General features: G+C 39.0%; 1 protein-coding gene, 2 long non-coding RNA genes and 1 other non-coding gene across 4 annotated transcripts; all 4 read left to right on the plus strand.

Moving 5' to 3' along the window:
- The first annotated feature begins 28,549 nt into the window (after positions 1-28,549).
- LOC145824484 (uncharacterized) lies at positions 28,550-31,153 on the plus strand. Its single transcript, XR_014366013.1, has 3 exons — positions 28,550-28,747; positions 30,361-30,429; positions 30,946-31,153. It is a non-coding gene; the product is annotated as an uncharacterized LOC145824484 (long non-coding RNA).
- A 3,993-nt stretch (positions 31,154-35,146) lies between these two features.
- Positions 35,147-37,883, plus strand: LOC145824485 (uncharacterized). The gene is made up of 2 exons (XR_014366014.1): positions 35,147-35,420; positions 37,618-37,883. It is a non-coding gene; the product is annotated as an uncharacterized LOC145824485 (long non-coding RNA).
- Positions 37,884-49,184: 11,301 nt separating this feature from the next.
- LOC114269435 (small nucleolar RNA snoR109) lies at positions 49,185-49,273 on the plus strand. The gene has a single exon (XR_003631601.2). It is a non-coding gene; the product is annotated as a small nucleolar RNA snoR109 (small nucleolar RNA).
- Positions 49,274-54,430: 5,157 nt separating this feature from the next.
- On the plus strand, positions 54,431-59,212 carry LOC114310924 (pro-cathepsin H). The gene is made up of 8 exons (XM_028257021.2): positions 54,431-54,797; positions 54,903-55,024; positions 55,988-56,103; positions 56,581-56,654; positions 56,756-57,020; positions 58,000-58,131; positions 58,573-58,708; positions 58,922-59,212. Exons 1-8 carry the CDS (start codon positions 54,469-54,471, stop codon positions 58,957-58,959), a joined length of 1,212 nt encoding a protein of 403 aa, XP_028112822.2. The 5' UTR covers positions 54,431-54,468; the 3' UTR covers positions 58,960-59,212.
- Positions 59,213-72,089: the final 12,877 nt, after the last annotated feature.

Raw genomic sequence — 72,089 nt, forward strand, 5'->3', positions numbered from 1 at the left:
TACTCAGTGAATGGTACAAGTAATAAAGGGATTGAATGAATGATTCCCGAGGTCTTTTCAAAACAATACATAGTATATCTTGTCAAAACCATACATAACATAGCTTAGCTTGGCTTAAAACAAAACATCATTCGAACTTGGTCTTTCAAAACTTACTTACTTAACATACGTCAAATCTTAAAACATAACCTCGGTATCGAGCACACCCGTTCATAGTCCGTCGGTGGCCGGTATCTTAATAAGGGTGCTACTTAGGCTTAACGTCCCCTAGCACGAAAGGACGGTGCTACTTAGGCTTAAAGTCCCCTAGCACGAAAGGGACTTCCAAAATGAGATGTGCTGCGAAAGTTTAGAGTCCTCCAGCACAAGGGACTTCCAAAACGAGATGTGCTGCGAAAGTTTAGAGTCCTCCAGCACAAAGGACTTCCAAAACAAGGGAATAATCGACCAGGAATCGATTAGACAAACCCACCCGCACAAGGCAGTCGGTGGCAAGGGAGATATCTCAAACAAGGGTGCTACAAAAGTTTAGAATCCTCTAGCACAAGGGACCTATGTTACAAAGGCCCATAGCCTTTTAACACGAGAGTGCTGCGAAAGTTTAGAGTCCTCCAACACAAGGGATTTTCCGAAATGTCGTCAAAACAAAGCTTACTTGGTACATTGCCATTCAAAACAAAGCTTATACTTGATACATAAAAATAGGGGTAATCATTCATACTTGATCAAATACTTTTATCAAAACGGAATAAAGCTTTAGAAGATAAGGGTTGTCCGCACTGATAGCAAGATAAGGGCTGCCCTCTGCCCAAACCCTAACTCTGCGGTCTAGCTGAAGAAGAAGCAGCTCTCTGACCTCCGCCCTTCTGTGGGCAAACCGAAGACTTGTGACCCAGCTGGCCACAGGTGAAGCAAGTCAAACCTCCCTGATTACCTCTCCCCGAGGCTGCACTCGGCACCGGAAAGGTCGATCTAGTAACTCCACCCTGAGACTGCTGAGGGTTATAACCTCTCTGTCTCCTGCCATCACCCTGACCCTCCTGGCCCCTCTTGGAGCCTCTATGTTTCTCCTCGTCCTCCTCCTGCATCATAAGCTCCATATGAGCTACAGCATCCACTAAATGTCTATACTCTCGGATGTAAGACCCACCAACCCTCAACTTGAGGCCCCGCCTCAACTTCCGCTCAAACTCATAGCAACGACGTTCTTCGGACGCCACCAACTCAGGTGCAAACTTGGACAAACTAGTAAAAGTGGCCTCAAACTCTGCCACAGACATACCCTGCTGATTAAGCCGGCTAAACTGATCCCTCAGCTTCTCCCTAGCCACTGCAGATAAGAACCTCTCCTGGAAAGCATTTACAAACGCCTCTTATGTACCACCAACACGAGCCTTCTCGTACTTCCACCATTGACCTGCATCTCCCTTCAGCTGGAAGGATGCCAAGGTCACTTTCAGTGCCCCGTCCTCGATGCCAAGCATCTCGAACGTCTTACTCATTTGTTCTAACCACTCGTCAGCCATCAGTGGCTCCTTTGGATCCCCAATAAACTCATCCGGGTTAGACCGGAAGAACTCCCTCTTCAAGAAAGAAGGCCCTACCTCAGCTGCCTGATTCCCAGCTCTGAGAATACCCAAAGCTCCTGCTATCTCTCGTACCAAGGCACTCATAGCCTGCTGACCCGTTGGCTCGGCCACATTGGCCTGACCAACTCCCTCCTGCACTGCCGGAATCTCCTCCGGTAACGGCATCTCCTGCCCACCACGCCTGCCACGCCTACCGCGTCCTCGTCCTGACATCCTAATAAAGGTAACTCAGAACATTAGCACATTCATAAATGTGCTGAAACTAAACACTCACGTCCTAATGCATGGATAACTATAATTCATTCCACGTAAGCACATAAACACATAAGCACTTACGAATTTCATTTCCGGATAATGATAGTCCCGAGGCGTTACTAGAGTTCCGGTTAGAAACAGCATTGATTAAGTGCCTTTCCAACAAGACTCCCAGAAACCCAAGGATCCAATCAACATCCTAGAAACTAAATTATATACCCACATAGTCACATAAGCATGTTATCAATCAAGCACATAACATATGACACTACATCTAGGTCTCTATCAAGCAAGACAAACCCATTGTGATCTTAATCACTTCCCACGTACCCAAAGTATTCGAACTCGGTACGCTCTGATACCAAGTTGTAACGCCCTCAAAAAAATAAATAGAACCCATCTCATTAGACAAGCATTTATATATATAAGATCCACATTCTTCAATTCATCAGAGTATTTCTTTACAAAAGTATTACATGTTAACAACAAAAGCAAATGCCCTACGGGCTTACAGCTTTCCAAGTTAACACTTGGTTACAAAAAAAAGAGAGTACTAACTTAATTACACATTAAGCCCTTGGCTTGGATTTACATGTAATACATCAAAAAGAAATAAGACAACAAAAGTCTGTCCGTCTCTAGCCTCCCAAGCTATGTCCTTGGAGGTGGCATGCTACCTGTACCTGAAAATGATGTTCCCATATAGGGTGAGCCACAGCCCAGTAGAAATACACTAAACCAAAAATGAACAGTGACTAAAAGATTAGCAGTTGATAGATGGCCGACACTGATACTTTCACTTATAACACTCTATAGTTTCATGACATACAAGTCCATGTTACAGTCCATTTTCTAATTCTTTTCAATTCTCAATTTATAACCATGGCTCAGAACCTGGCCAAACAACTTATATGAGACAGTAACTCATATTAAACACTTTCCCATTTCATAATAGATAAGCATACTAGCTATATCACACACCAACAGATAAGCATACAAGCTATATCATCACTTCCATAGATATGCATAAGAGCACTATCACACTTCCAAGGACAAGCATATGAGCTGTGTCAACACATTACTAGATAAGCATATGACCTCTATCTATGGATTCCATCCCCTATCTTCTCCCAACAACATCCGGTTTAGAGGTCCATCCCCTATCTTCTCCTAAACCGTGGAGTACATCCCTTATCTCCTCCAACGCGACACAATGCATATAAACAATAATTACACGCATCATCACACAGTACATAAATTTAATGTATTCTTTCAACCGTCATACTCAATGACACATTCCAGTGATTAGTTTCAGTTTGCCTAATCATCATGCATTGTCTACAACAATCAAGACTATCCTCCACCGATAGCCCAAAGCAGTTATTTCTATACAGAAAATAAATGCAATAATGGATATATAATCAACATTTCAACTAGGTGAGTGATAAATAATCCAACCACACCCTTTAATCCCATACATTTCCAAATCAATTCCTCATTTCTCATAATTAATTATACGAATTAATTAACCAATGTAATTAGGGCATTTTCCATAATTAACATTACAACCCTTAGGTTCCATTTTCATCAATGTTTCAACATTAATTTCACTTTTCTATGCCAAACATGCATCTAGGTTTTAGATAGTTAAAACCCCAACTTTTGTAAATTTATACAAATGCCCCAAACTTTCACAAAATTACCAAACCAACCCTAACATCTCAAAATACTAAAATTTAAAGACAAAGCCCATAGTGAAGAGTAGGTTATCCCTACCTCAAAAGATGACTCCCAACCAAGAAGGTGAAGAAAACGAAAATGCTCCAAACCACGGATTTCTCGGATCAAAAGATAGCCCTCGACGATCAACAACCTTTTTGTAAAGGCCAAAGGTGAGGAAATCACTCCTACTAGATCAATACTTAGAGAGAATGTAGAGTTCTAGAGTGAGAAGCTCAAGAATGGGGTTTTTGGGAAAGTAAAAGAGAGAAGAAAAGTGAAAAAGTGATTTAAAATGACCCAGCGGATAACTCATATACGCATGACCCGCTCGAGCGTAGAATAGAGCGCTCGAGCGTAAAGCGCAAACATCTGGTCCCTCTCGAGCGCATAGACAACCGCTCGAGCGCCAAGAAACAAAAGCAAAACACATCCGCTCGAGCGTGAAAACCAATCCGATCGAACGCAGATTTTCATCTCCCAGAACTTTACAGGAAAAGGACTACCCGCTCGAGCGCGACCCGCTCGAGGGTAGAAAACACACCTACAGAAGTTTTGCAAGACCACGAAATACTGGAAGTGTGTAAACCCCGCTCGAGCGCAATAAGACCCGCTCGAGCGGACAGCCCAAAAACTGGGCAACAAGGAATTGAAACCAAGGCCTAACCAACCTGTAACAACCCTGCCCAAAACATCCTAAAACTCAATCAAGCGGAATTAAAGGACGACAACAAGATAGATACAACTACCAACTTCACTGAACCGAGTCCGGAATACAACAGAACAGTAAAGGGACAACCGGGATCGCTATATTGGTTCTCCTAAAAAAGGTGATAGATTGACAAGATAAGACTATGACAAAGCGTCTCTAACAAGCTACCCGGTAAGGCACTCCGGCGAGTGTTGACATCGGCTAAGGACAAAGCTTCGGCAACTAAGGTGACAATGATCTCGGGTAGGAAGGACAACACTTGACTAAGCTGTGCCACACCTTGGCCTAGATGTGCCACACCTCGGCCTAGATGTGCCACACCTCGGTCTAGGTCATACCACTCCAGGGAAAGATCACTTGCATATCGGCCAAGATAACACACATCTCGGCCTTGGTGATAAACACCTCGGCCTAGGTAATGACATCTCAGCCAATATGTCAAGGCGAAGGTGGAGGTCAAACAAAGGGGTTCCAAGATAATCCTAGACTGAAGATGACCTCGGCTTGGAATGATCTAGGCTTAACGTAACTTAGGCTTGGCACGACCCAGGCTTGAGGCACCAAGGGAGGAACAAAGCATGCACACAATACTTAGACATAACACATAAACACAAAGCAAGACAGGGTTCATGAATGCAAACTTAACAAGACAAAGTCATGTAAATGAACATGAATATGACTATGACATGGATATGGGTTGTTACAACTACGCCCGAGCTGAATCTAGGGGCTAAACCAGCCTTCCAAGTTCAGACCGAACTAAGAAAGCTGCCCCTTGAGGCTCAACCGGGCTATCAAATGCCTTGCTCAAACCGAGCTAACAGACCCCTTGCTGAAACCGAACTAACATCCGTAGTTCACATAACCGAGATAGGACTTCATTTATTTTACCTTGATTTCTTTTTAGCATGGTCCATCAATCTGTGCATAACCCCTTTCTTTTTTCACTTTGCAGACATAGGTTGCCAGGCACTCCTTCGTACGCTCAACCGAGCTACTCAGCGTCATTTTTTAACCGATCTAACACTCGGCTTTAACTTATTTATAACTTAAGACATAAATGGGGAAGTATAGGTTTTTAATAGAAACACCTGGTGGCCTGGCCGAATTTCGAAGGAAATATAACATTCCTGACGACGTCCACCTCACCTTAGCCGAACAAGACATCATACCTTGGGGAAACCCTGGTTTTGTTCCCTTCACCCTCCTTTCCGTTGTAGAAACCGGGCTAAGATTCCCTGTACATCCCTTACTTTGTGAATTCCTTAGGCAAACTAGGATATGCCCAACTCAGCTTTCCACAAATTCATACCGTATAATAAATGGTATAGCCGAGCTAAACCGTCGAGCTGGCATTAACCTCGGCATAGCCGAACTGTTCCATCAATATTCAATAGGATCCAAAGAAGATGGCTGGGTCTATTATCTAAGGATACGCCGTCGTCGAGAGAAAATAATACAGGATACACCAGACAAAGACTTGAATGATGATGATTTTTCCTGGGTATCTGGGAATTTCGAAGACCAAGAAGCCCAGATTCCTGGTGACCGAATAAACTGGAATAAAGGGACCCCCGGTATAATTACCTCGGTTTCTGTGCATGCTTCTGTTTTGTTTTGGTATTCTATTCCTTAACCGAACTGACAGTTGTCTTCTTTATGCAGATTCAGCCCACCTCAAGTCACTGTACAGTTACCCCAACCTACACACACTTTGCGCCGCACTTCGGTATTCCGAAAGAAATTGGGCCAAGCTACTGAATTTTGAGCCGACGTACAGATACAGCGGCCGACGTAAAGCCAGAGTAACAGACTTCTTACTGGAAGCCTCTCCCAAACCGGACCCCAACTTGCCACAAATTAACCTGGTTCGCACTACCAAAGAAGAAGAAATGGCGAAGCGGAATAGAGTGAAGGCCCTTTTAACCGAGACCAACCGAGCCGAAATACCACCATCTAACTAGACTCAGGAAACAGTGGTGGCCCTTCCATCTCAACAACCTTCTTTATCACGCTGAAGTAAGCGCGCCCGTACTACCCAGACCGAACAACGCTTAGTTGATGAAGACGAAACCACTCTGCCGCCAAGCCCTCCACCGAGCTCGTAACCGGAGCACGCCGACCGAGCCAGCTCTTCCAAATGGGCACCCAAACTGACTTTCCAGAATCATGATATTCAGGACACTGATTCAGTTGTCGCTGAAAAAGACCATCTAATGGCTTTCAACCTTGCCAAGAGTGTGTGCCTCCCAGCCGACATGGAGCACCACAAGAACTTGACCGAGCTAAGGGCCATCCGCTCGGCCACGAAATCAATGATCCTGGTAAGTTGTTCTTCTTGTCTCTCTAAATATTACCAACTGTCTGTTCGGTTTTGTCATTAGTTTCTTTTTCAGGCTGTGCAAAAGAGCCAAATTGCACATAAAAAGGTGTTGGAGCTCAGAAACACAGCAAGGCAAGCCATGGCAGAGGTTGAAGCAAAAACAACCGAATTGAAGGAGTCCTACCAGAAAACAGCCGAGCTAGAGGCCGAGATAGCTCGTCTGACTGGACAAGTTACCTCGGCCAATGCAGACAAACAGAAGGCCCTTACTGTGATGAAGGATAAGTACCTTCGTGAGCTAGTCAAGCTCGAAGGTAAGAAGGACACCGAGATAGCGGAGCTGAAGAAGAAGGCAGAAGACGCCGAGCTCCAGGGTTTCAAGGAGGGCGAAGCCCTTTATATCAAACAATGTGAAGCAGCAAAGGATTTATTCTTCAAGTGCGGCTGGAGAGGTGCTGTGGAGTAGCTCGGTCGTGGGCCTAAAACCGAGGTCTACAATGCTCCTCAGTATTTCATTCCGGCCTCATTGGCGGAGTATGCTGCCGACCTTCAGAAGCAATTTCTTGAAGAAGGTGGAGATGAAGGCTCTTCTTCTGAAGATGACTCCCAGCCCGGTCGCCAGCCTACTCCTCCAATTCCAGTGATCTCCAATCCCCCAGCACCTGATGCTATAGTCGTGTCTCCAGCTGAGCCAAACCCAGAGGAGCTTGTTTCAACCGAGCCCAACCGAGTTCTGGCTATGACCGAACTTCCTGCTGAGACCAGACTCAGAGTTGAGCTGGATGCTGATCTGGACGATCTCTTTAACTGATTTTGTATCTTCTTTTTTCTTTTTGCTCTTGTAACCGGGCTGTGGCCCCTCATTTGTACTTGTTTTGAATTTGATCAATGAAAATCATCTTTTCTGCTCAACACTTATTCCGGTTTGATCTGTATGCTTGTACTTGTAATGACTTTTCAATGACTTCTATTGCTCCAACTGTTATCTTGGTTTACTTTCTTGTTTGAGCATGCTTTCTAACTGCAACTTGAAACATACTATTTTTCGGCCGAGATACTTTATTGCGGTCTTAGCTGTGCCAACTGACTGCTTACCAGCCAACCACTCTTTAGCCGATATACTTACCTCGGCTGAAGAGTACCAAGAGTTGGTTTAATCCCGCCAACCACTCTTTAGCCCATACCCTTACTTTGGCTGAGAAGTACTAAGAGTTGGTTTAATCCAGCCAACCTCTAAGTTGGTTTTTTCAGCCAACCACTCTTTAGTCGATGTCCTTACTTCGGCTAAAGAGTACTAAAAGTTGGTTTAATCCAGTCAACCACTCTTTAGCTGATATCCTTACTTCGGCTAAAGAGTACTAAGAGTTGGTTTAATCTAGCCAACCACTCTTTAGCCGATGTCCTTACTTCGGCTAAAGAGTACTGAGAGTTGGTTTAATCCAGCCAACCTCTAAGTTGGTTATTCCTGCCAAGTTAGAATAAAATGTTTGGTTATTCCGACCAAACGTCCTGCAGCCTGGATCCTTATCCTGGGCTTAGGAGGGGTGTTGGTTTTTCCAGCCAACCTATAGATTGGTTTTTTCAGCCAACCTAGAGTAAAATGTTTGGTTATTCCGACCAAAAATCCTGCAGCCTGAATCCTTATCCTAGGCTTAGGAGGGGTGTTGGTTTTTCCAGCCAACCTATAGATTGGTTTTTCCAGCCAACCTAGAGTAAAATGTTTGGTTATTCCGACCAAACGTCCTGCAGCCTGGATCCTTATCCTAGGCTTAGGAGGGGTGTTGGTTTTTTCAGCCAACCTTGCTTTTGATGTCCCTAACTTAGTAATATAATCTCTTACAAAAAATAACTATGTTGAAAAGAATTGACTTTGTTTTATTGAGAGAAAGAAAAATTACACATACTCGTAAAAAAAGCTAAAAATAAAATAGTTTGAGGTTTGCAGTGTTCCATGGCCTTGGAATGGCTTTGCCGTCCTCATCTTCCAAGTGGTATGCCCCTTTGCCTGCTAACCCAACCACTTTGTAAGGACCTTCCCAATTAGGCCCTAGCTTACCATCTCCCGGCACCAGGGTGTTTCCCATCACTTTGCACAGCACCCAATTTCCGATCTTGAATTGCCTTGGATGCGCTGTTTTGTTGTATTTCCTGGATAACTCTTGTTGGTATGAGGTAATGTGAACTAGTGCTCTTTCTCTTCTTTCTTCGGCGAGGTCGAGTTCCAATGCTATGGCTTCTCCATTCAAGTCAGGATCAAAATTTTCGCTTCTAATTGTGGGAAGGCCAACTTCTAGTGGGATTACTGCTTCCATGCCGTAGGCTAAGGAGAATGGTATTTTTTATGTTGATCGTCGAGGTATGGTGCGGTAAGCCCATAAAACATGAGAAAGTTCCTCAGCCCATTTGCCTTTCGCCTTTTCTAACCTCTTCTTCAATCTATCCAAGATGACCTTATTTGATGCTTCTGCCAGACCATTGGCTTGTGGATATACCGGTGTAGAATTGTAGAACTCTATCTTGTATTCTTTACAAAAGCCTCTAAAAAGTCTGCCGTCAAACTGGGTGCCGTTGTCTGACATTAGGGCTTTAGGTATGCCGAATCGAGTTATGATATTCTGCCAGACGAACTTCTTCACATCTTTTTCCTTGATTGATGCCAATGCTTCTGCTTCCACCCACTTTGTGAAGTAGTCTGTTGCTGCGAGAAAGAACTTCCTATTTCCGAGCGCTGTTGGAAGTGGTCCTACTATATCCAAGCCCCACATTGCAAAGGGCCATGGGCTGGTTAATGGTAGGAGTTCTCTGGCCGGCTGATGTATTTGATGTGCGAACTTCTGACATTTCTCGCATTTCTTCACATACTTCTCTGAGTCTGCTTGCATGTATGGCCACCAGTATCCTTGCGAAATGGCTCTGTAAGCTAACGATCTTCCTCCTTGGTGGCTTCCGCACACCCCTTCATGTATTTCGAACAAGAATGCTTCGACTTTACTGGGGTGGACACACTTTAGATAAGGTCCTGAGAATGACTTTTTGTACAATGCCATAGATAGGGAGAGCCAAAATCGCTGTGACTTTGCTCTAATCTTGTTGACTTCTTTCTTGTCTTCCGGTACGATGCCGTCTTTTAAGAACAATATGATGGGATCCATCCATGAGGGGCCTAATTCGGCGCAACATACCTCTTCTACTTCGGGGTCCTCAATACTTGGTCTTGGTAGGTAGTCAATTAGTAGTGGGTGAGGGATGGATGTATCTGCCATTGACGCAAAACCTGCTAGTTCGTCTGCTCTGCTGTTTTCCTCCCTGCTAATCTGTTCTATCCTTACCACTTCAAATTTCTTGATCTCTGTTTTGACCAATTCTTGGTACTTGGCCATCCTGTCATCCTTTGCTTCATATTCGCCAGAAATTTGGTTTACCACCAGTTGTGAGTCTCTATAGACCATTAATTCGGTGGCCTTCATGTAAAATGCTGATTTGAGTCCTGCAAGAAGTGCTTCATACTCCGCATCGTTGTTTGATGCTGGGAAGCCAAGGTTGATTGCTTGCTCCACAACCAGGCCGTCTGGTGAGATGAGGACTATGCCAAGTCCTGCACCATGTCGGTTAGATGCTCCGTCCACGAAGAGCTTCCACATCTCTCCAACGAACAACTTCCAGCAAGTTGAGAGGTCATATGATGTCGTGGGGTCAAGCTTGTTGTTGGTGTTTTCTTCAAGGTCCATGCTTACTGTCTGCCCCTCGCTACCTGCCTGTACCAAATCTTTATTTGTTGGTAAGTTTTGGCTGGGTGTAGCATGGTTCACTTTTTCCTTGCTTTCATTGTTCTGGTCTGCCTTGGGGTCCAACTGAGCATCCTGCACCAGGGGTTGCGCTATTTTGGCGTCAACTTCCACCCCAAGTTTGGTTGTGTTAGTCAGGTCGATTGGGCAGATATGATGACTTCCCGGGATAAATTCTGCGACAAAGTCTGCCAAAGCCTGGGCCTTTATCGCGGTTCTGGGTTGGAATTTGATGTCGAATTGTCCCAACTCTACTGCCCACTTCAAGATTCGTCCAGAAAAGTTCACCCTTTTGAACAGAGCTTTTAATGGGAAAGCTGTGAGGACAACTATGGTGTAGGCGTGAAAGTAGTGCGACAACTTCCTTGAGGCCATCATCAAGGCCAAGGCCAATTTTTCCAGTGGCAAGTACCTTGTTTCTGTACCCAGCAATGTCTTGCTGACATAATAGATGGGCAGATGTTGGATTCCTTCCGCACGAACCAACACTGCGCTAATTGCATGCTGAGAAACTACCAGGTACAGGAAGAGTTCTTCTCTAGGTATTGGGGTTACCAGTAGTGGTGGAGAAGATATGTATTCTTTCAAGCTTTCCAGAGCGCGGTCCCATTCTTCGTCCCACTCGAACTTGGCTTTCAATGCTTGAAAAAATGGTTGTAGTCTGTCTAACGACCGACTAATGAATCGGTTGAGTGCAGCAGCCATGCCGGTGAGATGCTGTACTTCTTTTACTGAGTTAGGCCTCTTCAGATCCTGAATAGCTTTGATCTAGGAGGGGTCTGCCTCTATTCCTCGGTTGGTCACCAAGAAGCCCAGGAATTTGCCAGATCCTACACCGAATGCGCACTTAGATGCATTAAGGCACAACTTGTGTTTCTTCAGAATCTGGAACATCTTACCTAGGTCCCTTAGATGGTCATTTTTATAGTTGCTCTTGACCACCATGTCGTCGATGTAAGCTTCCATTGTTTTGCCCAACAATGGTTCAAGCATCTTGGTGACCATCCGCTGGAATGTTGCCCCTGCATTCTTTAGGCCAAAGGGCATGACCTTGTAGCAATACAGTCCTCTTGGAGTTGTAAAGGACGTGACCTCCTGGTCTGGTTCATACATGGCGATCTGGTGGTAGCCTCTGTACGCATCCAGAAAGTTAAGCCGGTTGTGCCCCGCCGTCGGGTCTACTAATTGATCTATCCGTGGTAGGGGGAAGCTGTCTTTTGGGCATGCTCTGTTAACTGTCTTATAGTCGACGCAGACACGCCATTTGCCATTCTTCTTTGGTACCACGACTATGTTGGAAATCCATCTGGGGTAGTGCACTTCCCTGATAGCTCCTGCCTCCAGCAGATTTTCCACTTCTTCTGCCACTATCTCAGCGTGGTAGAGTGCCGATCTGCGAGTGCGCTGAATGACTGGTCTGGCGGATGGGTGGACATTGAGTTGGTGACAGATGAAGTTTGGATCAATGCCTGGCATGTCGTAGGGTGTCCAGGCGAACACCTCGATGTTAGAGGTCAAGAATTCCAAGACCTCTAATCTCTCAGTGCTACACAACGACAAACCAAGCAAAAAGAACTTATCTGGGTTCTTATCATCTATTCCTACCTTTACCAAGTCTTTCACCACTTTTTGATCAGCTGTTTTGCCGACATCTGCGAACAATTCATTGCTCTCTGGTTCTTCCACCGAATGAACATATCCCTTGGCAACGCGGCTGTCATTAACCGTGACGAAGCATTGCTTAGACATAATTTGGTCTCCAAAGACCTCTTCAATTACACCAACTTCGTTGGGAAACCGCATTACTTGATGGTAGGATGACACCACAGATCGCATGGCATGCAACCATGTTCTTCCCAAGATTATGTTGTAAGTGGAAGGGACCTGTAACACCCAAAACTCCACTTGTTTTGTTACACTTCCTGCCTTGACTGGAAGAATGATTTTGCCGACTGGCCATTCTGGCATTGAGTTGAATCCAATCAGGGGGGATACAACCGGTGCCAGGTCTTTGTCCTTCAATTGCAGTTGTTTGAAGGTGTCGTAGTACATTATCTCACATGAGCTACCTTGGTCTATCAGAATTCGTTTGACGTCATAATCCTTGACGCGGAGGGTGACAACCAGTGCATTCTTGTGAGGGCAATATATTCTTTCCAAGTCTTTGTCTGAAAAAAGACATGACGTTCTTGGCCTCTGTTCTCCTCTTTTTGATGGTAGGTTGGGCACTTAGTATGTCCCTTAAGTGCTCAGCCTTCTTGATCGACCCCCTGAGCTCGCATACACGCTCAAGTTCGAATACTCCATGTATCACATTGATCACTCCTTGAGATGGGGCGTCAATTGGCATTCCATTGGGTTTATCATGGCCCTGGGGGGCTGGTTGCGTCCCTCCTTCAATGTATTTATCCAGGTGACCGGCTGCCACCAGCTCCTCGAGATGCTGTCTTAATGGCATGCAAATTTCAGTGCGGTGCCCCTTTTCTTTGTGAAAGGTGCATCGCGATCTTTCGTCATAGTCTTTCTGTACTTCTTCTAGCTTAGCTGGCCATCTGATGAAAGGCTCATCGCGTATTTCACTCAGAATTTGATAGATCAGTTTCTTAAATACCGTGGTTATGGTAGTACGGATTCTTAACCATCTTTTATCCTGGTCTTCTCTGTTGTCCCGCCTGCCTCGTCCATTTTTGTTTGGACGTTCTACCGCGTTGACCTTTGCTGTGGTCTTTTTATCTGGTACTGCGGTCGTGCCAGATTTTGTTTTGGCACGGGCGCCATCCTCTTCCATCCTGATGTGCTGATGCACTCTTTCCATCAAGGCCTCTATGGTGAGGGGCGGTGTCATGGTGATTGAGTCCCTCAGTCTGTTTCCGACTGGAAGGCCTCTTTTGTATTGTGCAATGGCAAGATTGGTGGGGCAGTCCCCAATCTGGTTGAATGTCTCCCAGTAGCGACTATTGTAGGATCTTAGTGTCTCCTTTTCGCCCATGTCGATGGAGAGTAACTGGTCTATTTCCACCGGGGTTTTGGTGTTCGTTCTGAACCTGGTGACGAACGCCTCCGCCAATTGTGCCCAGGAGGCTATGGTGCCTTCTGGAAGTTTTTCGAACCAAGTCAAGCCTAGGTCACCAAGGCTTGATGGGAAGAGGATGCACATCAAAGCCTCGTTTCGCCGATATACTGCCATAACCTGGCGGAAGTGGCTTAGGTATATGTAAGGGTCTGTCTTCCCCTCGTACGTGGTGAATTTTGGCTGAAGGAAGCCTGAAGGTAGGGGTGCGTTTTCAATTGCCGGGACGAACGGCGAGGTCTGCAGCCTTGCTAATGCTTTGTCTGCTGGTTCGTAGGCAGGGTGTGGCAACGACATTCCGACCTCGACGCTTCCATGCGTCCGAGGAGCTAACCGTTGAAGGGCAGACACCCTGTGAGGGTTGCGTGCCTTAATATCCTCCTTTCATCGTGCCTTTTCTTCCAACATGTTTCGTAAATTGGACGATCTTGACAACTCCATCTGTCTGGATGATGTCTGGTACGAGCGCGAGGGTCAATAGGTACTTCCCTCCGTATAAGACCTCAATGATCTCATTCTCTCATACCTGGAGAAACGAGTTCTGGAGGTTCTAGATTGAGTATCGCCTGTCCTGAGGCTTCTACTCTCTGCTTGTGATGGTGTGGATTGCCTTCCACAGTCTTTTGAGCGGCGAGGGGGCGTCTTGCTTTTGCACCCCTCTCCTGTCACCATTCCTCTTCCTTTCATTTGGCGCTTCATGGCCTCCATGTCCGTCGCCATCTTCCTTATTAATTCATCTTGCTTCTTTACGTGGTCCTCCAGAACTTGAGGATCAATCCTCCTCCTTTGTCTGTCAGGACTTCGTGAACGAGAGTGACGGGGCTGTTAGTCCACCATGTGAGGGATAGAAGGTAGGCCTTCGCGTCTTGCACCTTCCTCCGGTGTTTGTCCGTCGATGGCGGATTGGGGCAAATCTTTGTTGTGCGCCATTGCTTCTAAAGAGGAGAAGCTTGATCAAGAGGTTTTGTTCTTGTCTGAATTCCCACAGACGGCGCCAATTGTACAGGAAAGAAATAAATCTTTTTGTATAATCCTGTTGATCAAGTCTGCGCTCCTCCAAACTTCGTCGCTTTTCTCTCTGAAAACACAAACATGAGCTAGCCGGCGGGTGTGTGCCGGAAACCCCTCCGATGCTTAAGTCAGAAAAATAGACAAGTAGACAAAAGCTCTGTGTATTCAGAAATCGAAATTGTGTTACCTCTCCATAGGTGATGTTATAAGCTTTTATAGGTTCCGTGTGGCACAATCCAAGTAGGACTCTTACTCTTCCATGTAGAGTCCTCTTAGGATTCATACTCCTGAAAGATAATGCTTATTCTTCAACTCCCCCCTCACTACATAAACCAAGTGAGATGGTTCCACCATGGTCAGACTTCAATATGACCGAGGTAAGCACGGCTATGCTAAGCCGTAGACTAGACCGAGATAAATTAGCTCGGCTCTTCCATTCACTGCTCTTACCTCGGCTCTTCTTAATGCTAACCACGGTATGCCTAAAACCGGGATAACCAATACTCCGGTCCAAACCGGGATAACTTTGTGAGTGACGACCAAACTTACCGTAAGCTCTTTGAGACCGGAGTAACTTCAGGTCTCTCGCGGACCGGAATAACTTTACACCTCTCTTGAGTCGGAGTAACTTCATGGCCTTTTTACTCAGTCCTTCGCACTGTGGCCCATAACGGCCCATTACCCAGCTCGGCCCAATTTTCATATAAATTACCCTCTCAAAAGTAATTTCTAATAAGATGAAGAAAAAAAATTTGGTATAAAACAAAAAGAGAACATAAGATGAGAGAATAATGAAATATATATTTTTTTATACTGAGGGTCATTTTATATATAAAATGATATATATATTTTTAAAGTACTAGTCAGTATGTTTAGTTTCAATTTTTTGGAAATTGAGGTTTTTGTTTTCAAGTTTTTTTATTTTTATTTTTAGTGAATATTTTTAAAATATTAAGCAATTTTTTTTTTTATTTTTTTAAATGCACCTTACTTAGATGTATCTAAAAAGTAAAATATTTATGAAAAAATATTTTAAAAAATTAATAAATACATTAAAATACGAAAAATATACAAAAATTTTATATTTTTTGTATTTTGTGAATTTTTTGAAAAAAAATTCACAAATATTATATTTTTTAAGTGAATTTATGTCAAGTGTGTCTAAAAATTAAAAAAATTGCTTAAAATATTAAAAAAATTTAGTGAAAACAAAAAAATACGACAAACAAAAAGTAAATTTTCTAAAAAGTGAATTCTGAAAAGTAAAACCAAACAGAGTGAGTATTTTTCATTGAAAAAAATAAGGCATGACCCTTATAATCTTCTCGTAGTTCTGCCGTTGGTGATGGTTTTGAGTTAATGTCTCTAATCATGGTTTTGAAAACAAACTGGACCGGCCGATTCAACAAGTTAAACCGTTGGCTGGTTGGGGTTTTAGTCTGGATACACCCCCTAAACCATTCCAACCTAAAACCAGGTGACCTAGGGACGGGTCAAGCGAATCAGCAGGGTTGAAGAAATTAAAATTTTTAATTTTTTATTCTTTTTTTCTTTCTTTCTTAATATATATATATATATATATATATATAAATTTTAATTATAAACTCTCTTTTAAGGGTTTCCTCTTGTGAGGATTACCATTGAAAGATTGAAATTATTGTGAAAATTTCTACATATTTATAAGAAAAAAAAATCAAAAAATCTATGTGGGATTTAATTAAATTTATTGGAGGAAGATTTGAAATTTTGATATCGCTTCAAAATTTTTGCTCTTCTTTTAATCAAATTATTTGAATTAAAATCATATGGAGGGAACATTTAAATATTTGGTTTTCTCTTCCAAAATTAAAATTAAAAATATTTTAAAATATATTATTATATTTTTTAGTAAAAAAATATTAATATTTAAGATAATTTAATATTTTCAATTTTTTAATTTATAATTTTATTACTTATATTTTTATTTAAATATAATTTTAATATATTTATAACGTCACGGTTTGATTCCAGTTCAACCTGATGGTTGAATCAGTGACTCGTCCATCTAATCACTTTTTCGGTTCGCTCACCGGTCCGATTTTTAAAACATTGCTCCTAACTTCATATTATTATTTCCTTATCTTAAAATATTAGTCTTTTATTTTATTATTCTAAAATATTATTTATTTTTTAAAAAAATTTAAGCATTAAAATAATGTGAATTTTTTATTTTGTTATTTTTTAAAATTTATCAACGTTAATATATATAAAAATTACAATTATGACAATTGATATTCTTAAAAAAAATTTTGCACTATTTTAATTTTAAGTTAAAAGGTCGTTTTGAAAAGATAACATTTTTGAAGTATAATAATTGTATTATCAAAAAAATTAAATTCCTTAAAAATGGCTAATATTTTGGGATGAAATGAATAATTAAAATAGAATTTAGTAGGAGTGGGTGCATGTCGGTTGCGGCCACGGAATTTTCAATCCGCCATCCGTCCGCCAGATTGGCGGATTGGAGAAAATTAATTTGCATCCGTCCGCCAATCTGTTGGATATGGATTGAGCAGATTGGCGGATAGATGCGAATCGGTTTGGCAGTTTAAAATTTTATAAATTTTCAAAATAATTCTACTTGTGCACTTTCTTAAAAAAAAAATATTATAGTCAATAACTTAAAAAGTATTATAATCACTACATGCCTCATCCAGAGAAAGAAAGTTTGAAACTTTAGAATATTACAATCAGTACATCCCTCATCCACATAGAGTATTACAATATGTAGTTATTAAAATATAAAAATAATTTAAACCACCAAAACCATGAATAGAACAGTAGTAGAGATTGTACACCTCTATATTGTTACATCTATATCTATTTTTGAAAATAAAAACTAACCAACATGTATCATCTTTTTATTTATTACTTTTAGAATTAGATTTAAAAATAAAAAAATATAGATAAATAATACATTTAGTTTTTTCAATTCAAAATATATATTCAAGTTAAAAACTCTTTTCAACAGAATATATTCAATAGAATATTTAAACTCTTTTTTAATTGAAAACACAAATAGAATATCTAAACAAATTGAAAACACAAAGTTTTATAAATTACTATGGGTGCTCGCGGTTTGGCGATTCGATTGCGGCCAAATGAATTTCAAATCTACCATCCATCCAAAACTAGGCGGATTGGAAAAAATCAATCCGCAACCGTCCGTTCGTCATTACGCATCCGTCTAAAATGCAACGGATCGGTTCGGTTCGGTTGGTTTGGGTGGATCGGTATATCTGCTGCTCACCCTTAGAACATAATATTTTTTGTTAAGTTATTGGGAGACAACTTAACAAGTGTCAAATGTCTAGAGAATTGGTGTCACTCATGTTGAGAGGTTCCGTAAAGATGTGTCGAGCGTCTATATTAATAATTTGAATTGTTCATATTACAAGATTTGTAAAATATATTATTCATTAAAAAAAATCAAATTAATATAACATATATAACCTCATGGCCAGTCATAATTATTTTTTATAAAAATTATTAAAATTATACCAATCACTTGTTTATTTTTAAAACAAATATAATCTTATTATATAATTACAAATATTCAATTGATCTAATTTTTTATATATATAATTTACTCAATTAATCATATAATATAAAGAATTTAAATTATAAAAATAAACTCAAGACACATCCGCACGAGTCTCGCAACACACGGCACAACAACTCCTCAAAGTCCTTCAGTGGACCGCCAAATAATCTCTCCAAAAATATTCTCCACAATTCCATTAGAGAGTAATGATACATTTTTTAAATTTTGAAGTAAATTTTAAAGATATAACAGAGAATAAAAAAAATTAAATTAAAGTCAAAACATTCCATCATAATGGAATTCACTGCCATTATAATTCATTAGAATTTCTTCAGTAAAACTCCCAATCATTTTTTTTTCCCAATCGATCACTCACGCCCCTAAACAATCAGCAAAATCACAGCCGTCGAATGTTGGAAGTTGGACCCGCATGGTGAATCTTGATCGTGACATCCACTGACTAGATCAATCTGTGAGAAATGAGATTTGGCGTGACTGCCGGCCAATGCACTTAGGCCATGTTTGTTTGGGTGGACTAGATTAGCATTCACATGACTAACAATTCTGGGATTACGAATCTATTGGATTATGTATCCTATCTTTACTATAAGTCAAGTTTAAAATAAATTAGTCCGTACTTCAATTGTTTAACCAAATATCGAATTAATAATTTTATTGGACTATTAGTCCAATCCCCAGCTCATGTCCACCCAAACAAACATGACCTTAGTGACATCCACTGACTAGATCAATCTGTGAGAAATGAGATTTGGCGTGACTGCCGGCCAATGCACTTATTTCAGGGTTTATTTTTATGATTCAAATCATATTTTAAAATATATTAAGTAGAATATATATTTATAAAAAAATTAAATTAATCAAATATTATTTATTCATTTATTCACTCATATTTATCGTACGGGAAATAAATATTTTACGGAGCCCGTTCTCCTTTCGTCCAAGCTCCTTATCTATCCAATCGACTTGCAAACACAACGGCGGTGAGCTACCCGGCAGTGTGTGGCCGGAAAACCCCTCCGACGGTCAAGTTAGCACACCCTCAGGTATCTAGAGAGAAAGGAGAGAGTTTTGTGTTTAGGTTATTCTCACCAGAAGATGTTCCATCCCCAGCATGGGGAGGGCAGTCATGCTTATATACTTTCTGTGCTCAAATCTGCTCCCATTAGCCTCTTGACACGTAGAGCTGCTCTTTCATCTATCAGTGCAAATCCAGCGATCACCACCTAACCAAATCGGCAGACTACATTAGTGGGAGCTCGGCAGCCCGGCGGCATCACCTCGGCCTCACACAACCGTGTTGCATAACGTGTCCGAGTGCTCCACTCGCCGAGCGCTATAACGACCGTGCTCGGTTGCATTTCGGCATAACCGAGCTCAAGACAGGTCGAGTTGGTAAACCGAAGCCCTTCCTACCGAGCTAAATGCGCAAACTGTGGAATCCCGAATGGCAGGGATCATCCCAGCCGAGTAGCTCAAGTAGCTAGCTCTCCACATGGACAAGCCCAAGTAGCTCGGTCCCAACATGGCCCTGGGCCTCAACCGAGCAGAACCATCTCCGGACAGGCCCAAGCTATCACGGCCCAAGCACGCTTGGCCCCCAATTTGCCCGATCTTTACCATGGCCCATTCTAGCTCATTAATCTCCCTCTCAATTGCCCCTTAATTCCATCTACATAAAAGCGTGACTGGGATTACGTGACCTAACCGGGGTACATTTCCCGGCGGTCTTTCCTCCACAAGTTGTATACTGCGCTAGTCGACATGCTCGGTTTCTAGACTTGCCCAGTTGACACCTCAACTCGCCTGCTTGTCTCTTCAATACTGACGCTGCCGTTAATAAGGACACGCGTTGATCATTTATTGGCCTCGAGCAGCCAACCCCGACGTCCTTTCATATTTGAATTTTGGCGGTTATTTTCCCTACAAACACGCCAACTCCCCCTTCATTTTCTTCCTACTGACTCACTTCCATTCCAGACGACCTAATGTCGCAGTGCCCTCATCAAGCTCCATTGTTGCCCTCTTCTGCATTCGTGCTCGAAGATTCGACTTCTGCCCCATTCTGGTAAGTTCTTCGAACCCCTTTATTGTTTTTTCCTTCGGTATTTCACATCTTAAGGCACAAAAGTAATAGGTTTTAGGATATAGCTCCCAAAAACCTCCCATGCCCCCTGTTCTCCTTACTGTTCTTCAGCTCTAGTGATGAACACGTGATGAACACATCTAAATCGAGCAAATTGTGAGTTTCTAAAAACTTCTGTAGGAACCGAGGTAGGTAGAGGGTTTGACCGCTTAACCGGGCTAACATCTGGTCCGCTTGAGCGGCCGAGCTTCTAGATTTACCTTCATAACCGGGATGGTCTGGCACTCCACCTGACCGAGCTAAAGTCAAGCTCGTTTTGTGCGACCGCGCTCCCACTTACACTCACCCTCCTTTTCTTGCAGAGTCCAAGGGGACCACGCACCAACACTGAGGCTCTCAAAGACCGAGCAGCCACCAAACAAGAGTTTGTGCCAAACCAACACAGCCGTGCTAAAACCAGTCGGCTACACATGGGGCGCTATCGCTTCCTGGTTGACATGCCGGTCGCTCTAGCCGCGTTCCGAAAAGAATATGGTATCCCGGCAGACGAACATCTCGAGCTCGGTGCCGAGGAAACAACCCCCTGGGACAGACTAGACCAGTGCCCTTTCACAGTACTCTCCATAATAGAAGGTGGCCTCCGCTTCCCGGTTAACCCCCTTTGGTGCGAGTTCTTGCGGTGCACCGGCCTAGCACCAACCTAAGTCTCAACCAATACTTACAGGATAATTAACGGGATCTACAAACTGAACAATCGGCTAAGAACCAACCTAGGATTAGCCGAAATACTTCGCCAGTATACCCTCGGGCATACAGGCAACGGCCTTGCCTATTACTTAAAGATCAGACCGGGCAAGAAGAAGATAGTGACCGGCATCCCAGACAAAGACATGCACGACGACGACTATTTCTGGGTGTCCGGTAATTATGAAACGGCCGACGTGCCGGGCTGGTATATAAGCAAAAACTTTGGTGAAACATGTAAGCCCTACTAACTGCTCGGTCAAATTTCTTCCTTTCTAAATTTCGTACTTATTATTTTTTCTTCTTTTGCAGCAATTGAGGCTTTGCAAACTAACTACCATTATCCCAACAAAGCAGCCATTAGAACCGTGCTGCGATACCGAAACCGAGATTGTCACGAACTTCTCGGCTACGTACCGACCTACCGATACTCCGCTCCACGCCGAAATAGAGTGACAGACTTCCTTCGAGCACCATCGCCACCTCCTAACCCCACATTACCCGACGTGTCCCTCATCTGGCTGACCGAGGCAGAGGAGATGGCCAAACGAAGCCGCATCAAAAATCTCATCACCGCCACATCCACCGAGATACCGAGCATCCCCTCCCGCACAACCGCTGCCGGTCAATCGAGCGGAACCGTGGTTGCACTAGCGTCACCAGCCGCCGTGCAGACAAGCAAAGATTACAGCCGGGCTGGAAAAAGGCCTCGCACTGCCAATCCCTCTGCCGAGCTAGTTGCGGAGTTGAACACCGAGCAACCGACGATCACAACTGACTGAACACCACCATGGAAGCCTCAACTAAAGCACCAGGGAAAAGAGATCCCGGCCAATGCATCGGTTACAGGGGACAAAGATCATCTACTCGCCTTTGACCTAACCAAAGCCTTGCTTCTACCGAGCGATGTGGTCGGTAGCGACCACGTGCCTGACACCCGGCTGGTGAAGTCCTTGGTCAAGTCTGTGACCTGGGTAAGAATCTCAAACTTTTTATTCAAATTTTTCCAAGTGTTTGCTCGGTTTCCTTTCTTTAATCAAAACTCTTCTTTTAAGGCCATCTAGAAACAACATCTGGTCATGAAGCGGATTCATAGACTTCGGCAGAAGGCAACTGATGCTGCCAGCCAGGTTGAGCACCTTCAAACCGAGCTGGGGCGATTAAAAGCTTCTTTGGAGATCGCAAACTCTGACAACTCCAGATTGCTCAGCCAGCTTGAAGCCGCCGAGCAAGAGAGGGACGCTTTCCGGGCCGAGCTGGAGGCGTTGAAACAAACAAGGAAGGATGAGCTAGATGAAGCGAACAACGAAGGTTTCAAGGAGGCCGAGGAAAACTATACAAAGCAAGTCCATGCCACCCAAGACATTTTCTTCAAGGCCGGCTAGAAGGCTGCTTGCGAACAACTCGGCCAAGGATCTGGAACTGACGTATTCGCCTCTCCTCTAGTTGTCTTTCTGCCGGCGTACATGGTGCCTTATGCCAATGATGTCTTCAGCGTGTTGTAGGCTGAGGCTGAGGCTGAGGCTGAGGAAGAAGCAGTGGACAATACCGAGGAAAATGCTGAGGGAGAAAACCACCTGAAGTAGCCCAGCCAGGTGGAGACCGGCGTCAAAGACAAAACAACCACGGTCGATCTGGAGGCAACCACAACCGGGGATGACTTCGCCAACCTGTTCCCCTTAGTGTAGTTTTCTATCTTTTCTTTTTTGTTTTTAAGAATGTAACCAGGTTGTCGGCCCCTTCATATGTAATTATGTTTTACATCAATGAAATGTTTTGATTTCGCTAAGTGTTGCACTGTTTAAACTAAACAACTTCAGCTGGGGTAAAGCACCTTGGCTCGAGCAAATTATCTCGGCTGAAACCACTCATCTTTGAGCAAATTATCAACTCATTGAACCGGAGTAAAACATCTCGGTTGAGATCACAGAGTTGAGCAAACCATCAACTCGTTCAACCGGAATAAAATATCTCAGTTGAAATCACAGAGTTGAGCAAATCGTCAACTTATTGAACCGGAATAAAACATCTCGGTTGAGATCACAGAGTTGAGCAAATCGTCAACTCGTTCAACCGGAATAAAACATCTCGATTAAAATCACAGAGTAAATCATCAACTCGTTCAACCGGAGTAAAGCATCTTGGTTGAAATCACAGAATCGAGTATAATCATTAACTTGTTCAACCGGAGTAAAACATCTTGGTTAAAATCACAGAATCGAGTAAAATTATCAACTCATTCAACCGGAGTAAAACATCTCGGTTGAAATCATAGAATCGAGTAAAATCATCAACTTGTTCAACCAGAGTAAAACATCTCGGTTGAAATCACAAAGTTGAGTAAAATCATCAACTCGTTCAACCGGAGTAAAACATCTCGGTTGAAATCACAAAGTCAAGTAAAATCATCAACTCGTTCAACCGGAGTAAAACATCTCGGTTGAAATCACAAAGTTGAGTAAAATCATCAACTCGTTCAACCGGAGTAAAACATCTCGGTTGAAATCACAAAGTCAAGTAAAATCATCAACTCGTTCAACCGGAGTAAAACATCTCGGTTGAAATCACAGAATCAAGTAAAATCATTAACTCGTTCGGCCGGAGTAAAACATCTCGGTTGAAATCACAGAATGCTTTAGCAAGAATAAGTCACTTCTATTATACTGACAAAAAGGGTATTACATACTGAAGTGTAAGGCAAACAAGTCCTTGCTCAAAAGAATAACATAAAAACTATGAAAAACTTAAAAATAGTATAGTTTGAGGTTGGCTGCATTCTATGGCCGGGGTATGCCTTTGTCATCCAAATCTTCCAAGTGGTATGCCCCCTTGCCCGCCAGACCGGTTATCCTGTAGGGTCCTTCTCAGTTTGCCCCTAGCTTGCCTTCTTTCGGCACCAGTGTGTTGTCCATCACCTTTCTTAAAACCCAATCCCCAACTTTGAACGGTCTGGGGTGAACCGTTTTGTTGTATTTTCTGGAAAGCTCTTATTGGTATGAGGTCACATGGATTAGAGCCTTTTCTCGGCGCTCTTCCACTAGGTCCAATTCCAGGGCGATGGTTTCAGAGTTCAGCTCGGGCTCAAAACTCTCATTGCGGAGGGTGGGCATGCCAACTTCCAATGGGATGACCGCCTCCACGCCATATGTTAAGGCAAAAGGAGTTTTACCGGTAGATCGCCTCGAGGTCGTCCGGTATGCCCAAAAGACACTTAGGAGTTCCTCAGCCTATTTTCCTTTAGCTTTCTCAAGTCTTTTCTTCAACCCATCAAGAATGGTCTTGTTTGATGCTTTGGCTTGGCCGTTGGACTGCGGGCAAGCCGAGGTGGAGTTGTAGAATTCGATCTTTAATTCTTCACAAAATCTTTTGAATAAGCGCCCGTCAAATTGGGTGCCGTTGTCAGAAATCAGAATCTTGGAGACGTCAAACCGCGTTACCACATTCTGCCAGACAAACCGTTTGACGTCTTTCTCCTTGATTGTTGCTAAGGGCTCAGCTTCAACCCATTTGGTGAAGTACTTTCGGTTGCATGGTGCCGTTGGGAGTGGTCCCACTATATCCAGCCCCCACATCGCAAAAGGCCAAGGGCTTGTGAGAGGAAGAAGTTCTCTGGCCGGCTGGTGAATTTGGTGGGCGAACTTTTGGCCCTTCTCACATTTGCGAACATATTTTTGAGCGTCTGCTTGCATGCACGGCCGCCAATACCCTTACGAGATAGCTCGGTAAGCCAAAGATTTGCCCCCGCTGTGACTGCCGCGATGAACTTCATGAATTTCGTACAGGAAAACTTCGACGCTGTTTGGGTGTACACACTTGAGATAAGGGCCGGTGAAAGACTTCTTGTATAAAGCGCCAAATGGAGAGAACCAAAACCGCTCTGACTTCACCTGAACTTTATGCGCTTCTTTTTTATCGGCCGGGAGGGTCCGCTCCTTGAGGAAGAGGATAATAGGGTCCATCCAAGAAGGACCTAGCTCGGTGCAAAGTACCTCTGTCTGCTTGGTTTCCTCGATGCTAGGCTGGGGAAGAAACTCAATCAATAGAGGGCTGGAAGATATTTTATCGACCATGGAAGCTAAACCGGCTAACTCATCCACACAGCCGTTGTCTTCCTGGCCAATTTGTTGGACCCTGACTGCTTAGAATCGCTTGATGTGTTCTCTCACTAGAGCTTGATACTTTGCCATTCTGTCATCTTTAGCTTCGTAAACCCCAGACACTTGGTTGACAACGAGTTGGGAATCGCTGTAAACCATTAGCTCGGATGCGTGCACCTAAAGGACGCTTTTGAGGTCGGCCAACAGCGCCTCGTACTCAGCCTCGTTGTTTGAGGCAGGGAACCCGAGGGTGATGGAGTGTTCGATGGTCAGACCATCTGGTGAAATCAAAACTATGCCCAGCCCGGCATCGTGACGGTTCAAGGCTCCATCTACAAAGAGTTTCCACATTTCGCCGACAAAGAGCTTCCAACACTCTGAGGGGTCCTGGGAGGCTTGAAGGTTGATGGGATCGCGATTGCTCGATTGTTCAGCTTCAGGTTCAATGCTAATCGGTTCCACTTCCTCCCCCCTCGGTGATGCGGCACCGGACCCAACAGATTGGTCTGTTATGCCCAAGTTCGTCGTCACATCGCCAGGCTGCAGTATCATGCTGGCTGGAGGTTCTACGGCGGGGCGCGCAAGTTCCGCGTCACCAACATTGCCCTGCTGTGTAATTTCGGTTGAGCCTGCATTCACCTCCTCAGTTGCCACGGCAAGATCCATCGGGCATACCGAATGAATGCCAAGTGAGAATTCAGTAACGAAATCGGCCAAGGTCTGTGCTTTTATGGCAGTTCGTGGCTGGAACTTGATATCAAATTGTCTCAATTCGACCGCCAACATAAGGATTCGATCGGAGAAATCCGTCCGCTCGAACAAGGCTTTGAGGGGGAACTCGGTCAAAATGATGTTTGTATAAGCATGAAAATAGTGCGCCAATTTTCTTGAGGCCATCATCAATGCCAAGGCAAGTTTTTCCAGCGGCAAGTATCTCGACTCTGCCGGTAGCAAGGTTTTGCTGACGTAAAAAATGGGGAAATGCTGGATGCCTTCTGACTGAACAAGCACCGCGCTAATTGCATGCTGCGAGACGGCCAAATAAAGGTAGAGTTCTTCGCCTGGCTTGGATGTCACCAATAATGGAGCAGAAGACAGATACACCTTTAGCTCAGCCAAAGCCTTGTCGTATTCCTCATCCCATGAAAACTTGGATTTTAAGGCTCGGAAGAAAGGACGGCAGCGATCTAATGACCGACTTATGAATCTGTTAAGCGCGGCTTCCATACCGGCAAGATGCTATACGTCCTTCGCCGAGTTTGGCTGTTTTAACTCTTGTACGGCTCTGATTTGTGTGGGGTCTGCCTCGATGCCTCGGTTTGTGACTAGGAAGCCCAAGAATTTTCTGGGTTCCACACCGAAGGCGCACTTGGACACATTCAGGCGTAGCTTGTGCTGTTTGAGAATGGCGAACATCTCGGCTAGGTCGGACAAGTTGTCTGTTTGATACCGGCTTTTGACCACCATGTCATCGATATAAGCCTCCATCGTCCGACCTATCAGAGGAGCAAACATTTTGGTCACCATCCTTTGGAAAGTTACCCCGACGTTCTTCAAACCAAAAGGCATGACTCGGTAGCAGAAGAGTCTCTTTGGAGTAGTGAAGGAGGTGATTTCACAGTTGGGGCCATGCATGGCAATCTGATGATAGTCGCGGTAGGCATTTAAGAAACTGAGCCTGTTATATCCGACCGTTAGATCCACCAACTGGTCTATTCGGGGCAGGGGAAAGCTGTTTTTTGGGCAAGCTCGGTTGACGGTCTTGTAGTCGACGCAAACTCGCCATTTTCCATTCTTCTTGGGCACTACAACCGTGTTTGAAATCCACCGAGGGTAGTGCACTTCCTGAATAGCCCGTGCCTCAAGCAAGTTCCTTACCTCCTCTATGACTACCTCGGTGTGGTGTAGCGCCGATCTTCTCATTCTCTGAATGACCGGCCGTGTATCAGGAAAAACATTTAGGTGATGACAAATAAAGCTGGGATTGATGCCGGTCATGTCGTAGGGCGACCATGCAAAGACTTCGATATTTGCCATCAAGAACTCTACCATCTCGGTTTTTTCATGGGCGGTAAGGCTTGATCCGAGCAAAAAGAACTTGTTCGGACTTTCCGTGTCAATCCGCACTTCTACCAACTCTTCAACAGCTTTGTTCTCAACTTTGGCGCCCACATCTTCAAGGACTCCCTGGTCCTCCGGTCCTTCGATCATTTGGACGAAGTCTTTGGCAGCCCGCCTCTCGTTCACTGCCACGAAGCATTGCATCGATATGACTTGATCGCCACAAATTTCTTAAATTTCCCCCATAGCCGAGGAGAATGACCTGGTGGTAGGTCGATGCTACAGCTTGCATAGCGTGAAGCCATCCCCTACTGAGGATCAGATTGTACGTAGACGGGACCTGCAGTACCCAGAACTCCACTTGCTTGACCACGGTTCCGGCTTTGACTAGTAAAATTATTTTTCCCAAAGGCCATTCTGGTTACGAGTTGAAACCTATCAGTGGCGGAGTCGCTGGAGCCAAGTCTGTATAACGGAGTTTGAGTTGCTTGAACGCATCGTAGTACATAATCTCAACCGAACTTCCCTAGTCAATTAAGATGCGCTTGACATCAAACTCTTTGACGCGAAGAGTAACTACTAGGGCGTCGTTGTGTGGCATTTGAATGCGCTCTAGGTCCCTGGTAGTGTAACGACCCCATCACGTATAATGATTAGTACTTGATTAATTACGAGGATTTGAAATTTTATTGTCGAGTATTATAATTTAATTTGGGATTTATGAGGATTGTGGGATCTGACTCGTATATGATTCTATTAAAGAGTTATTTTGGAATTAGAAATTAAAAGTCCAAATGGCTTAAGGAAGTAAAGTTAAGAAGTTGAATCAATCTAATTTTAATTATGGGCCCATTTGGGAGCTTAATTAGATATTCGATTTAGCTTAGTGAAATTGAAATTTCAATTAATTAGGTCCTAATTGGAGTTGATTAAGTCATGAGGATTGGGGATTGTGGTTATTATAAATTAAATTTAATTATGATGTGTCCAATTCGAATATGTAATTTATTGATGGAAATTTGAGTCTGATCAGAAATTGAAGGCCTAAATGATTTGGGAAATCAAAATTGATAATGATAATAAATTTAATTTAATATTTGGAGCCTTTTGGGAGTCTGATTAAAAATCTGATTCGCATTGATAAAATTAAATATATTTAATTGGGCTCTAATGGAAGTCAATTGGACTAATTAAAATTATGTGGGATTTGAGATTAGTTATAATTAACTAATTTTGTGTTAATTAAATTTATTAAGATTAAGTGATGCTTAATTAAATTATTCCTCGATACAAATTGAATTATGGACTAAATTAGTATTGGGGGTGTAATGGGTGTGGGTGTATTGAGAAATCTGTGTATGTGTGTGTATGTGATGTGTTGGAAATCAGGTGTGTGCGGGTGTGCACTTGTCATGTTTTTGGGCAAGAAGTGAGGTGTGTGTGTGAGTGTATAATCTGGTGGGTTCAAACTTGTACTCAACCATGAGTAGGAAACACAAAATAAGGGTGAAAGAAAAGGAAAATGAATGCATTCATGTGTTTGTGCTGGACAAAACCGAGAGGTAGAAAGAGAGGGGAGGAGACCAACTCTATGTGCTGAAAGGGTGAAGGAAAGCAAGGGAAAGCTTGGAAAAGTAGAGAGTTGAAGAGAGACTCAAGGGATTGTGAAGAAACTCATCAATTGAAGGTTTTGGGTAAGAAATTAAAGCTCAAATCTTGTAGATAATTTATCTAGAGGTTGAAATTAAGAGGTAATTAGATTCAATTTCATACAATGGAAAATAAATTAGCAAGAAGATGAAGAAAATTGGAATTATGTTTATAGATTATGGAGATAAATTGCAAATTAATTAGTTAGAGTTTGATTTCTATTATTCTTCACAAATTGAAACTCATCCTTGCATGTATGTTGGAATTTCAAGATTTTAGATTTAATTCATGTGTAAAAGATTGATAAGTTTAAATTTGGGTTAGATATGAAGGAAATTAATAAAAATCTAATTAGAGCAATTGAAGAATAAAATTGTGATTTGATTTTGAATATAGAAAATTAGTTAGTTTTAATCCTAATTTCATACCTACAAATACTTTTCTTAAGAGTCATATAACTTCAATTTCATGTAAATTAAAAGGAATTAGTAAAAGAGTGATGAAATTGAATTAGATTCAAAATTATAGAAGTTAATTTGAAATGGGTTACATGCATGTGGATTATTATGGAAAATAAACTAGAAATTAATTATTTTGAGTTAATTTTTGTAATCTTGCATGAGATTAAGTTCCATTGTTACATGCATGAGAGAATTCTATGAGTATTTGGATTTATATTTACATGCATCATTGATTTTGAAGAAATTGAGCCATTTAAGTTCATATTTTGAAGAGAAAAAGAAAATGTTTTATGAACATCAAGTTTATGGAAAATTTAGAATTAATCCTAATGTTAGATAAAGTTTTGATTTTATAATTAGATTTTTAATCCATGCATGTAATGTAATTTAAGATTTTATTTAAATCAAACATATTTTGGAATATCTATGGTTATGAATTAAGTTGAAGTTACAAATTAAGTTAAGTTTAAAATTATGGAGATTAATTTAGAAATTAATCACTTTGGGTTTGGAATTTGACTTAATGTGGAGGAAATGAGTTAAAACTAAAATTGGGCAATTTGAGTAGGATTTTGAATAAATAATTTCTAATTGAGAGTGTTTACTAAATTATACATTGGCCCTCCATATTTGTGTACCAAAAATACATGTTTTGAGACTTTGAATATCGAATCTGAACTTCAATTACAATTTTGAAAATTCCAAAATTTACACTGTCCGCTTGAGCAAGGAAAGTCTCGTTCGAGCGTGAAAATCGAGCTCCCAGCAGTTTTTCAAATTTTGCAGTCCGCTCGAGCGACCAAAGTGGCGCTCGAGCGGAGACCCATTTTCAGCATATTTTGGAAAATTGCATTTAGTTCACATTTTTATTCTCATCTCTTTCCAAGGCATCCTAGACATGATTTTTGACTCAATAAAGACTAGTAAGCTACCAATCAACATAGATTAGTTAGTTGAAGAATGAATCATTGATCTAGTGGTAATTGTTTAAGAAGCCAAGTAAAAGATCAATCTATTTAGAAAAGAAAGGCTTAGGAATTGAAGAATATGTGAAATAAGAACCCGGTTTATTTGAATGAGAAAGAATAAACATAGTAGAACTTTGGGCTGTTTAGACGGAAAAAGACTAGGAAAGTCAAGTTTGATCAAGAGAGTAATATTGTATTTCAATGTATATATGTTATGTGCTTGTGTAGGTCACGCGCCATTGTCTACCTGATTTATCTGATATGTCCAGTCCATCTGATTTGCTTCTGCGGCTATCTGTGAGTAATAACTTAGTAAAGTTATGTTCAACTGTATTTATTTTTTATGTGATGAAATGAGATATGTTTTCTGAAATGATATGTCTATTCCATGAATGATTGTCTAATTTCTGATATCTATTCATGACATCCTTAGCATCATGTGATATCTGTTAGCCGTTACCCGGTATCAGAGGTTCCTTTATGGAACTTAATCTGTCAGCACGCTGTTACCCGTACCGGAGGCCCCGTCAGGGGACTCAGTTTCTGTTATGTTACCCGGATCCGAAGGTTCCTTTATGGAACTGGTTATTCGTAACCTCATGTGTATACGTTATGTTATGTTCTGTTAATGCTAATGGATGTATCACGTATGCTTAAGCATGACTTATGATTTCTGTATATGATCTGGACAAATTATGAGTTTGATACGAAACTGAATTTTGAATTCTGAATCTGTGCGAACTCGTTCATTAAAACCCTTTAATCTGTTATTATTCACTGGGCTCTAGCTCACTGTATTATTTATGTATGTAGGTGATCAGGTGCGTGACCAGGCTCAGAGGTATCTGCCTAGAATCTATTTTTGTCAGCCAACCTATGTGCCTCCCGTGGAGGTTCCGGATATGTCAAGTGATTATTGCTATGCGATTTAAAGTTTAAGTTTTGTTTTCGTGTTTGGTTGAACAAGTCTTGTGCATTTTGTAAATAGGGCTAAACCCCTTTTTGTCTAAATCTGTATATGTTTGACAACTTAAAGATAATGTGTATATGTATTAAAATTTTTCTATCTCATATAAGTCTGCACAGCTCAATGGACGTTGTATATTGTTATTTGCTTCCACTAGCCCCTAATATTATGTTAATTTGTCTTAGAGGCCTTCGGTAATCCCAGGATTACTCGCCGGTTACGATGCTAAACCTATAGGGGCGGGTTTGGGTCATGACAGAGTGGTATCAGAGCACGAGTTAATATCTCACACACGTGTCCATTGAGCATTAGAATGTCTACAACGGATTTAAGTTTCATACATCTAGTAAGTAAGTAAGAAGTTGTGCATCAAGAATATGCATATATGTTTGTGTAATACGTTTAGGTATTGAAACTAAGAATTATGAGCTATTATGGAATTGTGATGATTATAAGGAAACTGGAATGTGTTGAATCAGTTTAGCAATGAGGCTGAAAGCTAAGGATTATGGTGATATCTTTGAAATTTTTACTATTATAAAGAAATCAGAATATTTGGCTAGTACATTGGTGAGAATAAGTATGTTGATTTGTGGAAATAGAGTATTATGCAGAGTTAGAATCTTTGATGAAATTCATGGAAACTATATGGGTTATATGTTAAATTGGACTATGAGAATATTTGGAAATTAGGGAATTTGATGATCAATGAAATATGTGGAACTATGGTAATTGAGGACGAGAAAAGTCATTTGATATGTAAGATAGTACATTTTGGTGGGAACCTATTATGTGAAATGTTAAACCATAGAGTCTCATGCCTTTGTAAAATGACCTTGAAGGTCTGATTGGAATCACGTTTGGCCAGCGTTGCTTCGAATAAGAAATTCTTGGTAAATTCCATGGGGATGAGCAGGTTATCCTACCAGTGTCCTTATATGCCTATATGTGTATGTTTACTTGTATATGATGTGTGCTTTGTGTTATAATTTAAGTCAATTAATTAACCCAAGTGTTATCAACCAACTTGTTGTGTTTAACCCTTCTCTTTCGTCACTAGGAGAAGATGGTGAAAAAATGTGAATGGAGTGGGAATTGAGTCTTTATCAGAGTGATTGGGTAAAGTAGAAGAAGTATTAGAGAACGTAGTGAAAGCTGTGAATCCTATCATACATGGCAAGATCGAAAGGAAAGGTTAAGTGTGGAGGTAAAAAGTAAATCAAAGAAGAAAACTAATAATTTTGTGGTAAGAAAGACGAGTAATTCTAGGCAAGGTTGTAAGAGAAGTAAGTTGTTCTAGTATGTCAATATGTCACAAGATTCATCGGGGACTGTGTCATCGAATTACTGGAATGTGAGAAGTTGGGGCATCAAATAAAAGACTATCCCAAACCTAAGAGAAAGTTCAAATAATTTAATTGGTTAAGGATAGTGCTTAAGTACAAGTAGGACTGCTTGAAATTAACAGTTTATGTGTGAGTGGTATTTTTTTTAATAAAGCTATGTTATAATGTTTTGATAAAGCTTTGCTTTGTTTTGGAAAAGTATTTGATCAAGCTTGAAGATTATCCATTAGTTCTGTATCAAGTATTAGCTTTTTTTTGATGACATTCTTGAAAGGTCCCTTCGTGCTAGGGGACGTTAAGCTTATGTAGCACTCTTGTTGAGATATCTCTCTACCATCGACGGTCATGTACGGATGGTACCACTGACGGTCTTGTACGGGTGGGTTACGATTTGCCACCAACGATTTTTCGAGTGAATTGTCTAACCGATTTCGAGTCGGCCACCGACAGTCATAAATGGGCGTACTTCGATTCCGGAGCGGTTATTCCTTTGTTTTGTCGAGAATGTCATCTTTGTATTAGGTTGATGTCAGTAAGCATCCATAGAAGTTTTGAAAGATCTCGATTGATGAACTCGATTCATCATATGCTTTGTTACAAACTATGTTATGTATTATTTGATAAAGATGGAACCCATTCATTGGACTATTTAGAACTCAACCTGAAATTGCATAGAAATGATTAAAACATCGCTAAGACTTGAGCTAAATAAAAGACTAAACGATTTAAGCCAATGAAAATTTTTCTACTTGATGACCGAATAAGTAACACTTAATTTATTGGAATCATATTGTTTGGAACCTTTAAAAACATTGAAAGTGACCGATTATGACATGTTGAATTACGAATCCGGAAAAATTATTCCCCCTCAAAAAAAAATAAAAAATGAGAGACGTAATGGGAAATAAAAGAATAAATTTTGTTAGAATGACAAACATATATTTCTTAAAGAACATTTGGGAACATAAGAATTTCGGTCTGCTAATTGTTATGGTTTGAGAAAGCTTAAAATTTAACCATAAGATACCATGTGTCAAGTTAACAAAATCAATACATATATATATATATATATATGTATGTATATACAGGTCTAATATTTAGAATAAGTATGAAGACAATGTAATTTGAATTACTTATGTAAATGTAACCTTAAGTAGATAAGAAAGCTAATAAGGAAGCTAATGAGACCTTGTAAAATGTAGACCTGTTGTGAATCGAATCACCACTTTGAAGTGATAGTGTGAGTTAGATTGTCAAAACAGTAATTTTTAATTTCACAGAAGTATGTAAAGTTCTGCTCTGATCTGTATGACTGTCTGCTACTATATGTGAGCGAGCCAACATCTGTTACTCAATAGGCTCAATGAATTTTTGTGGAATGTGCTTCTGTTATGACTCTGATATGTTTCTGTTCTGAGTCCGATGCGTCCCTCTATTTCGGAATTACCATCGTAATTAGTACCCAAGATGTTTGTGTGAAACTGAGACCATTAATATGTGATTACAATTCTATATAATTCAGAAATTTCTGTTATAGATTAGCAAGTGAAACCCTATTTGAAGGATTTAACATGTCAATAGCGAAATACTTCAATCCGTTTGAAAAATAAAGAGAATCATGAACATTCCTTAAAAGAAATCTCCTACTATTAGAAGTATATGAACTATAGATTGACGAGTTAAAGTATATAAGTTATGTGATTGAAATTAATAAAGACGATAATGAATCGCCAATTTGGGTAGTTAACCATTAAGTGATTGAGAATAAGTTCAACTTGTGTGGAGAAGGTTCAATGAAAAGAAGTTACCTAGGGGAGGAATGAAATGAGACTAATTATATATCTGATTTTCGGTACAAGTATCTTAAGTTTAAGTTTGAAGGACCAAGCTTCCTAAGGGGGGAAGGTTGTAACGACCCCATCACGTATAATGATTAGTACTTGATTAATTACGAGGATTTGAAATTTAATTGCCGAGTATTATAATTTAATTTGGGATTTATGGGGATTGTGGGATCTGACTCGTATATGATTCTATTAAAGAGTTATTTTGGAATTAGAAATTAAAGGTCCAAATGGCTTAAGGAAGTGAAGTTAAGAAGTTGAATCAATCTAATTTTAATTATGGCCCCATTCGGGAGCTTAATTAGATATTCGATTTAGCTTAGTGAAATTGAGATTCGATTAATTAGGTCCTAATTGGAGTTGATTAAGTCATGAGGATTGAAGATTGTGGTTATTATAAATTAAATTTAATTATGATGTGTCCAATTCGAATATGTAATTTATTGATGGAAATTTGAGTCTGATCAGAAATTGAAGGCCTAAATGATTTGGAAAATCAAAATTGATAATGATAATAAATTTAATTTAATATTTGGAGCCTTTTGGGAGTCTGACTAAAAATCTGATTCGGATTGATAAAATTAAATATATTTAATTGGGCTCTAATGGAAGTCAATTGGACTAATTAAAATTATGTGGGATTTGAGATTAGTTATAATTAACTAATTTTGTGTTAATTACATTTATTAAGATTAAGTGATGCTTAATTAAATTATTCCTCGACACAAATTGAATTATGGACTAAATTAGTATTGGGGGTGTAATGGGTGTGGGTGTATTGAGAAATCTGTGTATGTGTGTGTATGTGATGTGTTGGAAATCAGGTGTGTGCGGGTGTGCACGTGTCATGTTTTTGGGCAAGAAGTGAGGTGTGTGTGTGAGTGTATAATCTGGTGGGTTCAAACTTGTACTCAACCATGAGTAGGAAACACAAAATAAGGGTGAAAGAAAAGGAAAATGAATGCGTTCATGTGTTTGTGCTGGACAAAACCGAGAGGTGGAGAGAGAGAGGGGGGGAGACCAACTCTATGTGCTGAAAGGGTGAAGGAAAGCAAGGGAAAGCTTGGAAAAGTAGAGAGTTGAAGAGAGACTCAAGGGATTGTGAAGAAACTCATCAATTGAAGGTTTTGGGTAAGAAATTAAAGCTCAAATCTTGTAGATAATTTATCTAGAGGTTGAAATTTAGAGGTAATTAGATTCAATTTCATACAATGGAAAATAAATTAGCAAGAAGATGAAGAAAATTGGAATTATGTTTATAGATTATGGAGATAAATTGCAAATTAATTAGTTAGAGTTTGATTTCTATTATTCTTCACAAATTGAAACTCATCCTTGCATGCATGTTGGAATTTCAAGGTTTTAGATTTAATTCATGTGTAAAAGATTGATAAATTTAAATTTGGATTAGATATGAAGGAAATTAATAAAAATCTAATTAGTGCAATTGAAGAATGAAATTGTGATTTGATTTTGAATATAGAAAATTAGTTAGTTTTAATCCTAATTTCATACCTGCAAATACTTTTCTTAAGAGTCATATAACTTCAATTTCATGTAAATTAAAAGGAATTAGTAAAAGAGTGATGAAATTGAATTAGATTCAAAATTATAGAAGTTAATTTGAAATGGGTTACATGCATGTGAATTATTATGGAAAATAAACTAGAAATTAATTATTTTGAGTTAATTTTTGTAATCTTGCATGAGATTAAGTTCTATTGTTACATGCATGAGAGAATTCTATGAGTATTTGAATTTATATTTACATGCATCATTGATTTTGAAGAAATTGAGCCATTTAAGTTCATATTTTGAAGAGAAAAAGAAAATGTTTTATGAACATCAAGTTTATGGAAAATTTAGAATTAATCCTAATGTTAGATAAAGTTTTGATTTTATAATTAGATTTTTAATCCATGCATGTAATGTAATTTAAGATTTTATTTAAATCAAACATATTTTGGAATATCTATGGTTATGAATTAAGTTGAGGTTACAAATTAAGTTAAGTTTAAGATTATGGAGATTAATTTAGAAATTAATCACTTTGGGTTTGGAATTTGACTTGATGTAGAGGAAATGAGTTAAAACTAAAATTGGACAATTTGAGCAGGATTTTGAATAAATAATTTCTAATTGAGAGTGTTTACTAAATTATACATTGGCCCTCCATATCTGTGTACCAAAAATACATGTTTTGAGACTTTGAATATCGAATATGAACTTCAATTACAATTCTGAAAATTCCAAAATTTACACTGTCCGCTTGAGCGAAGAAAGTCTCGTTCGAGCGTGAAAATCGAGCTCCCAACAGTTTTTCAAATTCTGCAGTCCGCTCGAGCGACCAAAGTAGCGCTCGAGCGGAGACTCATTTTCAGCATATTTTGAAAAATTGCATTTAGTTCACATTTTTATTCTCATCTCTTTCCAAGGCATCCTAGACATGATTTTTGACTCAATAAAGACTAATAAGTTACCAATCAACATAGATTAGTTAGTTGAAGAATGAATCATTGATCTAGTGATAATTGTTTAAGAAGCCAAGTAAAAGATCAATCTATTTAGAAAAGAAAGGCTTAGTAATGGAAGAATATGTGAAATAAGAACTCGGTTTATTTGAATAAGAAAGAATAAGAATAGTAGAACTTCGGGCTGTTTAGACGGTAAAGACTAGGAAAGTCAAGTTTGATCAAGAGAATAATATTGTATTTCAATGTATATATGTTATGTGCTTGTGTAGGTCACATGCCATTGTCTGCTTGATTTATCTGATATGTCCAGTCCATCTGATTTGCTTCTGCGGCTATCTGTGAGTAATAATTTAGTAAAGTTATGTTCAACTGTATTTATTTTCTGTGTGATAAAATGAGATATGTTTTCTGAAATGATATGTCTGTTCCATGAATGATTGTCCAATTTCTGATATCTATTCGTGACATCCTTAGCATCATGTGATATCTGTTAGCTGTTACCCGGTATCGGAGGTTCCTTTATGGAACTTAATCTGTCAGCACTCTGTTACCCGTACCGGAGGCCCGTTATGGGGACTCAGCTTCTGTTCTGTTACCCGGATCCGAAGGTTCCTTTATGGAACTGGTTATTCGTAACCTCACGTATATACGTTCTGTTCTATTCTGTTAATGCTAATGGATGTATCACGTATGCTTAAGCATGACTTATGATTTCTGTATATGATCTGGACAAATTATGAGTTTGATACGAAACTGAATTTTGAATTCTGAATCTGTGCGAACTCATTCATTAAAACCCTTTAACTTGTTATTATTCACTGGGCTCTAGCTCACTGTATTATTTATGTATGTAGGTGATCAAGTGTGTGACCAGGCTTAGAGGTATCTGCCTAGAATCTATTTTTGTCAGCCAACCTATGTGCCTCCCGTGGAGGTTCCGGATATGTCAAGTGATTATGGCTATGCAATTTAAAGTTTAAGTTTTGTTTTCGTGTTTGGTTGAACAAGTCTTGTGTATTTTGTAAATAGGGCTAAACCCCTTTTTGTCTAAATTTGTATATGTTTGACGACTTAAAGATAATGTGTATATGTATATAAAAAGATTAAAATTTTTCTGTCTCATATAAGTCTGCACAGCTCAATGGACGTTGTATATTGTTATTTGCTTCCACTAGCCCCTAGTATCATGTTAATTTGTCTTAGAGGCCTTCGGTAATCCCAGGATTACTGGCCGGTTATGATGCTAAACCTATAGGGGCGGGTTTGGGTCGTGACAGGTAGAGAAGTAATCGCGTCTTTTTGCTCGGTCTTTTCCCTTTTGATCGTGGGCTGGACTGACAAAACTTGCCGCATGTGTTCAGCCTTTTTGATCATTCCTCGGAGCTCGCATACACGCGCCGGCTCCACTATGCCGTGGATCACATTAACCACTCCTTGAGGGGGCGCCACCAAATCATCCGGTCCATGTGGATCTACTTGGGCGGGATGTGCAGCCGTAACACCCCCATCAATGTAAAGATCCAAGTGTCCAGCTGCGACTAACTCCTCTAAGTGTTGTTTCAGAGGCAAACAGTCATTGGTCCGGTGTCCTCGCTCCTGGTGATATGTACAACGGTACCTCGGATTGAAGCCCTTTTGCACATCGCCTAACTTAGCAGGAAACCGGACGTAATTCTCGTCACGAATTTCACTAAGTATGTGATAGATTGGAATTTTGAAGATTGTGGTGATGCCCGTCCGAGCTTTCAATCTTCTGTTCGTATCAGCTACTTCATTTCGACGGCCCCTTCCCCGGTTTCAATGATTTGACCCACGGTCAGATTCCTCGGCGCGATCATTTGGACAGTTAGACTCCTGTCCGACCGCGTGTACCTTGCCAGCTGACCTCTTGTCTGTTACCACCGGAGTTGTCTTCGCGGTGGATGCCACCGCATCATCCTCTACCCAGATGTGCTCATTGATGTGCTGCATTAATTGGTCCATGGATGTCGACTGGTTCATGGTAAGCAAATCCCGCAACCTATGTCCGACCGGGAGACCGCGCTTATACTAGGTGATTGCCAGGTTGATCGGACAATCTAAAATCTCATTGAAAGTTTCCCGGTATCTGGAGTTGTATACCTTGAGTGTGTCGCTCGACTCCACTTTGACACTGAGAAGGTGGTCCACCTCCTTCGGCGTTTTAGTGTTGGTCTTGAAACGAGTTACAAAGGCTTCCGCCAACTGCTACCACCTTTCGATACTTCCCTCCGACAGCCTCTCAAACCATTTCAAGCCCAACTCGCCCAAACTCGACGGGAAGATAAGGTACATAAGAGCGCCATTGCGCCTATGTCTGGCCATGACCGGCCGGAAGTGGCTTACATGCATATATGGATCGGTCTTTCCATCGTAGAGCGTAAACTTGGGCTGGTGAAAGCCCACGGGGAGCGGCGTGATTTCTATCTCAAGGGAGAAAGGGGTGGCGTTCAGCCTCGCCAAATCTGTGTCTAAAGGCAGAGGCACGGCTGGGCGGGGTGGTGGCATTATGACCTGTTCACTGGCGCGGCCCCTGTAAGATAGCCGCTGGAGCGCCGGCATCTTTTGAGTCTCCCGCCGGCGAGCCCGCTCCTTCAAGATTGCCCGCAAGTCCTCTAAGCGAGCGGAATAAGAATACCTCGACGTCGTCGCCGGACGTGAGGGTTGATAGGTACTATCTTGTGCGCTAGACTTCTTTACTGGCGCGTCGGATTCTCCAACCCTGTAACTTCTGGTGATAGAAAGGGAGGGAGTGTGCTGCTGGCTCTAATTGCCGAAACGGCGTGGTTGGGTGCGCTCACTGTGGTCTCCCACTCCAGCAACACCCTTTCCTTTGACATGCCGTTTGAGATCTTCCATCTTTGCCGCCATTCTCTAGATGACGGCGTCTTGGTCGCTTAACTTGTGCTCCAGACGCCTAGCGTACGATTCTCTTCGTTGCCGATGTCTATCTGGGCTCTGAGAGTTACCAAAGCTTCTACCGCGCTTATCCCGCGCGTCTCTTGAATGTCCTCTTAAAGAAGTCTCCAGGCCCGCCATGTTTGGAACGGCGGGGAGTCCGTCTCTCTATCTGGCTGACTCCAGGGTAACATCGTCGATGGCCGACAACAGTATCTCGTTGTTGTTCGCTATGGAAGGCGATCAGATGAGCTTGGAGGATAAGGTTTTGTCTATCAAACTTCCCACAGACGGCACCAATTATACAGGGAACAAATATTCTGCAGAGCCCGTACTCCTTTCGTCCAAGCTCCTTATTTATCTGATTGACCTGCGAACACAACGGCAGTGAGCTACCCGGCAGTGTGTGGCGGAAAAACCCCTCCGACGGTCAAGTTAGCACACGCTCAGGGATCTAGAGAGAGAGAAGAGAGTTTTGTGTTTAGGTTGTTCTCACCAGAAGATGTTCTATCCCCAGCATGGAGGGCACAGTCATGCTTATATACTTTCTACGCTCAAATCTGCTCCCATTAGCCTCTTGACACGTAGAGCTGCTCTCCCATCTATCAGTGCAAATCCAGCGATCACCACCTAACCAAATCGGTAGACTACATTAGTGGGAGCTCAGTAGCCCGGCGGCATCACCTCGGCCTCACACAACCGTGTTGCATAACAAGTCCGAGTGTTCCACTCGTCGGGCTCTATAACGACTGTGGTCGGTTGCATTCCGGCATAACCGAGCTCAAGACAGGTCGAGCTAGTAAACCGAAGCCCTTCCTGCCAAGCTAAATACGCGAACCGTGGAATCCCGAATTACAGGGATCATCCCGGCCGAGTAGCTCAAGTAGCTCGGTCCTAACATGGCCCTAGGCCTCAACCGAGCAGAACCATCTCCAGACAGGCCCAAGCTATCACGGCCCAAACGCGCTCGGCCCCCAATTTGCCCGGCCTTTACTATGGCCCATTCTAGCTCATAAATCTCCCTCTCATTTATATATATAAAAATAAATAATATTGTAATTTAAAGTATTAAAATAAATACAAATGTGAGTGGATGAAAAGATTAACGATATCCAATTAACTTGATTTTTTACATGTATATTCTACTTGATATATTCTAAAATATGAACGGTTTGAATTATTGAAATAGGCTTATTTGACTACACAACAGTGACTGTTGTGCACCCTGCACAACAACCACCCCAAATCTAAAGAAATGACAAGTCGCACGCCATATAAATATCTGAGATAATTATTATTAGTCAACTAATATTATATAAATAAAAAAAATTATATATAATTTTTTATGCATAATGATATGATCTAGAATATTTCCTATATTTACTCAGAATTTTTATTAAATTTGAATAAAAATTTGATCTGATATAATATACTCCAATCATTTTATCAAATTCGGTCAATCATTCAGCCTAGAGTAAATTTTCACTAAATCTTCCCAAATCCAGTCGTCTACCCAGTTATCCAGTCGGTCATCCGGTTGGTCGTCCACTAACGGCCACCTATAAAATTTGATAAAAGATTAAACACTCTTGATTTGATAAATTTTTTAAATTTTGCCTTTATTTAATATGAATCTGATAACACAGTTGGAATCCAAAGAGAGGCGTTTTTCATCAAATTCAAATTTGATGAAATATATGAGTAAGGGTTGGAAATGGTCTTATTATTTATCATTCATTTAAAACAAAATACTATTAAAGATGTATTTATTTACAATTATAGTACTATTACTATATCATTCTTGCAAATGTTTCTATCATGACAAAAAAAAAAAATTTAAAAATTACAATTCAGCTTACTTTGCAAAAAAATCATTGCAAATACATGAAAAATCTTATATTTTTAATTATTAATATTAATAAAATTTATTATTATTATTATTATTATTATTATTATTATTATTATTATTATTGTAAATACCACTTATTTGACATTTCTATAAGACAACAATGATTTAGACTACTAAAAAATACACCACTAATAGCACTAATGCATTAGAAATGGTAAAAAAAAGAAGAAAATAAAATAAAATAAGGCATAGAAAGTGGGCGGGACCCATTGCCACATCATTAGTGCTCCTTCTAGTACTCAATTTTTAATGCTCCCAAGCATTTTTCTTCTACAAAATTTTATCGATGAATTATGTTGAATTATTTTTATTGGATAATCTCTTCGGTAGGATCACAATATTATCAATTAGTGGGAGATAAGACTTATGCAATAATTTCACCTGTGATTTACTTCGCAAAATTAATATTTTTTCGTGGTTGAGAAATAAGGATGAATTACAAATATATAATTTGAAGGTTGTTTAAAATATAAATTATTCCATATAATTTAAAAAATTGTAAACATTTCTTATTAGAATTTTTTATTTAACAGAATTAACTAAAAAATAAAATGCTAACCTCTCTCATATACAAGTATAAATTAACATGAATTATTAATTAAAATAAATTTTTAATATCATTAAAATTGTTAATTGACTTGATGATTTATTAATAAATGAGGTTGTTTATTATGCAATTCAAAACTTCAAGGGGTATGATGTAATTTTCAAAACTACATAAGACAAATTGTATTTTAAGTAAACTTTAAAGGTATGTCTGTAATTTATTCAAAAAATCAAAAATAATTTATAAGTATCTAATAATTATTATATAAAAAAAAAAGTCTCAAATCAATGATATAGTAAAAATAATAATTTAATTTTCATAAAGTATGAGTCTCCATTGTATTTGGTACAAGTCTTTTGGTGTAGTAATTATTAAATAATCCTATAACATTTTTTTTAGGTACAACAGAAATAAAATAAAAACTAAGCCCTCTCCCTAGAGAGGCCGATCAAGTCTGCAACAAGATGACTCTGAATTTCCATTGGTGGTTCATTAACCACCAATATGTCTTCAGGTTGCTCCGTTCCAAATTTGGCCAAAGCATCCGCACACAAATTCCCCTCTTTATAGATGTGGTGGATGGTGCATTCATATCATCTGAAAATAATTTTTGCATCCTCCAACAGTCCTTTATAAGGGAATTTGTCATCTGTGGCGTCCTCCATCAGCTGCACTACTTGATTTGCATCAGTCTCAATGATCACCTCATGCATACCCTTCTGAAGCATCACTATCAGTCCTTTACAGAGAGCCCACAATTCAGCCTCCAAGCTTGTTCCACTGTCCAGCCTTCCATAATAGCCACACATATAAGTGCTTCTTTTGTCTCTAAAGACTCCTCCAAAGCCTCCTCCACCTCCCAATTTCCTGCTACCATCAACATTTAACTTGATTTTCCCTGCAGGTGGTAACATCCACTTTATCAGTCTAAAAGCAGACCTAAGAATAGTAATGGACAAATTGAAAGCCAAGTCAATATCTCTAGAATAATCAAGAATAAATTTAACGTTATCCTGGCAATTACATAACTCTTTTTCAAAAATAAAAACATTTCTATTTTTCCAAATTTTCCATAAGTGATAATGAAGATAGATTACCAAGTAGCCTGCTCATTAAAATGTTTTTTTATTTTTGGAATTAGACAAAAGCCAATCATTCCAAGATATGATAATCATATTTCTGCACAAGGTTCGACCACATAAGGCCAACCACACTTCTTTGGCTTTGTAGCAATGTCTGAATAGATGATCCATATCTTCCACCCCACAGCAACTAGGGCATGTGGGAACAAAGGTTAAAACCCTCTTCAATCTCATTAGGTTAGTTAGCAGCTTCCCACGAATAAAAAGCCATAAAAAACCTCTAAGTTTTTGAAGTAACCTTACTTTCCAGATTGAGCTCCAGTTATCCTCGCAACTATGATGGCCAATGATAAATTCATAGGCAGAAGTAGTTGAGAATCCTCCACATTGAGTGCTATTCCAATTCAAGCTATCTGTGACAGTAGAAGAAAGATGAGGTGTTGCCAAAATGATGGTGGCAATATAAGCAGGCAGGACAGTGGACACAAGTTCCACATTCCAACCTCCATGTTCATTCAAGAAAGCACTCACAGTACCACATCCATCAGTAGATGTATGGTTGGATTGGTGGTCATTAGTCATTAACTCCTCAAAGGATTTATCACCACACCACCAATCCTTCCATATATCTACCAAGTCACCACAACCAACTTTCTATTTCACCTTTTTTCTAAGAATATGTCTAGTTTGGAGAATGCCTCTCCATATATGGGAAGTAGGCTTCTTCTTAGGCCAATTATAGAAGATGGTGCTATTAAAATACTTGTTTTTCAACACATCAAGCCACAATCCATCCTTATTATTCTATTTTTTAGGAATTATGGATTGCATTTGTTACAAGTTTCTTGTATATAAATTAGGTTTGTTATTAATAAAATATGCTGAATATATTTATACATATTAACTTCTATGAAGATATGGAAGGTTGGTTCCCTTCAATGTGAACCAACAGGAGTGGATCTTTCCCCTTATTTCTTTTGTTTTTATTTTTGTTAATTTTGTTAATAAGAAAGTATGTAACAAGTGGTTTTAGTCAATCATGGCAATGGCTACACCATTGGAGATGACAGAGTCTATGCATGAAGATATAGTGAAAATCAAATCACTTGTTTTAGATATGATCAAGATAAACAACCAGTTCAACAAATTTCAAGATGTGATCACCTTGCCGGTCAAAGGAGCAAATGAGAAGTTAATCAGGTACAACACAAAATCAAATCTTGAAAAAGTTAATTTTGTAATAGATGAAGATGGGACAATCAACATGGTCAAGAGTTTAATCAATCAACAACATTTTGAAGGGCTACTTGTTTCAAATTTCCATGAGAAAGGTTCTTTAGTGAGTTTCACATCAATATGCAACCTCTGTGTTGGTGCAAGTCTTAATGCCATTTTCAAAGAGCAAGAAGTTAAACTTTTATTTGTAGAGTTTTTGTTACACAATATTTGGGATCCTAGTGGATAATGATGTATTTTTTCAACCTTGAGGGTAAGCTTGAATTTAAGGGGATAGAAATGCTACGTACTTAAATTTCACAAATAAATATTATATATTTATTTAAGTGCAATTGGTCTATAAATCCAATTCTGAATTTTCTTTGTCCAAAAGTCCACACAAAAATATTTTGTCCATAAGGACAAACTCTCAAAAAATGACCAAAATATTCACGTGTATATATATATATATATATATTATTTCCAAACCAAACCATTAACCTAAACAATAGTCTCTCGCGTTCAATAAAAAATATCGTCTCTCTCTCTGTCTTCCTCTCTCTCTGTCATGACCCAACCCCGATACTTGGAGCTGGATTCACAACTAACTAATTTCTAAAGTTACCAAGGATTAATTTTAGATTAAACAAATTAAATAATGCAACGGAATAAAACAAAACGTGTATATGAATATCTAAAGCGTACATTAGAACTTTTATTTATGTAACATGAGTTAGGTAAAAATTACAAAAAAAAAATAATAAAAGAAAAAATAAATAAAACACGATGTTCATCTTAAGTCTAGATCCTGATTAATGGGATAAAACAATACCTCCTTAAGTTTCTTCATCTGAAAGGGGTTTAACAACTATAAGCACATAGCAGAATAAAAAATATTATATTAAGAGCATAAGGGTATACAAATCACTATGGATACTTTATTTAGGCTAAACAATAATAGTTTGGTTTAAATAAATCATTTTAAATGACAGAATCACAATGTATAAATCATATAAGTAAAATAATCATAACCACAATACAGAACAAAATAGAGAGTCAATGGATTCATAACAAACAGAGGGTCACAAAGTGACTAATTAGATGGCCAATGGTTATTTAAGTCCCCCAAGGCATGAGACATCCGTGGTGGTACTTATAAAATAATTGTTCTAAAACACATTTAACAAACAGTTATATCCATAGGTTTCCATTTTTAAACAAACAGGGCTCATAAAATAAATAACATAGTTGAAATATTAATATAATTTATAAAACATGATTTGCACAAAACAATTCATAAAACAATAAAACAACTTATTGTTACTCAAAGTATAATATAACTCACTTTAATATTGATCCCTACTATTTACTTTTATTTCCTCCGATTCCCTTCGAGGTCCACTCTTTACTTACTATTTTGTTTGCTTTTTAATATTGCTTTGCTATTGCCTCAGCTCTTTATATACATGGTCATGGGTGCTTATTCACCTAAGCTAAGAGCATATATGTACCATTTCATAGGCCCTTAGATTCTCTACGTTGCTAGCTTCATCATTTGCCACCATTTGCTCCAAGATGAGCTTAACTCCTTGGTAGGCAACTCATATAGCTTAACTTAATTCTACTTTGGCCTACATAATCTACTAATTGCATGGTTATGTTTTGGTAAGACCAATGCCTCTTAATTCAAATTAGATTATATTTCGCACATATAACTATGTATTATTTTATTTTATTTATTTATTTTTCATATTTTTAATTTTTTTTAATTTTAATTTAATTTTTTTTAATTTGATATTAACATAGTGTTAAAATTAATTAAACATTTGGAGTGTCACACACACACACACACACTCTCTCTCTCTCTCTCTCTCCCCACACCACCGCCTTTGGTCCTTTTCTCCTCTTGTAGACACAATTCTCAGATCGCTAACCACACAGATCTCAAGTCTGAGCATGGTACTATGTTTCTCCTCAATGCACTATAGCTTATGTACCTCGTCATCACTAAAATGCGCTTGTTGATCTCCAAACCCATCTTGAACCTCATGTTTGTCATCATCGATCATCATGCATCCTGATCTTGAAATTGGCTAAAGTGGTTGTAACTATACAGATCTATGTATTTATCATGACTCGAACCTGTCCCTAAAAGTTTGGGTCATAATCGACCAGTAAGTCATGGATTACTGAAGGCCTCAAACGAACATACAAAATATTTATGTTAATGGAGCCATAACAGAAGCATACAATAAGAAAGAGTCCATTGAGTTGTGCCAATTATGAGCCAGATCATAGAGATAACCATGTAACACATTAATACATTTAACAGCCCAACAAAAATACAGGAGCCAAAGGAAAAATTGTACATAGTGTTTACAATCCAAGACCATGAAAGAAAAAACAAAATAAGATCAAGGTGTGGTGTGAGTCAAGACAAAACTCCATCCTGGAGGCAGACTCGATTGGGTCTCAAAAAGAATAGCTTCTGAAGCTGACTCTAGGGGTGTGCTCATGTTGCGGATTATTTACATGTACATACATAATATTGGGTAAGCGAAGCTCAATGAGTAATAATATAGTAAATAGCGTAATAATCATAAAATTCTCACAATATCCATAATCGTGTAATCAAAACGACCTCGGGCTCAATTTGCACATATCAAAACAGCCTCAGATCCAACATTTATCAAAACGGCCTCGGGCCTAATTTGCACATATCAAAATGGCCTCGAGCCCAATTGTATATCAAAATGGCCTCGGGCCCAATCATATATCAAAACGGCCTCGGGCCCAATCATATATCAAAATGGCCTCGGGCCTAACATTTATCAAAACGACCTCGAGCCCAATTTGCACATATCAAAACAGCCTCGGGCCCAATCGTATATCAAAACGGCCTCAGGCCCAATCATATATTAAAATGGCCTCGGGCCCAACATTTATCAAAACGGCTTCAGGCCCAATATTTATGTATGTATAGACCCAAGAGGTGATTTGTACGGACTCTAGATGTGACTCCCACTGTAGCACTTAGTTCCGTATAACACTTTGTTTCGTACCAGAAATCAATAGGTTTTAAAGACTAAACAATTCATATCATATCATAGCATAAATGAAACGGATAAACGGAACGGCCTTAGGCCTACCATATCATATTACAAACAATTCACATTTCTTGTTCATAACTCATTTCACACTTCTTGGAAACTTGTGCATTTTTAGAAGATTATGTTGTACATAAATCAAAATATATAATGAAAAACACATCTTTACTATACTATTACTCACAGTGATTTCCAGAAATGGTTGGCCAGTCCTCGAATGATGACCTGCAAACATAATGCGCATGGCACAGAATATCAGAACATATAATTACTCTCTTGATCAAATTTACTTCTCTTAATCTTTTCTTAACCAAATAAACAAATCCCTTACATTGCTCCTTAACCAATTATTTTTGTTGGTTCTAAACTCATTAGTCCTCAATGGGTCACAATCCGTTTCTAGGAAGATAGGAAGAAACAAAAGGAAACTGGATTAGGAGATGAAATAGCATGAAACAGTTAGAAAGAAAGTGAACAGTTTTCATTACTTTGAACGTATTTATTTGTGTATTTAGAATTTGGATGTGAAACTACCACCATTAGAAACTACCACCATTGGAAACTAGACTTCTGAGGCATGAATTTAGGCTTAAGAATCGTCTAAAACGGAGTCTGGATGAGGGCGATATGCCTTTTTAAAGTTACTAGGTATAAGTTGAAACAGGGCTGGCCGCACGTGTGCCCACTTTGACCGCTTGAGCGGTGGCCTTGGCCTCTCGAGTGGTGGGTTAAGAAGAATGAAATTTCCATTTTTTGATCATGTTTTGCTCGTGCGGAGCCTGTGGCCGCTCGTACGGTCTAGGCAAAATCAGATTGCCCGAAAATTCATCAAAGATTGAGTTTTCAACCTAATTTCAGGCCAAGATTTCATGTAATCTTCCTTTAAAAGATGAAATACTAACCTTACACAACTGTAATCGCAACTCAAACACATCAATCTTGCTTAGAGTTCAAAAATCAAAAGCTCATCTTTCATAATCTTAAGAGTTTCAAAACATAACCTCACAAATGCACTTATACATGAAAGATCCTTGCATAAATCTTGTTGTATGGACAATCTAGAGTTCATTTCATACATTATTCGCAAGATTAAACTACAATCATGCAAAATCAAAACATTCAAGTTCCAGTTTCTTTGTTTAGCTCAAATAAACACATAACCCAAAACCCTAACCCAAAGGGGTTTCAAATCTTCAATTCTCTATATGTTTTCAAGTAATAGATGAGCTGTATACAAGAATTCCAAGTAAATTTCCTTACCTTAGCTCAAATCTAGGGTTTGCTCCTTGAATCTCCACCAAATCTCTAGCTTCTCCTCTTCTTCTCTCTCTAACTCACCCTCTAACAAAGCTTTCCCAAAAATGATGAACTCAAGAACTAAAGAGATGTATATAATATAGGCTAATTAAAACATTACGAATCATAATTTTAAAAAATTTCACCGTAGGCTCTAAAAATCATGCTAATCACATATATGAAGTCGGCTTTGGCTCTAAGATTTTCAATTTTCAGTTCAAAGTTCTAATTGTAACAAATTTTTCTACATTCAACAGATATAAAATCCGAAATCATATAATTCATATACTTAACTTGCAAATTTATATTAAACACATAAACATGTGTATAATTAAGCATAATACGGGTTGGGTTATCACAGTATCATAAATAGAAGTTTTACTGGCCGGTTGTTGTTTATTTCTATCAACATATCTATTTACCAAGCTTCTTACATCTTTTTACTATCTTTATATCTATACTATATATGTTCATGTTGTTATGTATGCTCATATATGTGTGTGTGTATTTGTAGAGATATGAGGAGAAGAAGAAGGAAATGACATAGTATTACTAGTCTTTTTCCAAAAACCCTTTTCTCTAAAATCAAACCTCTCTCTGTATATAAGGAGATGAGAGGTCACCTTCCAAGCATTCTACTTGCATCTATCGTTGCATGCATATCTCTCTCTATACTTCTTTTTTTTTTTCTTCTGACGATTTGTTTTTGAATTTTTTTTTTTTTGATCTTAAAAATCAGGAAAATTACAATATTTCTATTTTTTTCTCTATTTTTTAAAAATCACCGTTGTGTTTTTCTACCTTATTGATCTGTATCTTGGTTTCATGAGTTTTATTCCAATGCTTTTGCATACAAATCTTGTTTTTTTATTCCTTTCAAATTTTCTTATTATTATTTAACTTTTGATCTTTATTATTTTCACAAATCAAATTCGAGATCCAGATCCGTTGATCGGTTTCCATCGTGGGATCCAGATCCATCTAGATCCAGATTATCGCATATCAGATCATCACATATTTGATTAATATCTCTATATATTTCTGTCTTTCTCTATCTACACAAGAAGAGATCCGTGGAGGTTTTACGTGGAAGTATTAGGGTTTTTTTTATTTGGTTGATCTATGGTGGTGTTCTTGATGTGTTGTCGTCGTTGTTGATGATGATCTGAATAATTTTGTTTTTCTTCTTGTTGATTTCAACAGATGATTTTTTTTTCTTGTAGTTATAATTGTTATTTATTTTTCTATTTTATTTTTAATTTTATTTTCTTGCATTTTATGAATATTCCATATTCCACATCAAAAAATAAACAAATAACTATTATTGAGAATTTGAACATATAAAATTATAGGACCTCTCTATCGATCTATCTATCTATCTATCTATCTATTTAGGGAGATGTTATAATGTACACCCTCAAAAAGGTGCATATAATATGTCTTTCATCACTTTTCCACAAAATTTCATAACTTAAACCCAAAATATCATAACTTTTTCACTACAAAAGTCATAACTTTTTTTCACTGAAAAATGTCATAACAAAATCTCAAAGTGTCATAACAAAAATCATAAAATGTCATAACAAAAATTACAAAATGTCATAATATTATCATTCTTAACTTTAGGGTGTACATCACAAATTCGTTATTTATAACTTTACTACAAAATGTCATAACACACATCACAAACAATCATAACGTTCATCATAAAAAATCGTAACTTTTTTACAATGTGCATCATTTGAAAGGGTGCTCATTTTAAATTTCTCCATCTATTTATCTATCTTTGTATGTACGAGAATTTGAACAAACAAAGATAACAAAAATTGAACAGATAAAGTTTTTGAAAGGAGAAAAAATTGAACAGATAATAAAATTTTGACATATATTTGAATAGATTAGGGAAAAAATTGAACAGATAGTCAAAAAATTTGATAGCTAGATATAAATTTAAACAGATAGTCAACAATTTTGAATAGAAAGATATAAATTAAAACAGATAGTCAAAAAACCTATGGGGTTGTTTGGGATGATTTGTGCAGAACAATGGGCCGAGCTAAACCAACTTAGAATGTGATGTTGTGCTGAGTTAAACCAGCACGAAACGTGGTGATGAGCCAAGCCAAACCAGCACGAAATGTGGTACTAGGCTGAGTTAACCAATATGGACATGGCGTTAAGCCGAGCTAGGCCTTTGAGGTCTTAGGCATCACCCTGAAAAGAGCCATGTCTGTGCTATAAGAATGGGTCGAACTAGGTGTAGCGTAGGTCAGATAAGAGAACCGACCAAGATGTGCAAGAGGCCGCGGTCTATAGCCGAGATGATGATCGACATGTCGAGACCAATCGGTCTAAGAGTGCAGCACCATAGAGGCATTGACCGAGCACAAAGCCGACTTGGAAGCCAGCGTGATTTAGCTCGGCACGAAGACATCCTAAGCTTACATTCTGTTGGTGCTGCGAACGATCACTCGGTTGAGGCATTCCACGTAGTCCAATGGCAAAGGAAGAGGAATCTGCTCTGAGCACGCGTCAATATTGTTTGGTAGTATTGATGCGTACAAATGTGAGGAATAGAGAGGATACGTAGTACAGCCATGCATTCAGCAAAGGACGACAGAGGTAGTGCACGTACAATTTGGGACTGCATGGCTAGTCTAGATAAGAGGCACGACCAGACTCTGGATGGGTAAGTAATCTTTAGCAATTCTCTCTCTCTAGTGCTCTATATTCTCTTTTCTTCTCCAAGAAAGCTAACTTGACCGTCATAGGAATTTTCCGGTAACCACCCGCTGGGTAGCTCACATTTGTTCTGTTCACAGTTAAACAAATTTCTTTAGGAGCGAGACAAGCTTGGTAGCAAGATGTATGGAAGAAAAAGGATATTTCTTCCCCGTATAGTATACTTTTTGACTTTTTATGAAAAGATGTATAGAAAAGTAGAGAGGTGATATGACCCAAATAAGTATACTTATCGAAATAAGTGCACTTATATCCATCATGCTAAACAACCATTTCACAAAGGGTGAATCTCTTACTAATAAAAAATATTTGCTGAATCTAATGCCTTAAACCCTCCCTAGGTTAGAATTTTCAACAATTTTATCTTTATTTAATTAGTTACTATAATTTAGTTAGTGGTAGAGTTATATGTTAGGTTGTTTCCTGCTTTCTATGTGTTATAGATTATGTTTGTTACAAGTCTCTTGCATATAAATCATGTTTGTTATTAATAAAATATGCTAAATATATTTATACGTATTAATTTATGTGCAGTTATAAAGGTTTGGTTCTCATCAATGTGAACCAACAAGAGTTCTTCCCCTCGAAGTGGATATTTTCCCTCTTTTCTTTTGTGGATATTTTTGTTAATTTTTGTTAACAAATTCACAAACCCATCCAAACTCTCTCTCTCTCTCTCTCTCTCTCTCTCTCTCTCTCTCTCTCTTTCTCTTATGGAATTGAAATGTCTCGGGATGTCTTCGCTGGTTCTCTTGAGCGTACTTGATCGCCACCACAAGAGAATTCGGATTACAGTAATGTTAGGAATCATGAAAAAAATATCATGAAAATGATCATGAAAGATTCTCCACCATTAGATTACCTATACAATGAAACACCACACGTTAATCACATACTAATCAAGGGATGAAAAATCTTCATGATGAATTTCATGATATATTTTTCATGATCCCTAGCATTATTGTTCGGATTATCCTCCATTGCCGCCACTACCGCCACCGTCTAGAAATGGTTGCGGCTAACAACGGCCACAGCATCATCGAGTACACACGCGGCCTCGTCGATCAAGCATTGCCTAGCATAAATTTTGGACTCTCTAAATTCCAACTATAAGCTCTTTCTCTTTCTCTATATATAAATATATATACATATGCATTGTAGGAGAGTTCAAGTTCAAGTTTCCGTTTCCTTTTCTTTTCCTTTTTCATTCTTTAGGTTTTTCAGCTTTGATCCACTAATTTCACTCAGCTGAATTCAAATTCTTTGTTGTTATTGAATCAAGTGCTTTTAGGGTTTTTGTTACTGTGCTAACCGGCATTGGCATTGCCAGTGAGCATATATATATATATTGTTTATAGATCTTTGGTGGCATTTCTTATTGGTTTTGTATTCTAGATCTCTAATTGAGTATTTACTTCATTGTTTTCTAATGTTGTTTAGAGCTTGTTTCTACTATAATTCTGGCATTTCTGTTTGGTTTGTTTTCTTTGAAATTTTTTCTTTAATCATATCAGAGAAATTTATCATTCACTCTAACGTTTGTCTGTAAAGAGTTGAAATTTATCTATGAAATTTATCTATGTCGAAACTTCTATGTTGAAATTTTTGTGTGTCAAAATTTCTCTGTGAAAATGTTTAGAGCCCCCAAACACTATGAAAATATTGCATATCTTTTATCTTATATAAAAGCTTAATATCAGGGATCTTAAACTAAAAACCCAATAAATAAATCCCCCCTAACTCATATATGTCCCTCTGCAATGGAGAATTTATTAGAAAGTTCTCTTTTAAGTACTTGTATTTCAATTAGTTCATAAAATATTTTTATATTCCAATAAGTTCTATTATTTTGGACATTTGATTCACTAAATCCTAATTCTTATATTTACCACTAAATTTTAATTCTCATATCTATGGTATTTTATGAACAATTTTACTCTTACAGATATTTTTTTGAACCCTTAGCAACTTGAAGATATAAATATTCACATTAAATAAATTTGACAGTGTGAATGTTCACGTCGACAATGTGAATGTTCACGTCATTGAGCATTCACACACCTTATTATTATTAGAGGGATTTTGGTGTTTATCATATCACCCCTAATACTAATTGGAATATAAAAAAATAATTTGGATAGTAGAAGATAAGTAAGAGAAGAGAGATTTATGAATAAATTTCGATTTTACAATTGACATGGAATTATATAATTCTAATTATATATTTATTTTACATTATTAATTATAAAAAAAGACAAATTTATTAAGATTGAAAAAAAAAATTAAAATTAATATTTAAATTGATAAAATTAAAAAATAACTAAAATTTATTTTACTATAAATGTCATATTCTACATTATTTTTTTTCTAATTTTATTCCAAGATTCTAGTCTAATTTTTTTAATACTATTATCAAACTAAAATGCAAGATTCTAGTCTAATTTTTTTAATGTTATTGTCAAACTAATGCAACTTTGCCAAATGGGAGCAGCTTGCCTCAAATTCGAGATTGGTTTGGATGATACTATTCGGTTCATGGGGTTCACAAAAGGTTCTGTTTTGATAATTCGAATCGTTAATATGTAAAACTCATCGAGTACTATATTCTTGTAAAAAATTATATTAATCGAATATCGATAACTATCTCATTATATCAGTTTTTTGTCTACCATTAATTTGTTTGTCGCTTTTTTTATTATATAAAATTGATTTGATCATATAGTTATCGATATTCAATCAATGTGATTTTTTATAAAAATATATTACTCAACATGTTCTATATATTGAACAGTTCAAATTACTAAAACGAGACCCGTGATAAACCCGCATAAGCCGAACATCACTGTCCAATCTGATCGCGCACTGTAGGCAAGCTGCACCCTTGCCAAATAATGTCGAAGTCTTTTTTTTCTATAGGCCAACCTAGTCACGGAATCTCCTTCAATAAAACCCAATCATCTTCCTTTCTTCGTCACTCAGCCCAGCCCCCACAGACTTCGGAGAGAGAGGAAGAGAATCACATGGCTTCTTCCACCTCCATCTCCCTCATCCTGCTCCTCATCGCCGTCGTCGCTGGCGCATCATCGGCGACCACTTTTTCCGACGAGAATCCGATCAGGACAGTCGTATCGGACGCTCTTCTTCGCGACTTAGAGACCTCCGTTCTCAAAGTCATCGGCCACTGTCGTCACGCCCTCTCCTTTGCTCGATTCGCCCACAGGTTGAGCCTTCTTCTTCCTTCTCCTCTCTCCCTCGCCGTCTGATCAAGATCACACGGCTGATTTATTTTCTATCTCCTCTGACGACCAACTCTGAAACTTTTCAGGTATGGAAAGAGGTACGAGACTCCCGAAGAAATGAAGCTACGGTTCTCGATTTTCTCGGAGAACTTGAAGCTCATCAAATCGCACAACAAAAAGAAACTTTCCTACACTCTTGGTGTCAATCGTAAGTCAATTTACACACATACGCATATGGATCTGTATATCTATATCTATCCTGTTGTTAACACGAATTCGAATTCATCATATCTGATAAGCTTGAGGATGAGAATTCTCCATTTGATTGGTTGAAATTTCTCGATATACTACTGTATCTGAGAAAATTGAAGAAAATATGAAAGAAGACAATATGATGAAGATTAGAGAGAGAACAAGAACAGATTTCATTACCTTGAATCTGATATAACACTCTAACAAACTCAAATTGAAAGATACATGTCTAACTAACCATGCAATCTATCCAGCTGGCATAACTGATTTCTTAACTAACTGTTTGTTACATCACTAATATCATCTAGCTCAGTTCAGCTACACTATTGTCATCTAATATTAAATTCGGCTGAAATCATGTTATTAATTTTTATTTTTTTATTTTTTTTGGGCATGAAATTTTGTGCTTTGACTGATGGAAATTTACTGAATTTTCTAATTTAACAATATTGCAAATTTTTTTTTTAATCCATTTGATAGTTGAGTGGGGCGATCTCACTCCATCTTATGGATTTGTTTGATAAGTGCCCAGCTTTGTATTAAGAAAGAAATATAAATAGTGTAAATTATGTCAGAACAAATTTTGTGTTTTTTGTTTTTTTTTCCCGATTAAGTTCCTAATCTAAGTTTGTGTTCAAATAAGTCCGCTAACTTTCCAAATTGGTTTAATTGAGCCCTTTGTTTATGTTCCGTATACTTTTGGCAGTTAAAACATATCATATGGGTTGATATTTCGCATGGATTTAGTTCATATTTCATAGCTTATTTTGAAGAATACATACTTAATACACATACTTACATGTAAGTGTGATATGTTATTTCATACCAGCTTGTTACTTTACATTGAAATGATATTAGTGCTAATGTTACTAGTTGTGGTTCTACTTTGTTTGTTGATTCTGTACATTTTGTGAAACAGACTTTTCCGATTGGACCTGGGAAGAGTTCCGCAAACATAGGTTGGGAGCTGCTCAAAACTGTTCTGCCACCACAAGGGGAAATCACAAGCTCACTGATGAAGTTCTTCCTAATTCGGTACTCTTTTTTTGGGGAGATTTTTTGGGATGTTTTGATTATGGTACCTGGTGCTTTCAATATGAAATTTTGTTTGCATGCGTTGAATCTTGCTACCAAAAAAAACCATGGAAGCCTTGTGATTTGAGATGCAATCTAACAATCTATGAAGTTGATCTATCATAGTTCTGCCAGGAATGCACATCATTTCATAATACATACCATTGAAACTACTTAAATGACCTTGCTTTTGTTAGTACTGAAGTGAACTTCTTAATACAATGATGTGGGTGCATGTATGTGAGAGCAAACTTTGAACCAGACGTAAAGACCTTGCCATTATTGACTTGGTATTGATTTATATTGTCTATATAAGAATATTATTTGCAGGAACTCTTAACCATCTGCCAGTAAAAATTAAAATTTGTCTCTTGCTTTGTATACATGAATTAGTTTTCCAACATATGAAACATCTTATGTTCTGTTTCTGTATTATAGAAAGACTGGAGAGTGACAGGAATAGTCAGCCCAGTCAAAGATCAAGGCCACTGCGGATCTTGCTGGACTTTCAGGTTGGAAATAAGATCAGAATATGTAATTTTTTGTGAAATGAGAACACTGAATTGAAATCATTATCATGTTTGTAGTAACCCGCCTATGTTCTCTTTTTTAGCACCACAGGGGCTCTGGAGGCAGCTTACAAGCAGGCATTTGGAAGGGCAATCTCTCTATCAGAACAGCAGCTTGTGGATTGTGCAGGAGCTTTTAATAACTTTGGCTGCAATGGTGGGTTGCCATCCCAAGCCTTTGAGTATATCAAATACAATGGGGGTCTTGACACGGAGGAAGCATACCCTTACACTGCAAAAGACGGCGCTTGCAAATTTTCTTTTGAAAATGTTGGTGTCCAAGTTCTTGACTCTGTCAACATTACCCTGGTAAGATTTACGGGCTATTTTTCTTCAACTTTAAAACAGTAAACATTTCGTCTTGCTGTGGGTAGAGTTGACAGAACTCTATCCATACCAGATTAGGCTTGATACCTTGGTATATTTTGTTCTAACACGCAAACGTGGATCTAGAGCCAGCCCTGATGGTAGGCCAGCACTGCCCGCCTTGGGTCCCCAATTTTAACAAAATTTAAGAGGCCTTAAATAATTTTATTTATTCATTCCAACTTATTCTAAGTTCACAATTTTATGTACTAGAAAGATTAAACAAATTAACTATGTAGTAGATAAGCAGGATTATGTAAGGTTGATTAGTACTTTTATATCTAAAAATACGAGAAATCAGTGATACTTTGCCATAGGTGGTTTAATTTTTATTTCATATTATATCTTTAGATTTTGTTTGGGATTTTTTTTCTTGTGAGAAACTGAATTTTGCTAAACTATAAAACAAGAAGACTAGGTTTTGTCTTTTTGAGTTTTTGTAATGCTTTTTTCATATGTTAAACTATATAAATAAATTTTAGTACGTAAATTTAGTGATTATATATGCAAGCAAACTTTGTTTGGGTATTAGCAAATAAAAAAAAATAAAGTGACTAATTTCCATTTTACCCAAAAACTATTATAAACTTTTGTATGGAGGCCTTATTTCAGATTTTTGCATAGGGCCTCAAAAATCTTAGGACCGGCTCTGTGTGGATCCTAACCAAGCCAATTATGACTATTATGGCTTGCCAATTCTAACTGCACCAACCTCTGTAAACCCAACTGTGCTCAGTTCCTGAGCTAAACTAATCAGTAAAGTTTGATTTATTGACCTTATCATCAATTATTCTTGGTTTGCTACACAGAAAAAATGTGGAACTGAATTCACATTCTATTAGATTCAGACAACAGAAATATTGTGGGAATTTGATAGCAACTTGAATGCCCCAGTTGAGCTGACTTTTAAAAATATTTACAGGGTGCTGAAGATGAACTAAAGCATGCTGTAGCATTTGTCCGGCCAGTGAGTGTGGCATTTCAGGTGGTGGATGGCTTCCGATCGTACAAGGATGGAGTTTACACCAGTGACACATGTGGCAAGACTCCAATGGTGAGCGTTTAATTTGAAGTACGCAGTATTATTTGGATGATAAATTGAATGAAAATGCCTCAAATTGATATATTTTTTCGAATGTTGAAGCTTTTGTAGATGAAGCCACCAAAATCGTAGTATATTTCCCTTGGATGGCCTTCTACTAGGAGCTTCAACTTCCGAAAAAAAAAAAACAAAAAAGAGAGAAGAGATTCAGTATAATTTTTAATGTCATTGTCATTATTATTTTATCTATTCTCGATTGTAACAGAGATTTATTAGACTTGCCAAAAAGACCAAACGCTAATAAGTTCCAAAAGTAATGCGTCATCAAGAAACTTGTATATTTCCTCTTTTGTAATGGATACAGAATGCTAATGAATTCCCCCACCAAGGATTATCTATACACTCTTATGATGCCAAAGTGTTTCTCTGACATTCACTTCTAATATATGGCAGGATGTGAACCATGCTGTTCTTGCTGTTGGGTATGGAGTTGAAAATGGTATCCCATACTGGCTTATTAAGAACTCGTGGGGAGGAGACTGGGGCGATAATGGCTACTTCAAAATGGAGATGGGGAAAAACATGTGTGGTAAGTTCCTTCTCTAATTTTGCTCCATCCCTCTTTAACAAACGGACGTGCTAGGATCGGCCATGCCTAATGGTTTTTGCATTGGCATCTTGTGTGTGATTTGACTTCATAAATTGCTGAATGTAGTAATGAAGCTGAAATATGCTATATAGTCAAAATCCTACGCTTGAATGCTTTAGATTAAATGACTAATACTAAAAAAATCAATTGCAGGTGTTGCAACTTGTGCATCATACCCAATTGTTGCATAATTGTTCTTCAAGAAATGACTTCTTTCAGAGTTTCACTGAGAGAATCCCGGTATGAAGTCATCTGGCTTGTGTCTAAATGTAGTAACTTTCCATCTATAAGGTGGAGAAGGGTCATGTTGTAATGATCTTGATAGTTCAGATTTAATGTACAAAATAAGAACAGAGCTGATATTGTTGCTAGACTTTGTTGTACCCGAAAGATGCTTAAATTTCCTTTATGAATATGAATGCTTTATGTGATCTCTTGAATGGATGAGAATTGAGTGTTGATCAGATGTCTATAAGAATAGTGACATACTCAAAATGTTGATTAAGCTTGTTGATGATGCATTGCTTTCAGAACTCATTAGTGTGTTTGTTTTTGGCAAGTTTCATAAATCTCTTTAAAATCAAGAATAGATAAAATAATAGTAATGACGATGATATTAAAAATTATAGTAATATTCTCTGTCACAGCCTCTTTCTCTCTTCTTCGTCGTCTTATTTTCTCTCTTTTCTTAAGCATATACATTCAATTGTCATCCAAATACTACTACAAATAGAAACACTCACCATGAGAGTCCTGTCATGTGTCACTCGTGCAAACTCCGTACTCGTAAAATTGGAAACACCATTCATCACCTCAAACAATTTCCACCCTTCACTATTTTGTATAAAGTGTTTTAGCCGTCGATTGGCCATCATTTTGGCATCATAACTAAAGGTTGTGTATAATTGTTTTGAACACAATAAATATTTTTATAAAATGCGTTACCATAGTTATTTTCAATAATTTATGTAACATGTTATGGGTATCTTATTTCACACGAGTGCACCTAATTATATACATAATGCTCACCTAGTATTCCCTTCGTTTGATTAAATCCAAGTCAAGACATCTAAACTTGTCACTAGAACATTTCTCTAATCATCAACAATAATTAACACTACATCTAAATAGTTCTAATTAAATTTTGGCACCATTGAAATTTTGGGTCATTTTATCTATCCCTCACGTTATAGAATATTCTCCTTCTAAATTTATATTCATTTTGGTATAAAAAACCATCATAATCTATATAATTTAGTATAGATACATTTGGGTAACCAGCATCTATAGAGAGGAGTTTGATGTCAAAAAAAACAAAGAAAGTCCCAAACATATTCGAAAACAGTTTGATCGAACCCCACCAAATCTTGCCTACAGTAGTACATAAACAAAGTTAGTTTTGCATGTGATTATTTAAAAAAAAAAAATTCAATTCAAAATGTTAATATTTCATGACAGAGGGATTATATTGTAATAAAATTGAAAATGTAATAACCAAATCATTCAAATTAAAACGATGAAAAACTAGAGTGAAATTTCACTCAAACTAGAGAGACCAATCGTGTGATTTACTCAAAATAAAAGAATAATTCTGTGGATGTAGATTTCCAACCACATAACCAAACGGGAAACTTAGTTGGAGAGTACTGGTAAAATAGATTAAGTTCAACAACCTGCATAAGAAGATGAGAATCCGACGGTGGTTTATCCACATAGGGGCACTCCGACGATTAAATCAGTAACCTCTTAAAGATATCAAAAAAGTACTTAAACTCGCCATTTACTGCTCACAGTATGTTACACATACCTGAGACCCACGTGGGTGCCCTACTTTTATAGCTAGTACTGACCTGATCCCTTTAGAAGCCTAGCTTCAATGGACTCAGGCTCAATGCTTATCCAGGTCCTTCAGCTAGATAGAGATAAACTCTTCTTGACTCTTATCTTTATCTAGACTGAGATCCCCCCTGTTTTAGGACTCTTGTCCCTTATCTACTTATCTAAAATTTCGGTATCCTCACAGATAACTTCGTCCTAGCCGATATCATCTCGGCAACGTGACCAGGCAACGTGGCACCTCAACTTATACTTCGGCATCACCTTAGCCACATGCTATCATTTACAAAATACGTCCCCACAACTGCCCCCTAGGTTCTATTACCTCGACAACCTAAAGTGATAGAAGACACATCGTTTGTAGACACGGCTAAAAATTCATTTCTCTCTTTGACCGAGATCATCACGCATTGGCTTCATATAACTAGGACTCAACTGTCCACTTTCTCAAGGATCAAGAACTAAGAATCCAGTTCTTTAAGCATCTCAACCGAGATCGCTCCTATGGTCGAGGTCATGGCCTCATTATTTCAAGAATTTCAAGAGTTCAAATTGTGCACGAGCTGTCACGCACTGTCTTTTCAACCATTTTCTCCATGTGTCCCTCAGTTATTGGCTCGTACCTAACACGCGCCATCAAGTCACGTAGATTCTGCCTATGCCACCTGATAGGCACGCCACCCAAGGTCTTCATTACGCTTTGCTGCCTCTTCATATTTTTGACAAAACTCTCTCTCTTCTCTCTTCGTCTCTTCACTTTTGCAATCCCAACCTCTCTCTACGCTTAGACCTTTTCTCTCTACATTCCGCCATTGTCAATCGTTCAAAGCTTTGTAACTGTGCTCCGCTCATTACCTCCGGTGAAGCAGTCATTGTTCTGCTTTGATCATTGTGGTCGTTAGATTTCGAAAACACCTACTCCGGGGTTCATTTTCTCGGCCCCTAAGTCTTTAATTTCTTCTTTTTCAATTTCAATCTTCAAAATGTTTCTTTCTTCGATTTTGCCACAAGCCTATGCTGTACTTATCCATGTGATGTCATTAAATATGTATGTGTGTCTGGATCTTGAATCACTTTTGCTTTGATTGTGTTCTTGATTGCACACCACTGTTTCACACACCGTCACCTAGATGTTTACGAATGTATTTTTGCTTGTCTCTGTGCTTTCTGCATTTTAGCTACTTTCCATTCTTGAATCTTGCTCACCTCTGATTCTATTTGATTCTGAATCATGTTTGTTTTCTATTTTTCTTGCTTGTTTATTTTCCAGATTCTTGCATCTGTTTCTTGTTTCCGTAGTTCTAGGTTTGGGTTTTGCTCTAGAGCTCTGTTTCTTAGAAAAACATAAACGAATTTCCCCTTAGATCTTCAAAAATCCTTGCCCTAGTGCCTGTTTAGGGTCTAGCTGAGGTTCTAAAAGCCCTGCCAGTGTCTTTTCTTGGAAATCCATCACAAAACACTTTATGCCGAGATCATGGGTATGTTTAGGTGGAAGGTAGACACCCCGGCCAAACCAGAATACTTCATGCAATAGTTCTCCATCCCAGCTGACGTTCAACTTCGGTTGGCTAGGGATGATGACCCCATCATGCTTGGGAAGGACTACATGCCCTTTTCCGTAGTGTCCATTATTGAGGGCGGAGTTAGATTTCCCCTCGACATTCTCTTCGGAAAGTCCCCCACTACTACAAACTCAATCCTATACAATTGGCAATTAACTCCTTTAGGATTATCAATGGCATTGCCGAGCTGGCACGTAGGCAAAATGCCAGAATAACCCTATCCGACATCCAGTACTGCTATGCTATGTGTGGCCTCAAGACCAACACTGGCTACACATATTACCTCAAGCCGAGATCTATACAATACAAGTTGATAGTCAACATTCTAAACTCAAATAAAGGTGCGGCAAACGACTACTTGATTGTCTCGGGCAATTGGGAGTTCGCGCCAGATGATGAGCTCCAACTTTTCCCCTTGCGCCGCGAAGTTTTTAGGGATGACAAGGGTAAGGACTTAGTCCCTCCCCAAAGTCCCTTTTCTACCATCCAACAATCTTTCTGTTAACTGGTTCTAATGTTCTTTTCTTGTTTTTGCAGTCCTTCCACAGCTAGAAAAGAACTTTCGACAGACATACATACCAAGCAAGGACTTGGTTCGCTTTCTCAGATTACCGATTAAAGTCCGCAAGGCTCCAATCCTTCTAAACTACATCCCGATGTACCGGAGCCCTTTGCCTGACGTCCCCCAAAGAAGTCAGACTCCTCCATCTACCACAACTCCACTGGCTGCTTTATCACCAAGGCCAAACCAAGCCTCCACATCTGATCCAGCAGAACATCCGTCCACTTCTGCACCGCAGTTGATTCCTCCTGTAAGAACCTGAGTTTTTGGACAACTAATTAGTTTGTTAATAACAATATTAAGTCAATTAATAGTGATTATTAAATTATAATGTTAATAGCATCATGATTAATACCAATATTAAATTCCTTTAAATAAATTTATTTATCTTTCTTAAGGCTTGGTTTGGTTTGGTTTGATTTGGTTTGGTTTCTGTAATTAAATTTCTGTATTTAAATACAATTGTGAAAAACTAAATGAGTTAAACAGATAATAACTAAGTTAGTCAAAGGATAGTAAGGAACAAAACATCTAGTGAATAGGTTATATATAAATATTGATTATATATATATAATCAAAATTTAGATTATGGCAGAGCATTTCGGCTACATTTTCTTCCCAATGAGGTTGTTGTCAAGGCATGCATAGAAACATACCCCATGCCTGCCTTGTAGGTAATATTTCCCAAGTTAAGAGGAAAAAAAAAGATAAAAATAAAAATGAAAATAAAATAAAATAAAAATAGGCATCCAAACTCCTACAAATAAGAACACTATTTAGCCCTTTCATTTCTATACTCACGGCTGAGCAAAGAGAAAAAAATAGAGAAAGAGTAGAAAATAAAAGAAAAAGAGAGGAAGAGGAGAGGGTGCTTGGTGGTCACCATTTCAAAACTAATTTTGAGAATAGTTTATAAAAACTCTTGAGGTAAGAATACTCAACCTTTATCCTCCCTTAGACATTTTTTTTACTGAATCTGTATATTAAAAATATGCAAAAGTGTGCATTGTTAATACACACATAGCAAGAATATCTCAATGCATGTTTATATTTTGATAGAATAATAATTTCATGATTATATGATTTCTATTCCTTTTTACAAGGATAGATTAGATGGTTTAGCTACTAATTTTATCTTCTTATGTGTTCAAATATTCTTCATTGTTTGAAATAATCTTGCATGAGAGCAAAATGAGATAAGGTTGGTTCATTTTTACTCGAAACTTATATTTTCTTCACTGTTTCAAATTTTATCGGAGGTAAATCAAAAATATGTTGGTACCGGGAGTGTATATAGGTGTTCTATATACGTGTAAATTTTTATAAAATCATTAGACACCATTTTCTTACCAAAATAAATATTTGTCCTAAGTGTTGTTCACAACACAACAGAAACAGTGACTTCAAACAGGTCCCATTTGCTCTACAAATGGTATTTTTCTGCACGACCACTTGGGAGATATAAGAGTTATCTTTCATTTGTCGCCAATTTCACAAAAAATGGATAAGCCTAAAAGGAGAAATTGTAGTTTTACTAAAATACGACAGAATCTGTCCTATTTTCTTAGAAAACTTATTTGACCATCTTTCATTAGTTTTCAGACTTCAAACTCTTCTGAAAATATGTTCTAAACTCAAATATCTAGCAATCCGTTCTGACCATACCTCTTTTTGACACCGTTTGATGTCCGTTTTATTTTTCAAACTGTAACTCACTGTCCCAGAAACCAGTGTTCTTCCAAATTTTATTTCTCCATTTTAAAATAGTTTTTAGCCCTGGTATTCTCGCGAAATATTTTCCTAACTCAATAAACTAGCACCAGTCAAAATATTATAATAATTGAATTTTGTTTGATATGGGTTTCATTATTTTTAGTCTATAGTATTGAAAAGAAAAAGTATGAGGAATTCGTTGAAATTTTGTGATGACTCCTATGACATTCTATAATATTTATTTTTGTTGCCATACGTGATTATGTTGTACTATATAAACCTTATGTCACTACGGTTTGCAAACTAAAACTCGTACATGCATCAAAATGTGAATTCGACAAAGTAAAGAAACACGAAATTGAACAGATGTATTAAAGTTTAAAAGTGATAGGGTGAGCCCGATTTAGAGTCCTGTGCAAGTGAGTTGCGAACCCTAACATGGCAAGAGAAGGTATTTCGGCTCTAATCGGTATAGGCAATATAAAGTTGGTGGTATGGGTATCACAACATAGACCGTTTCCTTGGGGCAGACCATGATGTCACGACTCGGGGTACGTAACCCTGGTGCGTGGGCATCATTGGTAGTTATAGCAAGTAACATTTGAATATTTGACCAAGGAGGAGTCAGAATTTCCCGTGTTCATTGTTTAGCGATTGAATAGAAATAGTGCTCTGCGGGGAGTTACTTAAACTTACCTGATAAACTAAACTTATGTGAATTTAAAAGAAAAATTGACATTTTCCTTATGATGAATTACTGCTTCTGCTTGCCATTGTTTTTGTTATCTATTGTTATTATTTCAACTGATAGCATTCATGTTATGTTTATTAAACGCTGCTTGTTACTCTATTACTACACATTATTCATTAACTGTGAGTATTGTATTTGAGTAGGTATTTTCAGGTTGTAGCATCTTATTGAGCTCGTCGCTCATTGACATTCCCGTTGTCCTGGCGTTTTATGTTAGGTACCGAAGAAACCAAAGGAAACACCGAGGTCTTGGAAGACGACATTCAACCTTAGTTAGCTTGAAGTGTGCCTAAGTTCCATGAACCCTTTTTCTGAATTTTTTTCTAGTTTTCTTTTTTGTATTTGTGTCTTTCTTTCATGTACAAAGACTAAGTCTTAAGTTTTATTGGAGTTGTAATTTAAGAACTTTTAATTTCTGTGTTGTTAATTAATGAATGATGGTAAACTTAGTGGCAACATTGATGAGGAGTTCTTAATTAAGAAAATTGATTTTAAGTTTTAAATCTTAAATTGATGTCCTCAAATTTTAGGACATCACACCTCTAGCCCAGCGCCAGCGCCAACACCGAGCTCTTTCTAACGCCCTTGTCGGCAGAACTCGCAACCGCAGACACCGAGGTCCTATTTTCTCGGCCACAGACCCATCCAACCCTCCAATTGCACAACCAACAATTCATTTCTGTCCCAGAGTAATTGTTGCTGCTACCTCCGACGGCATGGGCCGAACAAAAATTGTTCCAGATGATCTCTTCACCGATATCCCAGGCATGGTATCAATTAATTCTTCCTCCCCATCCCAATCCCAACCAAAGCCCAAGGCAAAGAGGGTAAAAAGGGCTAAGGCTAAAGCCATCGCCACCGAAGTCAAATCAGAGGACACAATGCCAATTTCAAAGTTGGCCGAAATCAAAAAACGTTCAGCCAAAGCCGAGGAGAGGCCCGCCAAGGAAGGATCCTCCGGGGCGCCTCATCAAAGAGGCCAAGGTTGGAGGGTGAAGACCAACTTGGCGTTTTCGTACTGACAAGCCCTAGGCCCCAGAACTTATGGTCGGAGACCGACCTTTGCTTGCCGGGGACAGTGCTCTCAATGATGTAAAAGTTGGTGCCGTCATCTCTACCATCGTTTTTTTGCTGGCCAATATCAACTGAATGGCCGAGCTAGCTGAGTATAAGAATTATGCGCTAATGATGCAGCACTGTGTTTTGGTAAGTTTGTACACTTTGTTTCTTTTCGTTTAATTTCAATTCTGGGTTTTGTACTTTAACAAAAATCTTCATTCCTTTCTATCTTTGCAGGCCATTCAGCAAGGTCACTCATTTGCAATTAAGGCCGAGGCGTTCAAGAAGGAGTTGACTGACAAGATAAAAGAGGCAACCAAGCTCATTTCTTTGCTAAACCAGGCCGAGGCTCGCATCCGAGGTCTGTTGGATCAGGCTAAGGCTACCAAAGTGGCCCAAAACAAAGCCGAGGGCCGTGCTGAAGTGGCTGAAAATGTTGCTGAGGTCGTTAAGGCTGAAGTAAAGGAGGCTAAGGAGAAAAAGGCTCGGGCCTAGTTGAGCTCCAAACAACGCTTGCCATAAAAGTAGCTGAAATCAAAACGTCTGATGAGAAGGCATATGCCGAAGGGGTAGCTGATGTCCGTGATGCCTATAAGAAGCGAGTCAGTCAGGTGTGTAACAAGGGTTACACCCTTGGCTAGATGGCTGCTTTGAAGGAGTTGGTCATCCCGGACGACTCGCCTCATTGGGATGCTAGCCGACTTGTCATACCATTTCCTCTTCCTCCAAGCCAATATGAGAATAAGGCTGAGGGGGGAAAAAAAACCGAGGCTGAAATCGATGCTGAAGAATCTGCTGGGGCCAAGTCTCCCACTCTGAATAAGCAAGTCCTAGACTTGACTTAGGATAAAGAAGAGGTTGAGGTCCTAAAAAATATCTCTGCTGAGAAAGCCGCATCTGAGGCCAAGATTGCTTCTGCCAAGAAAAGTCTGAACCAGACCCTTCTTGAGATTGATGCCGAGATAGCGGCCGAGAAAATGGGAGCTCTACCAACCGAGGCCGACACAATGGCAATAGCCGAGGTTGAGTAATCCGAAGTTAACGCCAGTGTTTCCAGTACTTAGGATTTTCTCTTTACATGTACTTTTTTCTTAAACAGTTGCAACTTTTTGGCAATTTTAACAATGACAATTTTATTTTGGCCAATGTGGCCTCTGCTTTGTAATTGAACAAGTTTCCTCCTTGAATGCATGCTTCTTTTTCTCTAAGTTTTTGTATGCTTGCTTCACTGCTACTGTATCTTGCATGTTTCCACACTTGGAATATTTTAGCAATTTTTTCAAGTATTCCTTAGCTGTGTAATCACTTTGGGTTGGAACATATCTGACATGTATCTCTTCAGGTGCGCCCCTTAAATGGTTATCTCGGACCCACTTACTTCGGAGTTCACCTTTTGTTGTGATCTCGGCCAACGAGCACTTTACAAAAATTCTTTGAATTTCAACAAGTATTGCTTCCTTACTACTACTTGCTGTCTTTTAAAACTTTATCCTTCCAACCCCTCCAAGCTTGACATCCTGGTTGGTTATCTCAAGTAACAAATACCTCGGGTATCCCCTGATTTGGTTACCTCGGTTGACTCCAACTTGTAAATTGTTGTAAAATTTTTTAACAAGTGTCAAGCTTATTCCTCATTTCTTCTCTTTGCCCCATAATGTGAACCTAAGTACTACTTATGTTCACATTAAGCATGCATCTCTTCTCTTTTTTTTTCTTTTTTTTTGCCAAAGTCTAATTCAAACAAATCCTAGCCGAGGTTTTCTACCTCAGTGTCTTCGTTAATCCGACTAGATCAAACTTAGTTCAACTCTACCATGTGGCAAGTGTTAATTTAGCTCTACCATATGGCGAGTCTAAGTTATTCATCATGTTTCATTCAGAAACATCACAAACTTAGTTCAAATTTACCATATGGCAAGTGTTAATTCCACTCTACCATATAATAAGTCTAAGTTATTTGTCATGTTTTATTCGGAAATATCGCAAACTTAATTCAACTCTACCATATGGTAAGTTATTCGTCATGTTCATTATGGGAACATCATCATAAGACTTTCTTAGTCCTATCGCATAAGCTAGGGTTCTATTAAAACTTCGGCTAATTACATAAATCTCTATAAAAACAAAAACTAATGATAGAAAAACTTCAAATTGTAAGTGTTCCAGGGTCTTGACAACTCCTTGCCATCAGTGTCTTCTAGCCGATATGCTCCATTGCAGGTGACCGAGATGATTTGGTAAGGCCCTTCCCAGTTTGGGCCAAGCTTGCCCTCCCTGAGATCCTTCTTATTGTCGACGACTTTTCTAAGGACGAGGTCCCCAACCTTGAACTCCCTTGGGTTAACATTCTTGTTGTAAGCCCTAGCAAGCTGCTGTTGGTATGCCCCCAGCCAAATTGTTGCTCTCTCCCTTTTTTCGTCCAACAGGTCCAGATCTCGGGCCAAGAATGCCTCGTTGGTCCTATTCTCCACTCCTTGGGTTCTGATTCCAGGGATGCCGATGTCTAATGGAATGACTCCTTCGGTGCCATATGCCATGACAAAAGAGAACTCCCCAGTAATTCCTCCACCCATTTGCCCTTGGTTGCTTCTAGCCTCTTCTGATCCCATCCAAGATGGTCTTGTTAGATACTTCTGCCTGACCATTACTCTGGGAGAAACTAGGAGTAGAGTAATAGTTCTTAATCTTGTATTTTGCACAAAAGCTCTTAATCAACTTACTGTCAAACTGAATGCCATTGTCTGCTATGATGGCCCTTGGGATCCCGAACCTAGTTATTATGTTTTTCCAGATAAAGTTTTTCACATCAATATCTCGAATCTTCGCAAGAGGTTCAACCTTTACCCACTTTGTAAAGTAGTTTGTGGCTACTAGCAAGAACCTTCTCTGTTCAGTTGTCTAGGGCAGTGTTCCCACCAGGTCCATGCCCCACTGGGAAAATGGCCAAGGATTGGATACTAAGTTTACATTTGCTGCTATCTGATGTATCAAAGGTGCAAACCTCTGACACTTCTCACACTTCCTAACATAGGTTTCAGCATCCTTTTGCATGTATGGCTACCAGTATCCCCAAGATATGGCTCTATGGGCAAGTGACCTGCCCCCTACATAGCTTCCACAAATCCCTTCATGGATCTCATATAAAAAAATCCTCTACTTGAGAGGGATGCACACACCGGAGTAGAGGTCCAGTGAAGGATCTTTTGTATAGATGGCCTTCTGTTGACAGGCAGAACCTGGCCAACTTCAACCTGGTTTTGTGTGCCTCTTTTTGGTCGTCTGGCAGTCTGTCTTCTTTGAGGAACATAACGATGGCGTCCATCTAGCTAGGACCCATTTCTATGCACATTGTTTCGTACTCCGTTATCAGAGGCTTTAGACTTGGGCCTGACAAATAATCAACTATTATTGTCCTTGTCTCACCTGATTTCATTGCACTAGCTAGGTTTGCCAAGGCATCGGCATGACTGTTGTCATTCTAGCTAACCTACTGTAGCTGGCAATCCTGGAATAGTGTGAGCAGCCTGACAACCTCTTGGACATAAACTATCATCCTTTCATCTCGGGCTGTGTACTCGCCCGTTGCTTGATTCACAATAAGTTGGGAGTCACAGAAGATTACCACCTCATCAGCTTCCCTGGCTACTGCTAATTTCAGTCTTGCAATTAGCGCCTCATACTCTGCTTCATTGTTTGAGGCTTTGAATCCCAAACGAATAGATTACTCAACCATTCGCTCGTCTGGCGATATCAACACCACTCCTGCCCCGCTCCCTGACCGGTTGAACTTCCATCAACAAACAGGTAGAAGGAATCGCCGATGTATATGTCGCAGGGTTTTGGTTTCTCCTCATTCTTTTGTTTTGCTGGAGTGGGTTCCTTTGGCCCCAATTGGGTCTCTTTCTACTCTCCTAAACATCCTAAGCCATGGTTTAACGGAGCCCGCCTTGGGATTGCGCCAAGAGTGAACTTGGCCACAAAGTCGGCTAGCACTTGGCCCTTGATTGTTGTTCTAGGCCTGAACTCTAAGTCGTATTGGCCCAGCACCACTACCCATCTGGCTATTCTACTTGTCAGATCTCCATACTACAACAGGGACTTCAGGGGATGCTCAGTCAGCACCACAATCTTGTGGGCTTAGAAGTAGTGATTTAGCTTTTTAGAAGCCATCACCAGGACTAGTGTCAACTTTTCCAAGGGCAAGTACTTGGTTTCTGCACTTGCTAGGGTTTTACTCACATAGTATACTACCTTTTGCTCTCCTTCCTCTTCTCGAATTACCACCGCACTTACTTTGTGGTCTGAAACTGCCAAGTATAGGAACAATTCTTCTTTAGGTATTGGATTTGATAGAACTGGAGCCGTTATCAGGTACCTTTTCAAGTCAACTAAGGTGACTTCGTACTTTTCTGTCCACAAGAAATCTGTGGCCTTCTTTAACAATTGAAAAAATGACTTGCATTTATCAAAACTTCGGCTGATAAATCTATTCAAGGCTGCTGCCTTGCCGGCAAAATCTGAACCTGCTTGGCTGATGTCGGGCTTTTAAAATCTAGGATAGCCTTGATCTAATCTGGGTTTGCTTCTATGTCCCTCCTGGTGACCAAGTATTCCAGGAATTTACCAGACCCGACTCCAAATGCACATTTCAAAGCACTGAGTCGGAGCTAATATTTTCTTAGGATGTCAAAGACTACCTTCAAGTCGGCCAGATGGTTCCTAGGTCCTTTGGTCTTCACGACCATGTCATCAATGTAGACCTCTATTGTCTTTCTAATAGATGCTTAAACATCTTGGTCACTAACAGCTGGTAGGTTGCTCCTGCATTTTTTAACTTGAAAGGCATTACTCTGTAATAATAGAGTCCTTTTGGGGTGATAAATGCCATATTCTCTTCATCCGGGACATACATTGTTATCTGGTGGTACCCTCTGTATGCATCCAAGAAACTCATCCTCCCATGCCCTGACGTGGCATCTACTAACTGATCAATTTTGGGCAGTGAAAAACTGTCCTTGGGGCAAGCCTTATTCAGGCTAGTGAAGTACAAGCAGACCCTCTACTTGTCGTTTTTCTTTTTCACAACTACTGTGTTGGATAGCTGTAGCTTGACTTTTCGTGCCCCCTTTCGGAAGATGATAAGCCCTACAGTATCGGACTCCCACGGTTCTGAATCTGATCTCACAAGTGCAATGTGAAATAGATAATCACCAAAGAGTCCCAATCTAACAAATCTTTTTGGAAAATCGATTTTGATTCAAATTGCCAAAAATGGATTGCTTTGCCAAATACAAAGTCGCCACCTAAATATTTTTGAAAAATTTAGGAAACCCACGACTCGTGTCAAAGGCCACGTGTCCGTCATCGCCAAGATTGTCTCGGCTCGAGAATTTAGGTACGAGAGGGAAAAGTCATGAATTGAGCACCCCCGCTCACCTGATCAAAGATCGGTCTCTACTAATCATGATATGAATCTTATGTACATTATATACTCTTATTTCGATTTGTTAGGCTTACATTACTATGTGATGCGTACACACTCAAGTATAAACTTTGCAAGAATTTGAACATTTGATTCATGTTTGTTTTTTGAAAATTATTTTGAATATGTACCACTTGAAAAAGTGATCGCATATAAGCATTACTCAAATTATTCCAATTCAAGCAATTAGCCTTCATCCACAGGCATTCAGATAGTTATAACATTTAAGCAATTAGCCTCATGGCAAGCATGCTAGACATGGCAACATCAACATGCGATATGCTAAAACGAGTAAAGGCTTACTTAGTACTCCAAGCCAAAAAAGAAACTAGTTAGAAAAATGCACAATTCCTAAC

The sequence above is a fragment of the Camellia sinensis genome, chromosome 4 (genome assembly GCF_055761805.1).
Source record: "Camellia sinensis isolate YWXY chromosome 4, ASM5576180v1, whole genome shotgun sequence".
Taxonomy (NCBI): Eukaryota; Viridiplantae; Streptophyta; class Magnoliopsida; order Ericales; family Theaceae; genus Camellia; species Camellia sinensis.

What these genes read in the sequence shown, in the direction of transcription:
- LOC114310924 (XM_028257021.2), top strand. Translation starts at nt 54,469, where the DNA reads ATGTCGAAGTCTTTTTTTTCTATAGGCCAACCTAGTCACGGAATCTCC. An exon ending in ATGAAGTTCTTCCTAATTCG is followed by an intron (nt 56,104 to 56,580) that starts GTACTCTTTTTT and finishes TCTGTATTATAG; the next exon opens with AAAGACTGGAGAGTGACAGG. An exon ending in GGATCTTGCTGGACTTTCAG is followed by an intron (nt 56,655 to 56,755) that starts GTTGGAAATAAG and finishes TCTCTTTTTTAG; the next exon opens with CACCACAGGGGCTCTGGAGG.